The sequence below is a fragment of the Pseudonaja textilis genome, chromosome 1 (genome assembly GCF_049901715.1).
Source record: "Pseudonaja textilis isolate UNSWEBS1 chromosome 1, rPseTex1.2, whole genome shotgun sequence".
NCBI classification, from domain to species: Eukaryota; Metazoa; Chordata; class Lepidosauria; order Squamata; family Elapidae; genus Pseudonaja; species Pseudonaja textilis.
Window position 1 is genome coordinate 124019892 of NC_141990.1, and position 60744 is coordinate 124080635.

At 37.9% G+C, this 60744-nt stretch overlaps 1 protein-coding gene and 1 long non-coding RNA gene across 6 annotated transcripts; both read right to left on the minus strand.

Annotated features, from left to right (window-relative positions):
• Window positions 1-1064: 1064 nt before the first annotated feature.
• On the minus strand, window positions 1065-9397 carry TMEM14A (transmembrane protein 14A). 2 transcript variants are annotated; one of them, XM_026695211.2, is made up of 5 exons: window positions 9277-9397; window positions 6258-6343; window positions 3988-4089; window positions 2482-2569; window positions 1065-1764 (listed from the first exon to the last, which is right to left on the minus strand). In XM_026695211.2, exons 2-5 carry the CDS (start codon window positions 6331-6333, stop codon window positions 1725-1727), a joined length of 306 nt encoding a protein of 101 aa, XP_026550996.1. In that variant the 5' UTR covers window positions 6334-6343; window positions 9277-9397; the 3' UTR covers window positions 1065-1724. The 2 variants fall into 2 exon arrangements, with proteins under 2 accessions (XP_026550996.1, XP_087772484.1); XM_087916358.1 differs by lacking the exon at window positions 9277-9397 and adding an exon at window positions 6765-6850.
• Window positions 9398-34003: 24606 nt separating this feature from the next.
• On the minus strand, window positions 34004-43150 carry LOC113455233 (uncharacterized). Of its 4 annotated transcripts, none has more exons than XR_015740056.1 (5): window positions 42998-43148; window positions 41551-41618; window positions 36587-36666; window positions 35340-35448; window positions 34004-34333 (listed from the first exon to the last, which is right to left on the minus strand). It is a non-coding gene; the product is annotated as an uncharacterized LOC113455233 (long non-coding RNA). The 4 variants fall into 4 exon arrangements; XR_003376499.2 differs by lacking the exon at window positions 36587-36666 and adding an exon at window positions 36763-36840; XR_015740054.1 differs by having other exon boundaries at window positions 35340-36666; window positions 42998-43150.
• Between the last annotated feature and the right edge of the window lie 17594 nt (window positions 43151-60744).

Consider the following 60744-nt stretch of genomic DNA (forward strand, 5'->3'; position numbering starts at 1 on the left):
GCATCTTGATGACTTTGGCTGATCTTGCAAAAAAGGCTTAAAACCAGTTAATGTGGTTAATTTAGATGGGAATCCACCAGGAAATATTAGGGTTCTCAAGAGTCTGGGAAGTTAAAAGGAAAAGGCAATCATAAACCCCTTCATCATTTAAGTGTTACAAGAAAAGTACATGGATGTGTTCATATATTCACCAAGAGTCTACCTCAAGTTGAAGGAGTCATTGTTCTTATTTATGCTTAGATGTTGACCAAACTAATTTTGTTCTGTAATTTATGACATATGTTCAAACCAATGTAAGCATAATTAGTATTTCCCTCAAATATAGCCTTGACCAGTGGTGGGATTCAATTTTTTTTACAACTGGATCTGTGGGCATGGCTTGGTGGGCTTGGTGGGTGTGGCAGGGGAAGAATACTGCAAAATCTCCATTTCCTCCCCACCCCACTAACTTGCTTTCCAGCTCTGTTCTCCTGTGCAGGGCAACAAAAGAAGACCCAACCAATCAGCTGGGACTAGGAGGCAGAGAATAGATGGGGGCGGGGCCAGTGAGAGGTGGTATTTGCCAGTTCTCCGAATTATTCAAAATTTCCACTACCAGTTCTCCAGAACTGGTCAGAACTTGCTGAATACCACCTCTGGCCTTGACTGACAAGTTAAAATGGTCTAACTCTAACAAAATTGCTGAATTTTGAGCACTGATTTAAAATAAGTTGGTTGGTATCTACAAAAGTAATATATCTACATCAGCAGTAGGAGGATTCCCTGTAGTAGCTCCCTTGGCCATAAACACTGTTTTGATAAAAACAATAGATGAACAACCACTCCATTTTTGGGGATTCCTGCTACACAAACCTTTGCCTTGGTCAGGTAAAGAGAAGAATATATATACTGGTCAGAACCTGCTGAATACCACGTCTGGCCATATGTGTGTGTGTGCGCGCATATGTATATACACACACACATACTGCATATATGTCCCACCGTACCATAATTTAGCATTTTTTCCAGTCAATCTCCTCATTCAAATCACTTTAAGAAATATTGAAAATCAACTTACAAGAGAGTTTGTATCCAAAATATTAAAGTTTTTTATTTTTAATATGATATTTGTTTGCATTTTGACATAAGCCATACCTTTTGGAACTGATTTTTTTTAGCATTCTAAGAAATTAATACAGCATTCATTAATATTTTAATGGAACTGAAATACAATATTTAATTATTTATGAAACTCTACATGCACACCCAACTCACTCGCAGTGACTCTGGGTGGCTTAGAAAGATAAAAACCCAATATAATACATATACATAAATTTGTATTATTCCACATCTTGATCTATGAAATTATCATCCAGGACTGGGAATGACTTTATTAGATCCCACCATTTATGACGAACCTGAGTTTTCAAAGTCCTTGTGACTTCTATTCATTCCAGGGAGAATAAAGCATAAATTGAAACTTTATCTCCAAAATTAAAATAATAATTAGAAGTCCAAGTTAGTCATTGGTCTGAAAAAACATAAATCAACAAAATGTTAGTTAAAACATTAAAGAATGCAACCCCACATACATAAGGAATAAATGGATTTCTGAGTCCATAAGGAATAACACTGCCTCTATGTCATCGTAATTACAACAGAAATGGCCGATCTTTCAGAAGGGACATCCGTAATTCAATGCGTACTTTGTCTGATTGTGTGGAAATCTGGAAGTGCCTCTTCTCTCATATGAGCCGGAAGACAAGTCTCACAACCATCACCAGGCTGTATTAAAAAAAAGAAAGAAAAGAAAATTAAGAAATGAGCGATCAGTTAAGACATGAACAATTTTATATTTTTATATTCAGAGTTCTATACAGAGAGAGAGAGAGAGACTGCTCTGAATAGAGAGCTTCAACAGGAATGGGGACCTGTGTGAAATTTCATCCTCAAAAACGGTTGGAAGTTGCACACCTCTACTGCAGATATGCCTTAAAACACGCTTCCCCACTTGGTGCAATTCACATACGTTGGGCCCCAACCACTATAATCTAAGTTTGCATGGATTCTGCCTGGGACTGATGGCACCTGAAGTCCTTGATTTTGAATACCTGAAAGCAAATCCTCAACTCTTAAGGGTAATGTCCTTATGTAAGTAGTTCCTTTTGAAGTCAGGAGAATGGATTCCACAATCAACCAACCAACCTCCCCCCCTTCTCTCTCTTTCTACACACACACACACATCCCTATTTCAGTGAAACTGTACAATCATAGAATATTCTAGAATGTAAATTCAGAAATAGCTGGATGACAAATGTCCAGTCATCTATAAACTGATTCTATGTTAATCGGTCCCATTTACATCCAGGAACTCTTTTACAGCATTTAAAAATCACACACCGTGCAATCGTACACAACTGTAATCACAAGTATGACACACTGTAGTCACTGGGGGCTAGTTAAGTAAGCTTTGGACTGTGTCTTAAAGCAGAAACGGTTTACCTGAGACCTGCTATAATTCCAGCTGGCATTAGTTTCTTGGTCCTCTTAAACCTCACTCCCATTATAGTGGTAAGTATAAAAGCTGTGACTGCAGGCAAAAGTACAGAATGTTTATTTTAGCAAATGTTATGCTCTGTTTTAACTACATATTATTATAATTATTTATGGCAACAAATTAAAATTATTCCAAATTAAGTAGACAGCTACTGAAACAAAAAAAAATATCATTCAAATGTCCTCATATTTTTTTAAAAAGGTTTTGTCTACATCATCACCATCTTATAATTAGAAATCTTTATACTGAGGTCAAGACAAATTGTGTCTTTGTGCCTATTCTGAACCTCTTATCTTTCCATCTCAGTAATAGTGATCTCTAGAGTTCTTTTTCCATAACTATTTTCCTAACTGTGTCTCATAAAATTTCACTAATGAAACAAGAAATAGCTCATGTACCTTTCAAAGAATGTGTTTTGATTCAATTAAAGCATCTTGTTGTGTGATCCAGACAGGTTTTGGCCAAGTTATGTGCAAATTTGGACGTCAATTAAATGGGAACCCATTGTCTCATGTGAACCCACAAAGTGCACAACTTAGTTTCCAACCCGGGAGCCTTCAGAAATGTGCATCTATAAATTCCATCATCCCAGCTAATCTAGCCAATAACAAGGCTTGAGAACGATAAAGCATTTAATTCCACGTTTTACAAAGTTTGCTCCATCCACGTGATGGAAAAATTCTCAGTGTCCCAATACATGCAGGCTTGCACAAATAAACCAATTATTATTTCTTCATCCTTAAGAAACAAGAATCAACCATACTCACACTTCAAAACTAAATTTATTTATTTGTTGTAATGTTTACACTAACCATCTCACCAGAGAGAGTGAATTTGGGTGGTTTACAACAACAAAAGAAAAAAGATTTCTTTAATTTATTTATTCAATTTCTATAGCTTCTCATCTCAGGCAAGCGACTCTGGTATCAATACATGACTAAAAGCGCAGTTAAAAACAGAATTAAGGACATGGTTAAAATGTATAAGTTAAAAATGGAATCAAAGTTTTTTTAAAAAATTCAGAAGACTAACAAGTTAACAAGGCAGGGCGAGTGCCCTCAAGTCTCAAGGTTTGCGTCATGGCCTTGCCTACACTAAATGCAATACCAATGCAATCTATAGACAGCATAAGCTTTTTACTTTGCATGTTCTGTTCTTACAAATAGTGCATATGACAGCAATTAGTTTGCAGTTTCCAATTATTCCGATAACTCCAATATATAATGAAAGTACATTTAAAACTCCTTCTGCTTCCCGCCCGCCCCTCCAATTGCTTGTATGGGAATTATTCTCTATACTATTCATGTTGTATTGTATTTTCTGCTATGGATTGCACCAGTATAGGCTAAGCCAATTTTGTTGTGTACAAGATGTACAAGGACAATAAAGGCTATTACTACTATTACTATTAAAGAGATGTACTCTCTCTTTTAAAGAAGTAGGATACTCACATAATGATACCTTTACATCTTTGGGATCGTGCGTTACCCAATATGCTCCATAACAAGCCAGCAAGCCAAAGAAAAGGCCAGCAACCAATGAGATTTTACTTCCTGCAATAAATAAATAAAAAGTCTTACTGTACTCTTTAAGAATATGTACTTCAGTTTTTGAAAGACATGTCTTTGATTTTTGGAACCCGAAAAATGTATTTAATTATTGGACATATTTCGACCCTGTTCTTCTGCAGACAGATAATAAGAGCAAAAAGGGCCAATAAATAATGCCAAGTGACTAAATCTGACAAAGAATCTTTTTCTGAAAAAGTTACACAGAAACAAGAGTTTCATTACTTATACATGAATGGCTATGACCCAAGAATAACATGGCATATATAGGGGGGAGGGAGGAAGAGCAAGAGAGGGAGGGAGGGAGAAGGAAGGGTGAGGGAGAAGGAAAAAGTGAGGGAGGGGGAGGGAGAGAGGGAGAGGGAGCGGGAGAGAGAAAGGAAGAGAGAGAGAAATGTGCAGGCTCTTGAAATCTCTGGCTGTGCCAATTGTTGCCAGTGCAGCATTAGCAGCTGTTTTGAACAATACCCCAATTTATGGGGGGGGGGGGGATCCAAAAGTGTGCAGTCCAAAGCTGAACAAGGGATAAATTCATTCGGAAGCTTCTGTGCCCTTGTATCCCAGTCATTTTTTTTTTCTGCATTCTTTTGTTACAACAGAGTGACTTGATAGTCCTGTGTTCACACTGGTGGTTCAACAGGAGTGACCAATCTAAACTATTTACTGACCTTGGCAGAAATGGTGTATTCAGGTTTCCTGGGATTTTCAGGATTTTTTTCTGAACCCATTAGTAACTCTTGGGTAGTTAAGTTGCAATGATAGCAACCACTCTATGTGTAGTAACTATCCTACTACAGCAGAGAAATGATCCCAAAAAGCTTTGCGCAAATGCAATTATGAACTAAATTGCTAGTTAATGATTCCTTAAGATTCTTCAGAACAGTATCTGATCAGGAGGCTGCGTGGACTGCTCCCACTCTGTTCCAAAATTCTACTATTCTTTGATATCTGCTCCACAGGAATTCAAGCAGAATATTTTTAGGGTTACAAAAGAATAGAATAGAGTATTCTTTACTGGCAAGTGTAATTGGACAGCCAAGAAATTTGTCTCCAGTGCAGAAGCTCTCAGTGTATATACGAACAACGAAGTTCTATAATCATAAGCACCAATAGTAGAATGTAAAAGGAAATATGGGAAGGATAACAGTAATACAGCTCTACTACATGGGAAAACATCTATAAAAGACAGTGTTGTGGGAATTAAGTGTTTGGCAGCGGTAGAGCATATGTGCACCATGCAGCCAAACTAATATGGACATGGCATTTCTGTAATCTAATATTGCATGCCACGTTTTTCTCCCACTATGTCTTTCTGTTTCTTTCCAAATGCATTCCAATTCTGCTGACAGAGCCACTCTGTCAGTGAGAGGAACGAATTTCATACTATTAGTTTTCAATGGAAAAATAACACAGTTGCACCAAGAACATATTAAAATATGATGAATTGTATGCTTTGGGATAGGGAACATTTTAGAAATTGGTGTTAAATACATTTTTCTTTTTTGCAGAGAGAGAAAGAGAAAAGGGAATCTACGTCTCCTCACCTGGCCTTTAACATTCCAGAAACAGATTTCTAAAACAATGTTTTATTCTCCCAGGGAAGAAGATCATCATCATCCAAATTATTCCCCCGTTTTCCCCTTACTGGTCACCACCATTAAGAGATTTCAACCTACGATTGGTTCCAAAGTAGCTGCTCACCTGTTGGGCCTTGCTACCAGTCAATTGGGAGCAGGGGCCAGAGGGAGGCAGGAAAAAGAGTGAGGGTACCTGTTTTCCCTTGTGTCATGCAGCCTACCATTTACTGGGAAACATAGCTGGAAGCAGTCACAACTTTGGCAAATTTCAATCCCATGGAACGCACGGATTCCCAAGTTTTAACATATTCTGTAAATTAGCTGATTTGAGATACGTTGATTCAAAAATTGTTGCTCCGCAATGAAGATTACAAAGTGTCACAGACACAAGAGGTTTCGTGGTAGAAAAGGTTTAGTTTAATCTACCGTAATATCTTAAGCTTTTTACAGGTATTCTTCTTATGAGCTGTAACATATTGCAAAACAACGCGCAACTTAACAAAAATGTTTGAGAAAATGCAGAAGAAACAGCAGAAACATGACATCATTTTCTCCATTGTACAAGTCCACCATTACCTTTGCGAATATATCCTACGATACCGCCAAGAGCTACGACCAATCCATAACCAAAGCCAATCCAATCCACACTCATGGTGAAAAGTCTGGAGAACAGAACAGAACAGCAAAATGAACAAGCTAAAACTAGTCACATAATGGCAGACTTAGGAGGAGGGAGGAGAGGATGATTGGGTCACAGCAAGAAGCAACCTGTAATTAACCATGGCTATCTCAGAAAAGTCAGAACTAATATGTTTAGTATTTCCTAAGGCTGGTTGGATTTCTTTAAAAAAAGAATAGAATAGAATAGAATAGAATAGAATAGAATAGAATAGAATAGAATACTTTATTGGCCAAGTGTGATTGGACACACAAGGAATTTGACTTGGTGCAAATGCTCTCATTGTACATAAAAGTGAAGATACATTTGTCAAGAGTCAAGAATCATCAAGATAGAGCAGGAAAAAGGTGATGAGAATTCACATTGTTACCAACAAAACAATGTGAATGTGGCAATATAATTACCAGGAATCAAACTCAACAGGAGGGAAACCAGAGAAAGATTTTAGGAATGCCTTAACAATCATCCAACAGTAAAAGTGAAACCAGATCTTCTGAGAAAAACCGACCAGAGTTGTGGGAGGTATTAACTCACTGGTTTGTGTTAGGATTAGAGGACTGTACATAGATAGCCTGTGCCCAATTTTGCAATGAAAGATGGGGCAATCCTTTCCTGGTTTAATGCCAGCTTGAATGCTATGGCTAAACATGTGAAGCTCTCATACCTGTGGCCTCCCAAGCATACCTTTATATCAGACATATCCAACCTTTTGGCTTGCTTGGACCCAGTATTGAGTGAAGAGGAATTGTTTTGAGCCACATAGAAAATATAATAATGTTCATAAATAACACATTTCCTTTATTTTTTTTGGAGGGGGGGGGATGTATTTTGAGGCTGCATGTGGGCCACAGATTGGACATGCCTGCTTTATACCCAAAGGACACTGTATATTCCTGCTGCACTTGGGAGTGCACTCAACCTAGGTCAGGCAAAATTATTATTTGATGCCCAAAGAATTACATAGATTTCTTTTGCCCTTAGTTCCTCAGGACTTATTCCAAATTCCATGTGATTATGTCACAAAGCTGGTGTTGGTATGATTGAATCCAGTATCTGAATATCTATTTGGGATCAAACTGATCTTTTCCCCAGTAGGTCTAATTTCCTAGGTTCCTTCTGATGACTTATTTCTTCTCTTGGATCAAGGCAATACATATAAAATTGGATTCTTTGAGTTTCTCCATATCATTTTCTAAGCCGCCTGAGTCGCTTCAGTAGTGAGATGGACAGCACATTAATTTTATAAAGTTAAATGCACATGTAATTATAGTATACTACAATTAAAGAATGATGTAAAGGTACTGATATTTAAATAGACATGGCATCCCTTTCTCAAGCTAAGTAACCCTTTTCTCTTTGCCATCTGTTTGTTGACTTTTTTTTCACTTTGATTTTTGCATATCTGACTCCAAGCCTTGGAATATATGAGATGCTAGTAGTCTTATAGCTTGCAGGTTTCCACTGTTATATAATGGGAGTGGCCATAGTACAGTCCTCTGCACTTTGCTACCTATGGCAAAATTAATGAGTGCCCTTCAGAGATGGGGTTGGCAAGCTCCTTTCAGAGGTCCCAGAAACACTGATTCTCAATGCCAACATCAGAGGTGGCAAGACCTTCCCTGTTAAGACATAGTGAACAGATGACACTGTAATAAACCAGGAGGTTAACTGAGGTTAACACCTGACAGCTGCCCTATTTTATTTCCCAAAGCATTTACTGCATGGCTAATCCCAATAGCTTCAGTGCTGCAGCACTCAATGTGCTGTGCAAACTCAGTCAATTATTGTTTATTTAATAAGCCATGGTTGAATATTGACTTACTAATTACAAGTTAAGCCCACATACTCTACTTTCTGGGTCTTTGCCATTGCTGCACTGGGCACAAACTAGACACCTCATATTTCAGGCAACTATACGAGACTGATATACACTGATTGCTTCTTCTACTGTATGGTTTTCTCTTTGGGCAATAACCTTGATGTGAATTTGGCAGCCTCTTTCATGAGGGCTGGATCCTTTTCTTAGCAATGCAGTTGGATTGTTTCTATGGAGCTCCCAAACCCTTATACATAGGCAAGACTTAGCGATGATACTCCCAAAGATCAGGAATGTGGCTTCCAGAGATCAGCAATGATCTACCAACCAAGAGGAACCAGAAAGACCAAATGTATATAGTGCAATGCATGCCCAAGTAATAAGAGTTTAACCAGATGTAAAGTTAACAAGAGGTGTGTCTGTGTACTGACACACACACACAGACAAGATGTGTGTGAACACTCACCTACACATGCATATAAAACAAATTTATACAGCTGCCCAACTCATGTTTTATACCTGTATATTTATGTAGGTGTATAGGCACACTTATGTACATACATACATACATATAAAACAAATTTAGAGAGCTACCCAGTGGCTTACACGTTTGTGTCTGTGCTTATGCATGTATTTGTAGTTACATACGTATGTAACACAGACATACATACAGATACATTTATACAGCAGCCTAGGTCCCACGCAGACTCCGGGCGTGCAACAGTCCGTCAATCTTGACTGAACGCGTGCAACTGACTCCCCCACCCCCACCCCGCTTCCAGGCACACTCGAAGCCTCAAGTCAAGACTACAAAACCCATGCTTAATTTTTACACGGAAGCAGCGGGCCAAAAAGTGGCTACATTCCCAGCTCTCGGGATCCTCCCGCAAGCGCCGAGCAAACGGGGACCCCCCAACCCCTTTTCCCACCCTACGTCACTCGAGGCCCTCTGCGTTAATGCGGCAAAGAAAGAGGCGATCAATCGCCGCCGCCGCCGCCACCCTGGGTTGAGCACCGAGGATGCACTTCCCCCCACCGCCCAGCGAGGGCTTCCGGACTGCACTCCCCCATCCTCCTCCTCCTCCGTCCCTCCCGCATACCTTCGGCTCCGAGACGGGCGAAGGGCGAGGCCGCCCCTCGCGCTTTAAACCCCTCCTCCGAAGCCGTCCGTCCCTCCGAGTCTCTCGGTGCCCCCTGCCGCCCAGCGGGAAGCGGCTTCGCTTTTCTTGCCCTTTGGCCTAGTTTTTTTTTTTTTTTTTTAAACTCCGGGCTGGCCCGGTTAAGATAGAGCGAGCCTGCCACCCCGTGGAGGAAGGAAGCTAAGACCACTCGGCCAAGGCTGTAAGAGCAAGGGCAGGCAACGATGGCCGCGTTTACGATCTCTGGTCTTCAACTCCCAGAATTCCTGGCTCAGGATTTCTGGGAGTTGAAGTCCGCAGGTCCTAAAGTAGCCATAGTTGGCCGCCCCTGCTATAAACGGAAGGGATTCCCCTGCCCACCCCCTCTCAAAAATGAAATCCCCTCGGAGATTGTTCGTGTTCATCGGCTGCTTATGGAAATAGTTTTTTGTTGCCTTTTTCTTCTTCTCGAGTTTATTCTTTTTTACTTCCCATTTTGGCCTGCAACATGTCCTCATAGTGTCCCATCGAAGTACTAGACACGTCATAATCAGCTTAATTTTGGAGCTTTAATCGGTTTTTCCCAATGCTCCAATTTGCACAAACCCAGATTGTAGCGGGAGAGCCCTATCAATCTCTAGTGGCACAAAAACTCCTTCAAGTTTCGGTGGATGATCTTTAAGCTAAAGATAATGTAATATAGTGGATATAATGACTATGTAAAAAGAATGTGCAAGGAAATTAGGGTTGTAAATAGGAAATCATATACGTTTATAGCACCAACGTAGTAATGTAAAATAAGAGATTAACTGTTATAAGTTGATGGGCCATCTGCTAAAATAAAGCCAGGTCATGGCACACACTTCAAAGTAAATCAGAAATCATGTAATTATGATGTCTGCCTGTCAAGAACAAAGAATCCTTATCCACAGAAGATATGTAGACTTGGATATCTTGTACAACTTGTACAACTTGTAACAATCCTGGCTAATTGGAAAGCTGATAAAAGTAATACGAGTTAGCCAACTTGCATACCTTAGCTAAAAGTTAGAAGTAGAGATTGCCCTGCAGCAAATCAAATGAACATTAGATAACTCCTAGGGATTTCATTAGCCAAGACCTAGGAATAGGGACAGTTAGAGACCAATAGAATAAATTGTAGAATTATTACTAAAATGCTTCTTATTATTGTGCTTTGTCCCGCCTTCTCCTTTAGTGAAAAATGTATAAAATTTACTTAACCCTTTGTTCTGGGCTCTTGGCATTTTGACATGGAGCCCTTTTCCTTGGAGTAGTCCAATAAAAAGCAATCAGAAAACCTGCACCTCGTGCCTGGCGTTCATCATTGGCTTCGGCACCAGGCTCAGACCCGAATTGGGGACAACAAGTGATGTTATAGCATGTATGGCAAAATAACTGCCAGGAAAATTGTACTGTGTTTAATTGTTTTTAATGTTTATTCAATAAAATTTTAAAAAAACTTCAAGTTTCAAGAAAATTATAATTTCACACCAGTCTATCCAAATCTTTTTCTTTCCACCAAAATCAACTAGTAGGTTGTGCTATCTGCTGTGCCCCTCCTATTTCTAATTTCAGCCCTTGCAAGGTCACAAAAGAATTAGAAACATGATTGTAGTGGGTCAAGTGGAAATTTAATTCAAATAATAGGACTCATATATATATTGCCAAACAGAGGCATTGCCCCTCCGATGGAGGTGGGAAGTAGCATTAAGGAGGAAAGGAACAGAGGAACTTCTTGGTTATTCAAGTAAGTTTTTGGCTGAGGTGTCATGAGAAGCAGATGCTTAGAGATAGTGTTTCTCAACCTTAGCTATTTAAAATTGTGTGGACTTCAACTCCCAGAATTTATCAGCCCACATGCTGACTGGAGAATTCTGGGAGTTGAAGTCCACACATCTTTTTTTTAAAATAAACTTTATTAATTTTACAATTAAAATAGACAAACAACACATACATAAATGTGAGAAAGAAAAGGGAAACAAAGAAAGAAAAGTAGAAAGAAAAATCAGAAAACAATTAAAAACAGTTCCATCCTCGACAGTTTGTGGGACCTTATTTTCAACCTTATTTTATGCCCTCTGTACAATTCATATATAGTCACTACTACAATTATAACATAACTTCTTTTGCCCTTTATTGTTTAATCGATCTTTGATCTATCCATTCATACCAGTAGTTCCAGCTGTTGTAATACATTGATGTGTCTTTCCCTTTTAATGCCAAAGTTAATTTGTCCATCTCTGCACAACTTGATATTTTTTGAATAATCATTTCCTCTGATGGGATATGAGGTTGTTTCCAACATTGTGCAAAGGCCAGTCTGGCCGCTGTCAAAATATGTACTATTGTATACTTCACTATTTGGGGGAATTGTTTATTAAAGATCCCTAATAGAAAGAGTTCTGGTTTGAATTCGATCTGTTCTATTGTTATTTCTTCCAACCATTTTCTAATTTTCTGTCAATATTTTTGAGCCTCTGTATAAGACCACCACATATGGAAGAATGTTCCCTCCTTTTTTTTGCATTTCCAGCAAAAAAATCCACACATCTTAAAAGTAGCCAAGGTTGAGAAACACTAGGAAGACAGAATTGATATCACTGGGCCTGTGGGTTCAGGTGAAAGCCATAGAAAACTGGAAAAAGGTCAAGTTCCCAGGACACCTTAGTTTATTTATTTAAATTCTGGCTTCTTCAACTTTGAGTAGACTTACCTCTGCTCCAATTCAGTTTGTTTGCTCAGCTCCTCTTAAACCTACATATAACCTCCCCTCCCCTTAGTTGCCTCCCTTGACTTCAAACATAGTATACAATACATAACAATCTCTCTAAAGCAGGGGTGGGGAACTATGCCTCCCCCCCACTTTTTTTTTGGCAATCTGTGAACAACTCTCAGAATGGGCGGCTCAGGAATTCTGGGAGTTGAAATTCACAGGTCGTAAAAGGGCCATAGTTCTCCACCAGAGATGGTATTCAGCAGGTTCTGAACAGTTCTGGAGAACTGGTAGCGGAAATTTTGAGTAGTTAGGAGAACCAGCAAATACTGCCTCTGACTGGAGATTTTACAGTATCCTTCCCCTGCCACGCCAACCAAGCCATGCCCACAGAAACCGGTAGTAAAAAATTGTGAATCCCACCACTGTTCCCCACCCCTCCTCTAACATTTCAATGCCTTCATTTCTCTTCTTTCTCTTAGCTGTCTCTTCCAACAGCCTTTTGCATTATCTCCACCCTGAAACATTTTTTGCTTTGAACTTGTGTCTTCAAGAGTGATCTCAGACCTTGAATTCAAGGCTGCCTGGACTGAATGTATTGGTTTGAATGCAGGACAGCCCAAAGTGCTGGGAATGGTTTGTACGTACAATATTTTGAATATCCCTAGAGAAGAATTGCTAGCAAACACAGTCTTTGAAACTATTGCTGGTATTTTAAAATCTACTAGGGTCTTTTTACGGCTATTGTCTTTGAAGAGCAGAGGACAGGGAAGAGTGGATCATGTGGAGGATGGAAATGAACCATGGAGATTCTCCAAGCATTGGGAATGATGTTACAGGAATTAATCTGACATGATCTCGGAACCTGGGAGAATTAACTCAGCAAGGTCAAAAGACCTGGCCCTCTCCCTGCAGGAAGAAAAGAAAGGGGAAAATGTTGAGCTCTTTGATTCCACAAATGACATTCTGAAGATTTTTTTTTTTTTTATGGTATAGAAAGAAAGAAACAGGGTGAGGGATCAGTATTGGGCTGCTGAAGATTAACACAGCATTTATTTGGATTTTGTGGTAGCTGAGCATTCTGGAAGTATCAATTCACTCACAGTGCAAAGGCCTGTCATCATCAAATGTAGGAATAGACCTTGGGCTTCCAAATTAAACTCTTATCAGCACTTAGATAGTCCTGCTATAACTTGGTTCTCCCAAGGTTGCTATGATTTGGGGCCAGGATTAGAAGCTAAGCATGTTTTTGGCAGAAAGAGGTTACCCACCTTAACTGCTTCTTTTTTTAGCAACCCAGCTGAAGCCATTGGCACTCTGTTGAGTAAATATTTTCTGAGAACATTCTCTATTTTTGGTTTGGTGTGTGATAATTCCTTTGGTTTGAATGTGTCCCTAAAAGTTGATTTAAAAAAAAACTGTATTGCAATTTTATTTCTCTTGGCTTAAAATTATGATTGGATTGTGTATTCATAGTTAGTAATTTATGATTAAATTATGTACATTGCCATTTGTAATCAGGTGCAATTCTAGATTGTTTGGATATTGTTGCTCTAGAATAACGATTATGACAGAAAATGAGAAAAAAGACAACCGTTTGGCTTTAAAACACACACACCAAGTAACCAGACAGAATACAAAATATTTGGGGTTTATCATTTAAGAAACAATTATAACATATTCACCCCTCATCAAATTTAACATTTAATGTGATACTTACAATACCACATTTTCCTGCTCCAAACTCTACATATGTAGAGCCCTTTTAATCTATTTTCTCATTTATTTTTATTGAGAGCCACCCAGAGTTGTCTTAAAGAGGGGCGGCTATATAAATGTTCTAAATAAATAAAATAATATTATAATGGCTGCAAATCTTCATAGCACAGCTGCCCAAATACTGAAATCCTCCAGCATTGGAAACCATTGGAACCCTCCACTGGAAAATGCAACCTCTGGGCTCAACTGCCTGGGAGGCCTGTTGAAAATTGCTTAAAAAAAACCATTCCCAATTCTTTCTCATCACCCCTCCAATCAGCAACCCGTTTTGAGATAAAAAGATATTCATTTCTGCTGTCATGCAAGTTAATCCCCTTCATCTTGTCCTTGCTGTGAAATAATACACTTATTTTTGGATGGATTTGACTGAGATAAGCTGATTGTTAAATGGGAGTTCAGAAATATTCTTAGGAAAAGTAGATCTGTGGTATGCTATCCTATTATTTTTCTTAAATCAGGTTTAATCAACCATATCACCTCTCTATTAGCCATAGTGTCGCAGTGGTTAGAATGTAGTATTGCAGGCTAATTCTTCTGCAATACTGCTGACTGCCAGCAGTTCGATCCTCAAGGCTCAAGGTTGACTCAGCCTTCCATCCTTCCAAGGTGGGTAAAATGAGGACCCAAATTGTTGGGGGCAATATGCTGACTCTGTAAACTGCTTAGAGAGGGCTGTAAAGTACTGTGAAGTGGTATATAAGCCTAAGTGCTATTGCTATAATAAATCTACCAAAGCAAACATTACTGAATATTTTTCTCCAGATCACAAACTGAATTCAGAAATGAAAGTATTTGAACAGAAAACTCAAGTTCGAAACTGATATCCTTGTCACTTATATTGGATTTTCTTGAGAGATGATATAAATGCATTCAATTTTGAAATATTCTGAAGTTTCTTTGTGGAGGGTCATGATGGGACCTGTGCTTGGAGGGAGAAAAGTAAAAGCAAAACCAGGGGCCCTACTGGGCATCCATCTGTTCTACTGGATTAAAAAAAAAAGAAGAAGCAAACACTGCAATATGAGCCAATAAGCTTTACCACAGAGCTACTTCTGTCCCATGGAACCTTTTATGCTTTAGCTATATTCTCAGCTTCAGAATCTACACTTAAAAAAGGGAATCAGAATTAGAATGGTATTTTCAGTGCCAAAGCTAATAGTCAGTGTTCCATTATAAACTCAAATTTGAGGTTATATTTATTTGAAATGGTTATTTCTGACAAGAACAACTACAGAATAAGTCCCAGTTCTACATTCTTCACTCCAGTCTTTAGTAAAATGGGCTTTCACTCTCTTTAATAATTTCTTAGAATACATCCATGTGTTCTCATACACACTTACATGCATGTGCAATGTCTATGGTATATATCCCAACATGATCGCACTTAGTAAAATATATATATAATATACACCAGTATGCATATTATATATGTATGTGTATGTGTGTTCATGGTTGTGTATAATACTTGTCTCAAAAGTTACACATTTTTCAGTACTAATTTTTCTTTTTACTTGATGCTGGCATCTGTCTCAGAAGAAGAGGCTGCTTTGCTAGCCAGCCTAAACTCAGTCAAGCATGATCTAATTCTGTCCCCCGCTTTGTTTAACAACCCTACTATTGGGATCTCTAAAACTGAGGCCAGTCTGGTAACCATTCACCTGTCTTCTCTGAGCATTACCCTTTTCAGATTAAGCATAATAAATATTCCAGAAAACTCTGCTGACTGTTTTCTTAGGACTATCATCTTGGATTAAAAAAAGAAATCTAGAAGACCACCAGATGGCTGAAAAAACTGCTGTTCTCCAGTGGAAGTCTAGTCATAGAAGGTTCATCTTTTTTGAGAGGCTTTTTGGTTTCCATTTCAAGAGAAGAGCCCTATCACTCTCATCTAGAATCAACTCCATAGATCAAATTTGGAGGGTAGTTTACTGTGGCAGCTTATATCAGTGTTTAAAAGGCACCTATGGACATGCAATAGGAAGGGACCCTGTTTTCAAATTGTATTTTGGAACATATATGGCAACAATATGGGCACCCAAACAATTAAATTCAGCTTACCTTTAATCAAATGACTTCGAGACTATGGCATTCTTTTTGTTTAAGAACCCAAAATGCATTAACACCAACATTTAACACCAACACCAACATATTACAGATGATTTTCAGTACATCTTAACATACCTTATAAATAGACCATATTTTTTCATTAGTTGGCTGGCCTATGAGTTTAATAAATTAATATTATTTTCCTAATTTCAGAAGAAAAATATTGGATATTTGCTAAATGTTCCTCTAAACTAGGGTTTGATCTTTTTTTAAAAAAATATGTTCAGTTAACAGGAAGGGGCCTTAATTATTTTTAATATTATATAGACTGAATTTTAAAGGACAAATGTCATTTAAATTCCAATATTCCTTTTCAACCTTCTGTAAATTTTCTAATATTATTCAAGAATAAGAATATACACCCATGCCCATAACAACACTTACATGCAGATTCATACTTTGTTGGATGTGGAATTGCTATATCCAAAAGGAGGTATTTGTAATGTATTTGGGAGAACTGAACCCATTAGTTCCCAAAATGTCAGCTCAAACAGCACTACCTGGAATATATTCCAGGAAAGATATGTTAAAAAGAATGGAAATCTTGAAGGACCATCTATACCCAATGACAGCTGAACATGAATGATTTCTCGAAGCTTTCTCGAGGATTATAGAATCATTCTTACCATGTTCCATGTAGTGTTGGGATTGTTTGCGAATTCTCTAGAAGAAGGAAAGTACTTAATAATGGCCAACAGAACTTTCTTCTAGATTTGGTGATAGAATGGCAGTCACCACATGTGTCTGATCCTTATTCTCATCAACTAAATGCAAGGTTAAACTTTTTCAAAGCAGAAAGCACAGTGTTTATAATGTGAATACACTCTATTAAAAGGAGAAAGAGTTATGATAGCTCATTTCGAACCCAAACAGTTAAGATTGTCTTAATTTCTTTTCTTTTTAAATCTGATGGCTCCAAAATCATGTAAAGAAGGATGGGCATCCCTTATACTGAGTGCAGGACTTCTTATTGCTGTGTTACCATTGTGTATTTACTGAGAAAATCTTAGCAAGCAAGTCACAGCTTTCAACCCTTGAACTCTTCTAAACCAGCCAAGATCCCATAGGGAGTTCAGGAGTTTTTATAGATAGATGCTTGTTTTCTCATGAGAATTTTGTTGGAGTTCACAGACTCAGAATTGAAATCAAGAGAGATTTATGGGGCTACAATGAAACTATCATATCTTTCTTTCCAATAGTTTTATGAATTTAGAGAATGAAGCATGTGTTATACTATGGAGTCCAACAAAAAGACAGAGCTTGATTTGCAAAGATTCCAGCAGCAGACCCAGCCTTAGGCAGCAAACTCCATTGAATCCAGTACAAATGATTTCTGGATAAACTCACCACTTTGTCGTGTTAGTGTATAGAGAAGATGTGACAAGAACATACATTAAATAAGTGGGGAAAGTTGTTCAAGCCATCAAAAATTATCTTGTTTTCGGAAAAAAAAGTGTACATAACTCAAACATGTTCTATGGAGATTTTCAGTCATCCAGATCATGGTTGTCCCAAATATGCTTTTTCAAAAGGCAACTGGACTTTGTTTTTCCTTGAGGACATTTTGCTTCTCATCCAAGAAGCTTCAAAGTTCCTTCTTCAGATGAAGAAGCTTCTTGGATGAGAAGAGAAATGTCTTCAAGGAAAAACAAAGAAAGTCCAGCTGGTTTTTGAAAAAGCATCTTTGGGACATACCTCAAATACACTAATCCCTTTAGATATTAATCCAACATTTAAATAGAAACATCTGTTTGGGTTTTGAGCGATGCTCAGAGTCTTTACTATCATGTAATTCAGTTGGAATTGTACCAAAACCATGTCCCATACTCCAAATTAGCAAGCTACACTGGAAGAAGGTGAAGGTGAAAACCTCATTCTGGAGATGGTCCACCTTTCTAATAGCTTAATGATATGATTATATTCCTGAGATTATAGAAATGAACTAAACGTAGAAAGGAAAATAATTCCCATCTATTAATTTCTTACATATAATCCTCATATGTAATTTAAATTTGCTATATCTTATTTCCTAACAGCCTAAAATATTTATCTCTTTTAAAACAAGGTCTGACTGAAGGAAAATCAAAGCACTTCAATTAATGAAGCGTATCAAAGTATTGACCGAACCTACACCTGGAAGTGGGTCACTTTTAAAGTAGGGATCTCCTCATTCTAGATTCCCCCTTATCCATGCAAAATGTCTAGAAGCTCTACCAGAAGAGAGATCTTCTGTCTTTCAAAATATTAACCAGGTGAGTCACGGTGAAGAGGAGGCAGAATCAGAACCACAAAGTGCAATGGGAATTTCAACTTGCCAGATCGACTCCTATAATTAATTAAGGTTAGCCAGTAGATCCATAATTTTTTCTTTTCATGCTCCTTGAATTTTCTCTGACCCTGATTGCTGAAAATGATCCGTGTCCTGATGTTATATGCAACTGGAAGCACATGAAAATGGTAGTGCAATAAAAATGCCCCGTTATTTTAAAAAAGGCTCCTTGCAACGCTAGATAAGAATGGAAAATTATGGCTTTGCCCGTGTGCTTTCCCCCACTTTTGTATCATCTTGATGTCCATTAGGACTCTACAATATATAGTTGTTAAGTGAGCTAGGCCCCTTCTTTATTACCTTTTGGCCATGGTTGTTAAGCAAATCATTATAGCTGCTAAGTGAATCATGCTATCATTAAGTGAATCTGGCTTCCCCTATTGACTTTGGTTTCTCAGAAGCTCCCTAAGAAGGTTGCAAATGACCATTCCAGGCTCTGGGATGCTGCAACCATCATAAATACACTCTGGTTGCCAAGAACCCAAAGTCTGATCATGTGACTGTGGGGATGTTGCAATGGTCATAAGTATAGTCATAAGTCACTTTTTTCGGTGCTGTTGTGACTTTGAACTGTCATTAAATGAATGGTTGTAAGTCATCCTTTGGTGCCCAATATTTTCCCATCCTGGCCTATGAAGACATTGATTTAATGTGCCAGTGATGTTCTAGAACAGGAGCTCCTAAATCTTTTGCCATTATATCTCCCTTTAATTTATACTTAATATGCACACCTTCTCTAAGAATCTAAGCACCAGAATAAAGACAAATGAACAACGAAAGCAACACATTGAAACTTTAAGAAAGATGGATTCATCCTAAGAATGTAAAAGGTTCTTCACAATTCCTCTGGACCCTTAGGGAGGTACACCTCACAAGCTAGGCTTCAGTAAGCTCGGTCTAATAACTTGAAAAGTCCTATGTAACATATGTAACAATCCTGGGCTGGGTTTAACTAAAAGGTGATGTCTTCTTTCAGACAAACGGATTCAAATAACGGTCTCATCGTATGCCAACGACCCAATTTCAATTCTCCTCTCATCCAACCTTTTAAATTCACCAGCGTTGACTTCATTCGAATATTGCTTTGATCCACTGTTGCCTTATCCATGCTTCGATGGATGGGCAGCCCTTACATGGGCTCATTGAAAGTACCGAGCCACGGGTCATGATTTAAAAACCAGGATGTCTAGGATCACCCAATGCACAGAGCCGGAAACAATCAAACCATGCTGTGGCTCAACATGCTGTAGGAACCCACGCATCTGATGTGTGTCTATAACCTTTTCAGGTCTATTTTTACAGCTTTCAGGAACAGGCAGTTGAGCTGGGCTCATAGGAAAGCCTCTCCCGTCTGCCTCGCCGGAGACAGTTTCTAAACTAATCCCTTTAGATCAAAGGTGCTTGTTGGAGGGGATGGGAAACTTTTCTTCCATGAACCTCAAGTAAGTTGATCTCGAGATCCAAGTGTTAGTCTTTTAACAATAACAAAAGAAGCATATATTTGCTGGCTGCTAACTGTCAACTTCTACAGAACAGAGACGGCCTAGCAGCCAAGCACCAGTCTTCATTTTATATTTGCTTGGACCATGCCAGAAGAAACTGACCCTTGGATTTTAAGCATAAAGCAAGGGACCTTTCTGCCCTCAGAAGGATTCTGTTGCAGAATCATTTTTCCAGCGACTGATCTGTGGCCATCTTTAGTGCATTGAAGAAAGGGGGAGTCAATGGATTTTTAAACATGGATTAAAGTTCACACTGAATTGGTGGAAGCAGTTAAGCCTTACTACCCTTTGAAGCAGAGGTGATATTCAGCAGGTTCTGATCAGTTCTGGAGAACTGGTAGAGGAAATTTTGAGTAGTCCTGAGAACCGGCAAATACTACCTCTGGCTGGCCCCGCCCCCATCTATTCTCTGCCTCCTGAGTCCCAGTTGATGGGATGGGTCTTCTTTTGCGGCCCTGCACAGGAGAATGGAGCTGGAAAGCAGGTTAGGGGGTGGGGAGGGAATGGAGATTTTGCAGTAACCTTCCCCTGCCATGGCCACCAAGCCCCGCCCACCAAGCCATGCCATGCCCACCAAGCCATGCCCACAGAATCGGTAGTAAATCTTTTTTGAATCCCACCACTACTTTGAAGGTTATCCTGTGTCAGTTAGCTTGGAGAGCTTTGTACTGGTCTAAAACTGTGATAAACTGACTTGTTGACTGGCTTAGAGATCCTTCTGTTATTATCATAAATTAATTAGAGATTTGAAGCTGGGCTTTCTCCATTCAGGGGCAACCACTCAAATGATCATTAACAGAGTTAGAAGGGACCTTGGAGGTCTAGTCCAAACCCCTACTCTAGTCTCTTCTTAAACACTTGCAGTGTTGGAGCACCCACAATTTCTGGAGACATATTGTCCCACTGGTTAATCATTCTAACTGTCTGTGATGACCCAGGGCATGGCACAAAAGCAAAACAGTCACAAAAATAGGTAAAGTCCCTTTAATACCTCCAACTTGGCCCCCAATGTCCAGTTATCATCGGCTGGAGAAAAAACTCTCCCAAGAACAGTTTTTAAAGGGAAGAAATTCCATCTGAACCCAAAGTACATATAAATTATAAATAAAAATCAACACAAGCCATACTGCAGCAATTAATGAGACAGGGCAAGATAAGGAATTGAAGACTTCAAAAGATAACAAAACACACAGTTGGGAGGATGCCAGAACTCAGATAAGACTTGACAAACCAAAATAATTCACACTTTGCTTCCAGCAAGGAGCTGTGTGCAAACACCCTCTTTATCCTGTTTTCCCAGCTGCAGCTAATGAAGGGAATCAGGGCCTTTTTCTCCCCCGTAACCCACGTTGCTCCCTTATCCATTCCTCACTGCCTGACCTAGGATGAAGAGTGGGTGGGCCTGGGTCTTCCTCTGAATGCCCAACCGGACTATGTCCTTCCACAGTTTCCTCCACAGCCACCAGAGCCACGCTCCCACTCCCTGTCAGCTGTTCCACCTCTCCCTCAGAATCCAACAGTGGCATGACACTGTCAGGACATTTCTCCTTAGTTCTAGGTTGGTTCTCTCTAGTGGTGGGATTCAAAATTTTTTACTACCAGTTCTGTGGGCATGGCTTGGTGGGCGTGGCAGGGGAAGAATACTACAAAATCCCCATTCCCTCCTCACCCCACTAACCTATTTCCAGCTCCTTTCTCCTGTGCAGGGCAACAAAAGAAGACCCACTGATCAGCTGGGACTCAGGAGGCAGAGAATAGGTGGGGGCGGGGCCAGTCAGAGGTGGTATTTGCTGGTTCTCCGAACTACTCAAAATCTCCACTACTGGTTCTCCAGAACTGGTCAGAACCTGCTGAATACCACCCCTGGTTCTCTCCTTGATTAGTTTCCATCCATTGCTTCATACATCAACTACCAGGGTGAGTTTTCACTGGATCAGTGGAGGCACTTCATATATTCTTGGGTATGAGATCCAGGGGGTGGCACACAGCAGGGGTTTTCCAGATTTTTCAGGCATTAGAGCCCATTAGTCAACAAGAACTTTTCCTGGAATTCCCCACTGCATGCCATGCAGACACCCGCAGAGTGATTAGTCATGATGAAAAGAAACTCCCTCAGGAAAGATGGGGCTCCTGAATGTCCACTGGCCTTGCCCTTCCCACTCTACTCATAAAAATGGCTAGGGAGGTTCTTGGCTGGGTTTGAGTGAACTTCTTTTTTTTTTTACTCCTAGTCTCTAGAGAACCTCAGGATTCTGCAGAACACAACTTGAAAAAACTTTGGTAATGTGGCAACCTCACAACACTATTCAGCATACTTTTTCAGACCAGTTTGAGAAGTGATGTGCGCTGCTGAACTGGAATTCATAACCAACTGAATTTATGAACAGGGCAAAAAGAAAAAATAACTCGGTGTTATCTAGTTTTAGGTTTTTTTTGTTTTTTTGAGAGAGAAGTCTTGCCAAGAAAATTACTCAGGGTTATGATGACTTTACGGGGTGATTTTGCCCTGAAATTTTCTTAATACAGACAGTCCTGTATGAGATGGGATGATAATTCAAGATTTCCATTTGCACGTCTGTCCCTGGAGACTCTCATAAAACATAATCTGTATCTCAGTGAGACAGGATATCTATAAAACACATTTTAAAATAGATAACTTTGCTTCTGCTGATGGCTTGCTGATACAAACCATGTCATTTACCAAATGCCAGAGATATCATACATACATACATATATACATATACATATACATATATATATATATATATATATATATATATATATATATATATATATATATATATATATATATATATATATATTGCTGAAACGTCACCAAGATACTCTTAATCTTACATGGGAAAAACCCAACACACCTATATAAATATATAAACTATATAAATATATATATAAACTATATAAATATAACTATATAAATATATATATATATATATATATATATATATATATATATATATATATATATTTATATATATATATTTATATATATATATATAAAACTCAGAAAACATATATATAAAACTATATACATAACTATATATATATATATATATAACTATATATAACTAACAATGCTGCTATCCTTCAAAAAGACCTCAACTATGTATCAGAATGGTCAAACAAATGGCAACTTCAAATCTCAACAAATAAATGCTCTGTCTTACATATTGGCAAAAAAAATCAGAAAATAAAATACAAGCTGAATAGTCAAGACCTTGTTGATGATCTAAGCTCTGTCAAGGACCTTGGAATACTCATCTCTAATGATCTAAGTGTTAGATCCCACTTTAACTACATAGCCAAAAAGGCGTTAAGAGTTGTTAACCTAATCCTACGTAGCTTTTTCTCTGGCAATATCACACTACTAACTAGAGCATATAAAACAGTTGCTAGACCAATACTTGAATACAGCTCATCAGTCTGGAACCCGCATTACTTATCTGATATTAATATAGTTGAGAAACTCCAGAAATATTTCACAAGAAGAGTTCTCCAACTGCTCTACTCATTGCAGATTAACTTATGCCACCAGACTTGAAATTCTAGACCTAGAAAACCTAGAACTACGCTGCCTTCAGTCTGATCTAAGTATAGTATATAAAATCATACATTGCAATGACTTACTTGTCAATGAATAATTCAGCTTCAACCATAACAACACAAGAGCACACAATAGATACAAACTCAAGGTAAACTGCACCAAACTTGATTGCAGGAAATACGACTTTGGCAACAGAGTGGTCAATGTCTGGAATACTCTACCTGACTCTGTGGTTTCTTCCCCAACCCCAAAACACTTTAACCTTAGACTGTCTACTATTGACCTCACCCCTTTCCTAAGAGGCCTGTAGGGGGCGTGCATAAGTGCACCAATCTGCCTACTGTCCCTGTCCTATTGTTTCTTTTTATTTTTCTTATATGTATCCGTTTCATGTATTCATAACTATGTTATACTTATGCCTGTTATCTTATAATCGCTTGACAAAATAAATAAAATAAAATAAACAAAATAGACAACTTGCTGATGGCTTACTGATACAAACCATGTCATTTACCAGATGCCAGAGATATCAACTATGCCTTCTGGGTCTATGGCCATATTTTCCTGCAACTTGCAGAGTCTTGTTAGCAAACAAGTTTAGGATTAGGAATGGATGAGGGGGGAAAATACCTTTACAATTTTTTTATTAGTTTATCAAAACATAAACTATAAAAGGAAATAAAAAGTACTAGAAAACTAGATGAATCCTTGGGAAAGGTCCAAACAAGCTATGGATGAGAGCAAACGAACTGAAACTTAATCTAAAAACGAAAGATTGAAGTACAGTAGTCCTCGATTTATAACAGCTCATTTAGTGACAGTTCAAAGTTACAACAGCACTGAAAAAGTGAATTATGACCTTTTTTCACACTTAATGACCACTGCAGCATTCCCATCATCAAGTGATCAAAATTCAGGTGCTTGGCAACCAATTCCTATATGTGTTCCAGGGTCATGAAATCACTTTTTTCATCCTTCTAACAAGCAAAGACTTTGGGGAAGCCAGATTCATTTAACAATCACGTGACTAACAATTGCAAAAAAAATGGTGGCAAAAAAATATCGTAAAATGGGACAAAATTCACTTAACAAATGTCTCACTTAGCAACAGGGATTTTGGGTTGAATTGTGGTCGTAAGTCGAGGACTGCCTGTACTAGAGTGGAGTTGGACAAGGAGAATTAGTTGGCACTTCCCCTTGAAGAACCAAGTGTAATTTTGAAATGAACTTGCTGTTCTGTTACCGTGACACCAGACATTAGTAAAATATGGAAAATAGAGAGATACCGTCAAATGTGACTCCAAACAGAATGAAAAAAAAATCACTTTAAATTTTAACGGGGATGAATAAATGAGTAATGAGAATGTGTAAACCCTTTCAGAGTGGGAGATTAGAACCACAGGAATGTCCTCAAATGTATGCTGTAAGTTTGGAAAACCAAGTTAAATTTATGAGGGAAAGTATGATCTGAAAAACTTACCCCTCATTCTATCAAGGGAGAGACTCTCCATTTGAGCAGCTGATCAAACCGTTGCATCGTTCAAATCAGGACATCTAATCTTGAATCTGGCATAGTACACAAAATGATCATGAAGAATTTTACATCTGTGAAATTTACAACACCTGAAATGATAAAATGTTTGGATCACAGGAAATGGGAGAATCAACATAAGAAAAATCGACACTTTTTTATTACAAAAGGAAAAAAAACCCACAGGTGTGGGAGAAATCATAGCTCTTCCTTCAATACTCTGCTCTCATGCAAGTTGATTGCACAGAATAGGAATAATTCTGTTAGGCCTAAATAACAACAGTTTGTGTTACTAAGTACAGGTAATGTTAGTCTCTATATGATCCAGATAATGAAGGCTGTGACTTTGCAAAAAGTAAATGCAATATGTTTCCTTATAATTAAACACATACATACATACATACATACCTTTAGTAACTTTTTTCATTGTTTATATTCAAAATGGGTTGAAAACTTATTTGAAAGCACCTCTACATCACACATAGCCTCAATGTTTGTAGGAATAAGAACAGACATTGTTGTTGTTGTTAATCTTTGGAGAGATTCATAGCCTTTAGGGCTGGCTCACCAGCTCCAGTCCTAACCAAGGACCTAGGAACTGTTCAGGTAGCGTCGGAGGATATAAGCTGTACCAAGTAGGGTGGTTTTTTGTAGAATCAGGGTATTCAAGTCTGATAAATTCAGAATTTCCAAATAGTGAGGTAGCCCTTTAGGTATTGCTCCAAGGGCTCCAATTACAATGGGGATAATACATGATTTCTTTTTCCAAAGTTGTTCAACTTCAATTTGCAAGTCCCAGTACCGTGTGATATTTTTTTTTTTGCTGCTTGTCTTCAATTTGTGCATCACCAGGTATTGCAATGCCAATGAATCAACCCTTTTTCTTTTCAACTATTGTTATGTCAGGTGTGTTGTGGGCCAAGTGCCTGTCAGTCTGAATTCTGAAGTCCCACAAGATCTTGTCTTTTTTATTCTCCAGAAACTTCTCAACCTGATGTTCCCAGTAGTTGTTACTATACTCAAATCCAAACTTTTGGCAGTTTCCAGTGAATGATTTTAGCAACTCGGTTATGGTGTTCTAGATAGTCATTTTGTGAAATTTTGCTGCACCCATTGATTAAATGGTCAACTGTTTCATCCTTCTCATTACAGAGGCGCCATTTGCTGCTGCTGCTATTGTTATTGTTGTTGTTGTTGTTGTTGTTATTATTATTATTATTATTATTATTATTATTATTATTATTATTATTATTTTCCCTGTTTCCTGCTCCTTTAACATCTGAATGTCAGGCTGCAATTCAGCAGGTTTTCAGGACATAGCTTTTATGGATAAAAGATTGAGCCTTCTACCGTAATCACAATCTGTACAATCTAGTGCAAATCAACCAGAGAGCTAGAATTCCTCCTGCCTTTTGTTGCTTGGTTACATTCAGGTAAATAAGTTTCTGAATTGTGGGACAAATTGACCAAACTTCCCAAGTTATGACTTATTTTCCACCAAATCTTCTGAGAAAAAACAGCTGGATTGCCTAGCTCCATCGTGAGATAGGCAAATGAATTTTAATAATAATAATAATATTTTGACTTCTTTTTCAAGAGCACTTTTACAGTACCAGAACTCAATTTGCATTCAGAACTTGAAAAACTTGCTCTGGTATTTGCACTGATGGGTAAAAATGTAACTTTTTAAAAATGCTGTCCAAGACCTACTATTTCTGCAATTTTGAGAGTGTAAGATATAGCTTTAGTTATGTTGATGCAAATCATAAAAGTAAATTTATGAGATGTATTTGTGCATATATTTCATTTGCCTTTTGTGTGGAGAACATCTAATATGTATGCTATAGTTTCTCTTCTTGTGTTTTTAAAAAATGCCTTTAGATATCTATGACCATAATAACTCTTATATTTGACACCAGTCTTTGAATTACTATTATATATGGAAAATTAATATTATTGGAAATACTTGCAGTATGTTACTAGTAGTCATAACATTCAGAAAACAGCAGATGGTTTCATAAATTCAACACCATAACACTGGCTTATTAATAAAATTATATTTTAGCCCAAGGGTGAATCTCTCTTATTTGCATTTGATTATTAATTATTTCATTTATACTCTCATTTTTCTATCTCCTTGACAAACAAGATGGCTTGCAATAGAAAAGAGAATATAAGGCAAACCCTAAACAGAAACATAATTAAAATCCAGATTAAAATCAAACATGAAAATAAAGTAATAATCTAAATTAGCTTTGGGGCTAGAAATCCACAACCAATGCACATTCACAATTTTCACACACCATTCATTCTTATTCACAAATAAAAAGGCTAGTAATGTTCTAACAAAATTTTCCCTATTGACACCAACTGAAGAAAGAAAGGGTGAGAACTTTGTCAAAATTGCAATGTCATGGAAATGGGAACTGATGCTATCAGGTTGAAGGATTCATTACAGACAGAGAATAAGATTTGCAAGATGGCTAGAATGATGTGATACAACAATCAAATACTACCCCAAACAGTTGCAATCCACATCAGACTGTATATTTTGATGTCACCAGATATTGTCCATTTAGCCCTTTGTTTGTCCTGGCCTTATTGCTATACTATCTAGCTAACCAAATGGGATGTATGGCTACTATGTGTAGGTAATGAATCTCACTATCATCTAGGCATCTCTTAGCTTATCCTTTTGTAGCCCAGATGCAACAGCCCAAATTTTATACATTGTGATGGAACACCTTTTTGATAAAATAATGACATCTTCATAAAGAGATGAAATTATTCTATAAAGTTTTTACTTCTATGATGCTTTAGCAGCTCAAGAAAAAACCTGGAGTTTTTCTGGGATGCAAATAGGAAACTAACATAATTTAAAACATGGGCTAGGGATGAGATGGGTGTCAAGGTTGGAGATAAAATTAGGTTGCCAGGGGTTCAGATGTTGCTACAAATTGCCAACGAGGAAAGGCTCTACACCTGACCATAGTAGATAGCTCAGTGTTCTTGAACTCATTCAGAGAATTAGTAATATTTTGAATTTTGCCAAATAAGTTGGATGTCCGTCTAAAGTTATTTTTTGGGATGGTCTATGGAGTTTCTCAATTATCCAGGTCAATTATCCAAACTCACATCATCATGTCATCATCACATGATGTATCGGGACTTTTTCCCCTTCGCTAAACTGGGCGTGGGCATGGCCAACACATGACGCATTCGGCCCATGGGCCAGAAGTTTGATAGCCCTGATCTAGGCCACGGTTGTCCCAAAGGTTCTTTTCCAACAACAATTGGTCTTTCTTGGGTTTTATTCTTTGAAAACATTTCACTTCTCATCCAAAAAGCTTGTTCAGTTTTGGAATTATTTCAAGCATCCTTATTTTTTTAAAAAAATCTACAAATAAGACATTCCATTTCTCCATTCCTTTTTCCCTTTATGAATATTGTTTGGACTGAGCTGTCAGGAAAAAGCAAATTATGCAGCCAAATAAGTAAACATGAAATATGAAATGAAATGTTGGAGACAAGATAATGCAATGAAGATTAAGCAGAGCATGGTGTTCTATTAAAGGGTACAGTAAGTGCATTTATTCTTGGACAAGTCATCTATTTATAGAAGGACCATCTTGCTGAAGCTCCTCTCTCCTTTATAGGTCAACTGTGAACATAGCACAGGCTTTCCACAAACACATTGTGCTAGATTCAGTACTCAGAGCCTGATTCATGACAGGAATAAACTCCAGGATTTCATATGTTTTGTATACATTTGATACCAATATATCTGTCCAAGCATAGTTGTGACTATACAGTGCTGAGCACAAATCAAGTAGCTAGACCATTGCTCTCACTAGGAGTATTTAAATTTTTAAAAATTGGGAATCACATAAACCTTAAAACAAATGTCTCCAAAGAAACCAGGCTCGCATTCAAAACAGACCTGGTACCAGCAAAAATCCACTGCTTCAGCACTTCTAAATGAAGGATGCATCTTGGCTAAAGTATGTTGAGCTTCTGCTTCAAAATCAATGATATCTAGATTAGTGTTTCTCAATCTTGGCAATTTTTTAGATGTGTGGACTTCAACTCTCAGAATTCCTCACTATCACACTGGCTAGGAATTCTGGGAGTTAAAGTCTACACTTCTTACAATTCCTAAGGTTTCTAGATGCAAGTAAATAGTTGGTGGATATTAAGAATATTTTTTCAACACACACCAAATGGTGCTGAAATACTGTATGGTTGGGTTCACAAAACCTGTCATTTCCATTCATTCAATGAAGAACAACTAGCTACCACACCATAAATTCCTCCAGGTTATCAATGACCTGTTTCCTCATGCTATTTTAAATTATGATATACCACTATTTTCTTCATTATATCCTTTCCATCCTTAAGGGGCTTTTTCTTTCAAATTGCTAGTTTTCTGTCTTACATACAGGCAGCTGTGCATATAGAAGTGAAATATTTTTCACATGTTACTCATGTTGTCTGTCCCTAGGAAAAAAATGCAGTTATGATTTGTCCATAGCAGCTCAACATAAGTTAAATTTTCAGATACAAGATATTCTTGTAGTTACCAAATATCTTGATGCTCAAAGGCTACTAATTATTCTAAGGAGTTACACATCATATGTTACACATAAGTGTACAGCTTATACATAACTTGTAGAAAGTAAAATATTTCCCAGAGTATCTTAATTTCAAGCACAATTTAGGACTGGCTGTAGATGATAAAGTTCTCAAACATTTTTTTATTAGATGACTGGTTAAAGGTTAAAACTCATATACTCTTAAATGAGGTTAATCTCAATATTTCCGGATATCTGTGGATTGAAGTAATTGTTTTAAAGGTATGGGCTTATCAAATTCTGCAAGTTAATAGTTGAACAGAGCTGTTGCTATAAAATTGTTTAATTTTCAAAGGCAAATATTGAACATTGTTTGGAGTACGAAAAGCCAAACTTTAGATTATAAAGAACATTGCCAAGATTGAGAAATTTCACTTGATATTGTGAACATATTGAAACTACATATCTATGGAGATTCTCAGTCATCCAGGTCATGGTTTTTCAAAAAGCAACTGGACTTTCTGGTTTTTCTTTGAAGAAGGTTCCCTTCTCAGTCAAGAAGCTTCTTTGAAAAGCACCTTTGGGACAATATTGAAACTACGGTGAAGGATATCTTTTACCAATAAAACAAATGAATGTATTACATGCCTCCCACATTCCATCTGTCTCACTAACAAGAGTTTTAGAAAAGGGAAGTTTGAATATAGCCATCCCAGAATCAAGGAGGATCTTTCTCTCCTTCTCAATTACCCTGAGGGCTTACTCAGACAGGCATCAGATTATTCCCACATGTTGTAAACAAGGTATTGACTCTCTTAATTGTGCCAGACTCAGCATTTAACCACCCTGTCTCCTCTGAAGACCAAAGACATCAATAAAGTAAGATCAGCCAAGAATGTTAACACTTACTGCAACCTCTGTAATCTCTGCCTAAAACTTTTTAGGAAATTTTGAGATCATCCTCAGAGAAACTTTATATTGATTTATGCTTTTTGGAACAATTCAGAGCACATATTTTGCTATAAAAAGAGGGAAAAAACCAACCCACTCCAAAGATATTTGTTTACACCTTTTTTGGTGTCCTAGCCAAAGAAATTTGGTTTAAGGATGCTGCAATAAATCATTGAATGTGGCACAATGTGTTAATATTAGTTAAAACTGATAGATTAAAATTAGAATAGAATATAATAGAATAGAATTCTTTGTTGGCCAAGTGTGATTGGACACACAAGGAATTTGTCTTGGTGCAAATGCTCTCAGTGTACATAAGAAAAAATAAAGTACATTCATCTAGTATCATAAGATACAACATTTAGTAATAGTCATAGGTTACTATAAGCAATCAAATCATACATAGGTTTCTAATAGACTATGGATACTCCTCAACCTATGACCACAACTGAGCCACAGATTTCTGTTGCTAAGTGAGATATTCGTTAAGTGACTTTTATCCCATTTTACAACCTTTCTTGTCACAGTTGTTAAGTGACTCACTGCAATTGTTAATGAATCTTGGTTCATCATTGACTGTGTTTGTCAGAAAGCTGCAAAAGGGATCACATGACCTCTGAACACTTCAATTGTCAACTGATATGAGTCAGTGGCTAGGCATCTGAATTTTGATCACGTGACAATGGAGATACTGAAATGGTGCAAAGTGTGGAAAATGGTCATAACTCACTTTTTTTAGTGCCATTCCAATACCGACTTCAAACAGTCACTAAATGAACTGTTGTAAGTCGAGGACTATCTGTACCAGAAAGTTAATTTATTTTATATCTTGTTAACAAGGATTTTTTGTCTTTTACTTAGAATTGCACATTTGCAGGTCATAAAACGGGGATTCCAAAAGGTGTTTAAGTTGATGTCTGTGTGGAATTATTTTTTTTCTTCCTAGTGGGAAAATTAAAACCGATTACTTGATTACATTGCAATTCAACCCATAAAATGTCATAAAATTGGCTCCCAAAATGTTCAACCAAGTGCAGTGCCAGGATTTTTTAAAAAAATCTCTATGTACTATTTGCCATCAACTTCAGTGCAACATAACCCAGTCTTCCTCTGCACAATGCTTTCCAGATGTGGTCCAGTTTCTGCTTCCAGACCTGTCATAATCTTCTACTATGGTTTCAGAATTTTGTATGATTTCAGTGTTTATAATTTTGGGTTTTATCATCTTACTTTATATTATCCAATTTGGGAACTTTCAACAGCAAGTAGACTACATATGTGTATTTGCACACGCATAGATATGGAAGAAAATGTTTCAGTGTGTTATATTAGCTATAGCTGACTGAGAGTCATTACATGTAATTGCTATTCTTACTCCTTTTCAGTTTCTTTTTTAAGTCAATCTAAAATTACAGCAATTAACAGTTGCTTCTGTATCTTTCTTGTGTTTTATGAACCACCTAAATACTTTAGTAAAAAGAGGAAGGGGGCTGGTGAGCAGAATAAGGAAAAAGTTGAAGAGTTCTTGCATTTTCCCTCAATTGTACAGTTTACCTCAAGAAAATGCCTGGCTTGGAAGAACAAGTTGCTATGTTCTTCAGATATTTCTCACTGATAATACCAGATAATTAACAATGATCTAACTAACTTTAAAAATTAGAGTGGTCCAAATGCTTTAGAGCAGGGGTGTCAAACTCACGTGCTGGCCCCACCCCTGCCTGGTTTAGCAAAGTGGGGGAAAGTCCCAATAAGTCACGTGAGGCCATCATGATGACATGAATTTGACATCACTCCCTTAGAGAAACATTTTAGATCCTGGGACAGAACTGAACCACAAGATTTATTTCTGCTCAACTTAGATCTCTTCTGCAAATCTGGCTACTGTAGTTGAAAAAGAACGCAGAGCATATTGAACAGCTGAAGCCCCTGTTCCTAAGGTACCTATTTAATTTCCTGACAAAATATTTGATTTGCTTCCAGAAGTTGTGGGTGCTCCAACACTGGAGTTTTTAAAAGAAGGGATTGGACAACCATTTGTCTGGAATGGCATAGGTCTCCTGCTTGAGCTAGCTCTATTCCCAGGATAAAAAAGAGCTCTATTGCTTTGCAATATTATTCCAACATCTTCTGAATGCTCATCGTCTGAAAGTAATGAAAAGTACTTTGACATATTACAATTTGTTCTTTCTCATCTCCTTTTATTCTTCTTCTGCACCGTGGATGAATATGTAATGTTTCTTCCCTCGGATAACCATCCATGAAGTGGACTGCACCCAACAAACTTTATACTGAAAGAACTATATCTGTAAAAATATTGGGAAGAACCATTTAAAATTGAAGGGGAGGGTGACTGATTTTTAGGACATCATCCCAAGCATAAACCCCAAGACAACCAATCAAACTATCAGGTACGGTGTGGTGGGAAGGAAAAGGAACTCAAAAACAGATGTAGGAAACAAATGCAGGGTCAGCCACAAAGGATTCAAATGTCTATACACTGATGCTCAAAGTATGAGGAACAAACAGGGAGAACTTGGTCCTAGTACACAAGGGCATGTATGATATAGTTGCCTAAATTTGATGGGATTAAACTCATGACTGAAATGTACTGTTGGGAGGATATAAACTATTCAAAAGAAACTGATCTTACAAAAGAGGATGTGAAGTTGCATTATATGTAGGAAATCACTACACCTCTACCGAAATGCATAAAACAAAGTTTTGAATGCATGTGAGTTAATGTAAAAGGAAAAAAAGAACGACATTGCCATAGGTGTAGACTACAGGCCACTCAACCAAGTAGAAGTAGATGAATTTTTTGTAGTCAGCTAAGGTGTGCAGGAAACACACCACAATAATAATAGAGAATTTAACTATCCGGGCACTAACTGGGAGACAAACTCTTTAGCAAGTGGGAGTGTGTTTCCCACACATCTTAGCTGAGTTGCAAAGAGTTTGACTTACAACAGTTCATTTAGTGACTGTTCGAACTTACAACACTGAAAAAAGTGATTTAAGGACAATTTTTCACACTCATCACCATTGCAGCATCCCCATAGTCATGTGATTTACATTCAGATGCCTGACAATTAACTTAAAGAAGGTCACAGCATTGTGAGTTCCCCTTTTGCAACCTTTCGACAAGCGAAGTCAATGGGGAAGCCAGATTCACTTAATAACTGTGTGACTAATTTAAAAAGAGCAGTGGTTCACTTAACGTGGCAAGAAAAGTTATAAAATGGGGCAAAACTCACTTAATATATTTCTTACTTTGCAACATAAAATTTGGGCTCAATTGTGGTTGTAAGTCGATGACTACCTGTATTTCCTGTGCGTGACTGGGTGGCCTGTACTATATACCTACTGAGAGCTAATCATACCAAACCATATCCTGCCAAGTAATCTGTCAGAAATATAATCCTTTCTTGTTAAATTCCCTTGCAGCCTCACATGACTGTGCAGGAAGTTGTAGGAAGTTCATGGTGTGCTTGGCTGACTTTGTGCAATGGCTTAAAACTACTTGGGAGTTATCTCGTAGAGTTTGGTTCATTCAAAGGATACTGAAAGAATTCAGAGATAATCAAGGCAAGAGGCTCAAGTGAACTGGCTCCTGAGGCTTTTGTAATCAATAAGGCAGGATAAACTTGCAATTGGACTTATTCAATTGATAAGACTTTATTTAAAACGTTAATATAAAATTTAGGAAAGAATTTGATGTGATGTGAACAGTAAGAGAGAAAAGCCACTGAATGGAAGTGCAGAGTTTTTACACTTTAATATTGACTCAAAGACAGCCTAGTAAGCTCCCATATATCCACGTTTTCATGTAGTTTCCTTCAGACTCTGTCAGTAGCATGCTGGCAGTCAAGCAGCTTAAAAATAATAAGGATGGCAATGTTTTGTGGAGACTTAGTTTGGAGTGAACATTTTTCTTCTTTTAGAATATTTTGCATCATAAAATTCTATTAAGCAATCTAGGAGCAAGGAAAAAGTTTAAAAATTAGATTTATTTATTACATACTTTTGGTTAGAAGCTTTTATACAATTCTCTGGTTATTTCTGATAATTTATCACAAATACTTTCCTTGAAAACCGTACTTTTTGGTCTGAAATCCCCTCTTTCATACAGTAGGGACTGAATTTTTTAATCTTCATTTGTAAATACCATTTTAATTTACTACAGTGTATAATTTGGCCACAGTTATTTTCAGGGCTGTACAAAGCATTAAAAGAGGTGCTATGCAAAGCAATATGGCACCTGTGAATCATCTGTTTGAAATAGTCAAACAGTCACAACACGTGGAAGAAATAGTCAGGTGTCTCTGTGTAGGCACAGACACTTTTTTAAAGCAATTCTAATGGAAGCGTTCTTGTCTTTTGAAGCACCTGCATGAGTCTCACAAATGATGTGGCTGCTTTAAACTTCAGCTTTGTTTATATTGATGTACTTTGTGAAGGGCTAATTCTGATTACTTTTCATAGATATTTTCATGAAGTAAGCAAATATTGATAATTACAATGACTGAATGGGTTCAAATGAAAATAACTGGGGTTTTAGCTAAGTTATAAATTCTCGGCACATTTATGTAATAAAACCAGTTTTACGAGATAAATTCCCACTAGGTGAATATACACAACATTCAAAGCCAAAATCAATCGAATTATCTTACTCTAGTGAACCAAAGTGAAATGAATATCCTTTATTCTCAGGCAAAGACAACTCGTCTACTTTTCATTAGTATAGCCACATCTATTACAAAATATTCTTTTATAGATGTGGCTATTCTGATTCAAATTAGACCAAGTACTTTGGACTGAGAATAAAGGATATTCAATTCCATATTGATTCAGTTGCAGCCACAAGTATGACAAAATCAGTTTGAGTGATATTTCCCACTCTCACGCCACTAATTTTCTTAATGCAAGTAATAAATTTTAAAAAAATCAAACACCCCAGATACAGTACCAGGCCTTACTCACTTGTTCTTGACTTCAAAATATTCATGAAATATTTGTTCTTCTGGAATGTCTTTTAGTTTAATTCATTCAATATGGATGTGAATTCTTGGGGATGCCTTACAAAGAAAGTCTAAAATCCAGAGGAACATTATAAGTATTTTAGTTATGATTAATTTCAGTTATTTGTAAAATTAAAGGCAAAGTTATTTAACAATCTTTAAACACTGATCCAAGTATCAAGTCTCAATTTTTTTTAGACTCTGATTTGAAACTGATTTTGTAAACCACACGAATCACATGGGGCCAATCAAAAACAGGCACCCTATGCACAGCTGGAGCAGCCTGGTGAGTGGAGACAGAACAGCGGAGCCCTTCTATGAAGCATCTTGTCAAGCAAGTGAGTAAATGTATTGATTAGCAACAGTTGGCCGAAGCCTGATTTAAGAGGCAGCCTTGAGTTATAGCCTTTTACTGGAAACAACTATTTGGCTCTTGTATGACAATTCATATGAATTATGCCTGTGCTCCTCTGAACTGACTCTTGGAATCTTGGACTGATTTTGGGCTGGTCTGTGCACTCCCAATAAGAGTAAACTGTTCAGGCATGTGTCTGTCAGAGACTCTGTTTTGGTTTGCATGCTTTGGCTGTTGTCTCTTTGACCTTCATTAAACTGAATTAGATGGGGCATGATGGCTCATTTGACAGCTCTTGGTAGTTTTCATTTTCAGCATATGGCTGGCTCCATGCAATTATTTTGGGCAGTTCTGGATTGTAAAATGCTCCTTCTACATAAATCATAAAATATATCTGTGGAATTGAACATATATAGTACAGTTTCATTAACTTAAACAATTCAGCCTTAAGACTGAACCTCAATGAGGTTGTTCTGGTCAAAAAGTCTCATTTTTCTTCCAGCCCTGCAGCATAACACAATTACTTTGTGCTTCTATCAGTTTTCACAAATGTAATTTGTGAAAGAATATGGAGCTCAGCCAGAATTGATGTACTAAAAGCAAAACTCCGTTTATTATATTGGCCCAATCATCCATCTCCTATAACATTTGCTGAACTAGTTGTGTTTAGTTTAATTTAAACTAAATGTAGACCTTCTCTCTAAATAAATTTTGCTTAATTTAGGTGAAGTGAAATTAGTCTAATTTTTCAATACAAACACAGGTGTGTATCTGAATACCAGGACTCTTCCTGGAAAAGTACAAATGTTTATCCTCCAAGCAACCAAACCAAAAGAACTGCTTAGAATACTTGCCTGACTTCATGGAAGAAAAGTATAAACCAGCATCTGATTTTGAAAAGGGAATTGACTCCTGAAGTTCACATTTGTGGAAGCTGATATCACAAGTATAAGCACACACACATACGGGGGTGGGGGAGTGGGAGGGAGAGAACATAAACACTGTATAAAGAGGAAATAAAGAAGCTTACTAGAGTTTTTGCTTTCATCTTGTTCATTTTCTTTTTGTTAAATCTGGCACTTCATTTCACATACACTCCATTGTGCTACTATATAAACAAATTGATTTATATTTCAAATTCTTAATGATTAATAAAACAGAATAAAAAAAATTAAAGTAACAGCATTTTATCTGCTGTGGAGCGAGCAGCTTTCTATGCTCTTAAATTTGGTTTTGCAACAATAGAAATATGAAGATTTTTTTTTGTTTTTATTTTACAATATTTTTCTATTAAAAAAAACAGGAAAAAAAGTGTAGTTTTTAACCCAAAGACAGTTGACTCCATATGGATACGTCAAGAAAAATGTATCTAAGTCTAGAGTTTTTCTTTGGAATACGAAGTACAGGTACGTGAAGTACACAAAGTTCAGTAAATTATTAAAATTGAATTCTTACTGAGTGTACCATATTTAGCTACATACAATATTCTTTTAACAATGTTCTCTCACTAACAATGGAAATGCCAATGAATGTATTCTCCTTATTCCTGCAGGCCACCATATTTCAAATCATGTTCTATGTTGTCCCATGGCAAAATATAGGAGGGTGAGATCAAGAAAGTTAAAGTCCTCTTGTATAAGTCCATTTAATAATAGGTGCAGTCCAAGTAAATAAAAAGTCTGCTGCCTTATATACACTTATTATATACACTAAAACATTTTCGAATGCTCTCATAAATAAATATTTTGGAACAGTTTTTCCAAGAAGAATAAAGAGAAAAGCTGATCAATTTTAGGAACACCAATTGTTTTCATTTAAAATATTGTATACAATATGGATTTCATGAATGGTGCTTTACATAAGAGATAATGCAAAGATTGGTATATTATAATACCAAGCGTTAACAGAAATATTTTTATCACCAGGAGTAGCTGGGGTCAAAAAGACTTTATTTCTTATTTTGGATTGTTTTGTTTTCTTATGAAAGTCCCTCAAATGTTTTGTCCAGTATCATTCTATCATTATGTTGTTAGGAGGCAAACATCTCACTTACTAGCTTATTAGCATTGTAGAAAGCTTTTAGCACGAAGCTTTAACCAACTTTGAACAGAAACAATCCTTGGAAGCAGCTTTCTGAAGCAATGTCTCCAGAATCTTCTCTGCTCGTTCTGATCCCCCCCCCAAAAAAAAGGAGAAAAAAAAAGCAAAACTAGAACATTATTTTGTGTCAACTAAACCTTTTTGAACGGTAGTTTGACTAAATTGCCTTCATTGTGGAAAGCACCTCATTTTGGCAGAGATTAGCTACCCCATACAGGGGTACACTTATACATCAAATAACAAGAATAAGCAAAGCTGCATCCGCTGGTCATAATAAAACTCTAAAACAATTGGAAAATGTGAACATCATGTTTTCCCCCACCTCTTTTGCAAAAAACAAACAAGGCTGTCACTTATTATTTTTGTTCAATCCTGTAAACTTGTCTCCATCCAGCTATTAGTAAAACAATGTTCAAAAGCAAGACCATTATTAGTAGTCAGTTTTAATCTAATGTAATGTGCCTATTTCTGTATTTGTAAAATCAGGGAAATTTCACAAATAGTTGTCAAGTCAAATAATTCCTATCCATTCCCACCCTCAATTTTTCAGCCATGAAAGCATAAACATAATAATAAAAAACATAAATGTCTGAAACTGTTGCCAGGTTGTTCAGTCTGATTTTTGTGACTGTAACTGGTAATCTGAAACACTGCGTAACTCTCTTAAAAGAAAAAGAGGCATCAGAAACCAACACATTTCTACTATAGGCAGTCCTCAATTTACAATATGTAACGATTCAAAGTAACAGTGGCCTCTAAAAAAGTGACTTATGACAACCGTCACACTGCCGCCTCATATCATGTGATTGCAAGTGGTGTGCTTGGCACCTGCTAGCACTTATGACTGGGTGCAGCATTTTGTGGTCATGTGATTGCATTTTTTTTTGGTCTGGAACAGCAATTTTCCAATCAAATCTATTCTTTCCCATATGCTGTTTTTTTCTTTAGTGTGTGTGTGTGTGTGTGTGTGTGTGTGTGTGTGTGTGTGTGTACACTCCCTATATTTGATACAGATATACGATCACTTCATCCACTTTTTGGAAGCAATATGAAATTTACTCAAAGAATATTTTTTAAGATGTTACTAATTTTTAAACATTACTTATTCAGAAGAATAAGTAATGTTTAAAAATTAGTGATTCAATGATTTAAGGACCTGTTTTGTGGATCAAAACCAAAGCTTCAAATGTGTTTCCTAGCATGCTTTCCTTGAACTAATGTTCTGTTTTTGCATATTCAGAACATACACACATTCCACAACAGGATGTTTATTGGAGGTAGGAAATATACATTCCATCACAATTCTGTAATCAACTGTCACAGGGAAATTTTACTTGAGTGCAAGTGACATCACACCCCAGCATCAACAGGAAGAGGAGGAAGTGTTTTTGTGTTTATGCAGATCTGGCACAGGGTTCGGGCATAAAAATGAGAGTAAAATATACATATCACTTGGCATTGCAGATTTCTCATAAGCCAGTATGGTATTATTTCTCAAATTCCAGCAAGCACTATTTCCAGCATTGAGTTATTAATGTGGTCCCTGAGTTATTCCATTTGTGGTTCTCCAAACAGCATAAAAACATTTTTTTTCAAATCTGCACAATATGACTTTAAAGAAAAAAATAGTTTTGTGTCATCATGTACTATATTAATGGATTGTTTAGAATATTAATATTCAGAAAAATTAAACTACACAGATAAGAAAAAATACTCCACCATCAAATTCCTATGTAGCTACAGATATAAGAGAACTGAAGAAAAAGAATAATCCAGATAAAATTGTGCATTAAATCAACACTTCCATGTATTTTCTAATATACATGACCATTTTGAGGCATGTAGGATATAAAGTTGGTGACAATCAGGATTATCACCTGCCAGTCAAGGTAGGAAAGAGGATGTTGGATGACATAGATCTTTTGACAACATTTCATGTTCTCTACAGTAGTAGTTTCCCCTTCTGAGAAAAAGACAAAAAATCTTCCATGCAGCAGCTAATTCTATTGAAACTGTACAGGCAAGGAGAAAGACACTGTGACTTCACTTATTGGCCAAATGGATGCAGAATTAAAAACTACAGAATTTTGAAAATGAATGCCAGAGAGTAATAGGATAATTATAGTTATTAATTTTTTTAAAAAAATATTTATTTTTATTCTATTCTAAAGCTTGCACATGCCCAGCACTCTCCATTTTCTTGCACAAGAAAAAGCTGCTGTGGATATTCTTTTGCCATATCTTGAGGTTTTAGGGATCTGGATTGGGAACAACAGGCATCACCCTGAACCATGGTAAGATGGAGTGGATGTGAATGTGTTATGTGGGGAAGGGTTTCTCTGTATCTAATAGTCTTTCCTGGGATTGCACTAACCCAGAGAGATCCTGGTCCGTATTCTGGGGGGTCCTCTTGGATTTATGGCTCCTGCTTGAGGAGTCTGTTATATTGTTCCTGGATTGGGAGGCCCTTCTTTTAGTCACTCAGATCCTGGTCATGTCCAGCTTGGACTATTGTAATGCGTTCTACATGGGGTACCCTTGAATAGCAATAGCATTTAGACTTACATACCGCTCCACAGTGCTTTACAGCATTCTCTGAGTGGTTTATAGAGTCAGTACATTGCTCCCCACAATCTGGGTCTTCATTTTACCGATCTCAGAAGGATGGAAGGCTGAGTCAATCTTGAGCAGATCAGGATCGAACTGCTGGCACTTGGCAGAATTAGGCTGCAAGACAGCATTCTAACACTGCGCCAGCAGGGACAAAATGCAGCCATGAGGACAATTTGCCACCCAGAGTTGTTGGATACAGATGGGCATCAAAAATATTTCATAAAAGTTTGGGTGCCCTAAAGATGGCACATACAACACCTCTGTTGTGTGAGCTGCGTTGGGTGCCGGTTTGCTTTCAGATCCAAGGCTCACATTGTTGGTTACAATCTTTAAAGCCCTATATGACATGCGGCCAGGTTATCTCTGGTTATCCCCCTTACATCATCCCATCCCTCTCAATCAGGCAGAGAAGGTATGTTATAGACCCCATCGGTTAAATAATTTCGACTTGTGGAATCCAGAAAAAGAGCGTTCATTCTTTGCTGTTGCCTCCGCCCTTTGGAATATCCTCTCCCACCCCAGAAGTGAGACAAGCCCCCACTACCCTGGCCTTTTGAAAGAGTTTGAACTCTGCCAATTCACATGGGGCTTGCAAACTTGGGATTGGTTAGCATCTTGAAGATACCGCCCTGCCTTTAAAATTTTGAATTTACTATATACTTGTTTTACCTGCTTCCTTTTATTGAGATGTAGTATTTTTATATACTATATACTACACAGGCATGAAGAGGGGCTCAGTTCACTCAAGGACATGTGAGATCCCGTAATGACACAGTGGGGAGTGCTGGGATTGCGGTTCAGTGAAACAGTTGCTTATTGACTGCTTTACTGAAAAACCAAGACTCTGGTCCCAACCATGGTCATTAAGGGAAGATTGCCTATAGTTCTACTTCACCCCCTATATAATTGTTATTTTATGAATGAAGTCGAATATATGTGTCCCAGGATAATGCTGCAATCTGGGTCGGTCACTGGGACCTAAAGACCAACCCAGTCTGGATCCTATATTTTTATTTTAGCATTAGATCCTCCCATGCTATGTAGCATATCAGGCAGCATTATAATTATTAAAAATGCCTTATAGAGAAACCAGCCATATACAAACCTTTATGTGATGATTTAATATAAATACCACATTCTCTTTACTTTTAGGCAAATCACCATACAGAATTCCTAAGACAGAAGAAAAAGTACTTAGTTATCTTAATTATAAAGAAATTAATTTAAAATCAAAGGTTAACTTTTGCTTCTTCTTTATGTAGCCTGAAACTATATAACCGAATACACTGACAGATATACAGGCTTATGTTATGATTCAACAGTGGAGTTTTAAATGAAATCTAATTATAAAAATTATGTTTTCTTGCAAAAATCATCATGTGTATATTACTACATTAAGCCAACATTTAGCCCTATTATATTTATTTTATTACCATATAATTTTGATATTCAAATTGTGCCCAGCGTATAATAAAAATGATTGGGAATGCTAATTCATCTATAACCCCTCTGTAAATTGTAAGAGTCCTTTTGGGATGGAAATGGGTGGTTTCTAAATTTGATAAATTAATTAATTAATTGGGGTGCCTGATCAGTTCCTCTGCAAATAGAACTGTAATTATACAAGGCTATATCCCTCTAAGAATTCAGTTTATCCAAACGAGTATGGATAAAACACAACTTATGAGATGCAGTGCTTCACTTTATCCCTGGTCGGTGCCAGAGGGGACCCTGACAAGTGAGGCCAACAGCTTGCTTTCTTCCTCTTGTCAATATCTGCAACGCTGCCTGAGTTTGAACTGAGCGCACAGTGGGCTCTGCCTCTTCCCACCTGCTGTCCTGGGAGGTCACAGCTTAACTAGGCCCACCTAAGCCTCCCCTGAGGGCTCCTTTGCTCGGGCTGGGAAGCCTGCAGAGGCATCTATCTCCATTGCTCTCCGGCCCTTTTCCGGCCTCTCTGGCTGGGACGAGGCGGGCTTGTAGGGACGAGCGGGAGAAGAGAGTGTCCCAACCTCGGCACACCCCGTGAGCCGCCCTCCCTCACCTGCACGCCGGTGTAGTACTCGAAGTAGAAGAGCACCATGCTCTGGTAGATGGTGTAGAGCCGGTCGTCTACCGGGTGGTAGAAGCGGGCGGGCGGGCAGCAAGGCCGAGAGCAGCCGCCAGCCCCCCCTCCCCAGGCCAGGATGTAGGTGGGCGCGGTGCCCAGCATCGCAGCGGCGGGCAGCACGTAGCGCACAGGAGTAAGTGTGCAGCAGCGGCGACAGGAGTATCTTCTCTCCTCCGCCCGGGGCTCTTGGCACGGGGTGCGATTCGGCTTCTGCTCCCCTCGCCGGTCCCCGTTACACTCAAGCGCCTCCGCTCCTTCTCATGACCGGGGGCTCCGGCTGCCGCCGAGGGAGAGGAGGAGGAGGGCACAGCCCTCTACAGCCGAGGTGGAAGCAGCATGGGCGGGCACGGGGTGGGTGGAGAGACGGCCGGGCGGAGGTCACGCACGCAGTCGCCCTCAGGCAATAGCTGGTGCAATCGCCCCCCTTCGCTGAGGCGCTCACCTTTTGTCCCGCCGTCGGGAGCTGCCGAGGCGACTTCAGGGACCGGCCGGCCTAGAAGCCGCTTTCTCCGCCCTTGTCTTTACTCATCGCCCGTGGGGAGGGCTTGTTGTTTTTGAAAGGCGCGAACAGTTGGCGGGGCCGGGACGGACCTGCGCAGGCTGGCTGGATGGCGGCGCTGTTCCTAGCTTTCCGACAGGCGGGAGGCTGAGCGTCAAATCCGAAGTTAGGCGACTCGGAGGTACTCACGGAGTAGCCACTAAAGTTAGGTCAAAGGAGAGTAAAGTGGACTATTAGAGTAGAATAAAGCAGAAGCAAGGGTTTGCATCGCTAAAAGAGGATGAAGAACAACAACCGTTAGAGGAGTTTTATTGTGATATACAGGCTGTCCTCAACTTCTTCGTTTAGCAGCTGTTCCAAGTTACAAAAGTGCAGAAAAAGGTGACTTAAGAATTGTTCCTCGTACTTATGATCATCATAGCATCCCTACATTTATATGATTAAAATTCAGGCACTTGGCAGCTGGCATATATTTAGGACAGTAGCTACATCCCAGAGTCAAGTGATTATCATTTGCAACCTTCCTGGCCAGCTTGAGACAAGCAGTCAGTGGGGAAAGTCAAATTCACTTAATGACTGCATGGTTCATTTAACAACTGCACTGATTTGTTTTACAACTGTGGCAAAAAAAAACCCATAATAAAATTGGGCAGGACTCATTTAACAACTAACTTCCTTAGCAATGGGAATTCCGAGCCCCGGCATTCTGAGTTAACAATGGCTCAAGTGCAGCAAAAGGAAAGAGTAGGTGAACCTTGGCAGTGAGGAAAAAAAATAAAATAAAACTAGGCTGGATGAGCTAATATTTTGGGGATTAGTATCTTTCAATCTAATCCGTGTTACAAGGTTATGAGGCTAATGCTGAGAAAATGTCAGCTATATCACTTATGGTCTTTCGTGGAAAGGAAAGACAGGATATAAAAATGTGATGAATAATAAACTATCCATGGAAGAAAAATTTCAGGAAATGCCAGTTACATTTTTCCCTTGAACATTTTGGCTTCTAAACGGCTGTAAGCCAGTTGTGTAAATTGTTCAAGCTGTGATAATCCCCACAGTGATCCCATCTGCTTTAAGAAAGAGTGGGGCATCTATACAAGCTGAAATTTCAAGAATCAAGTGGACCATGAGTGACACAACAGCTATATATTTGAAAGTATATTGATTTCATTTTTAAGATGTCATGTGGGTGTAGCTTTAATTGCCTTTACCGCAACTATCTTATATATTCTCATCCTCCAAAATATGCAGGATCTGCAACTGAAATTCTAATTAATCTGATAGGCCTAAGTTGCCATACCTTAAAGATGAAGCAAACAGGTAAGCAGGATGGACAAAAACTGGAAAAGCTCCCTCAGAGAAAATACTTAAAAGGAATCGAGTCTTCAGGGAAACAAAGAAAAAAAGTCACCTGAATCAGATAAAAGAAGCTGGGCCTGAGCTCATGGGAAGCCCTTCTCCAAGTCCCACTAACCAGAATAAAGCAAGGATTTTGGGATAAAAGGGGTCCTGAAGCCCCCCAACTCTGAATCATCTTTGGACAGTAAGTGCGGATGAGTGTGCGCACATATATGTGAAAGAGCAAATTGTAACCAGTAAAGTGTGCTTTTATTTTACATTCACTGGGTCTCCTTGTATTTTAAGAAACTGTTTGTGCCTCAATATTTGGTTGAAAGTGATTTGAAAGGGACACTCAAATCACTTTCAACTGGACACTGAGGCACAAACAGTTCTTTAGAATACAAGGAGACCATCAGCAGAACCTGGGAACACACATGTAACGTTAGATTTAGGGAAACATTTGTAGCTAGCCTATAAAGCAATTAAAATTAAATCTCCATATAGCGATTTTCTACTAATATAGTGGCTAAAATGGTGCCTTCCCTCTTGCCTCTCTGTAAAAAATTCAATTGCTTTGACCATTGGAGGGACCAAATATGGAGAATCTTCAGAATATAGTATCTCTCTGCAGTTTAGAGTATAATTGTGAAGCTCTACATCAGCTGAAACCATATTGGTGTAGAGGACATTTTATACCTTTTACTGCCAATACAGGGAAAGCAAGACAACCAAGGAAGAGGGATATGATATAATGATTTGTATCCAACAAGCACCATCCCATTCATATAATTCAAGTTGCAACTTAATCTTTTTTTGATTAATTACGACTCTTGCTTAATGACTGCCAAAAAAAATGCCAAAAACCATGATGCCTTAACTTCTGATTGTAATGTTTTATGACTGTAATTCAGAGTTCAAGTATACATACTATGGTACTTGTAATATAGTATTGAATGGGATGCCTTATTGTTACATGTTGTATCTGTTCTGAAGGATTTGCAATACTTGGCAGTCTACTATCAAATAAGTTTTGATGTGATGTTAAGATTTCAGCCCTTCATATACCCTCCCTTAGCACCTGAATGAAAGGATATAAATCTACTTGGCAAATGGCAAACAAACAAACCTTTAACTAAACCAATCTCTAAAACATCTGTACTATTATTCTGGGTAAATCTTGTTCTCCATACTATAATTTGTACAATGTTATTTGGTGCACTTGGCTTTTGGTGAAAATTGGCTTTCGTTATGTAGCCTTATGCAATTGGAGCTACAAAAATATTGATAGCTGCCAGAAAAGAGATACAAAATGCTATACAGCAGAGGTGAGCAACTATGGCCCTTTATGACCTGTGGAATTCCAGCCAGGAATTCTGGGAGTTGAAGTCCACAGGTCTACAATGCTTTCCTACTGAAGAATCTGAATGTTTGTAGCCCAGATGTGCTAGGTTTACTTTATGCTAGACTTATGAAATGACCATCCCTTCTCAAGAAATTTCTTCAGCCACAATGCCTCCCATTCTCTGTGGGATATGAATTTGCTATTTCTGACCAGAAGAAACTCCTCATAAAGTTTGATTTCTGCTTTAAGTAGGGTCAACAGATATCTGAACAGGGAACAGAGGTCATGGACAATTGGAAAGGAAGACAAAAGGAGAAATAGGGTATACACTATTTAACTTTATTGGCATGTGGGATGAAAATTGCAGCAAAAAATAGCTAAAAAGTCTACTTAGGCCTACAGGTATATGGAATTTCCCCCCATCAAATAAACCTTTGGAAGTCAAAGGTAAGGCATTTTGGATAAAGCATTACTTTAGCTAAAGCAGCCTTGCTCAGGCTCTAGAGCAGTGGTGGCTAACCTTTTTGGGCTCCTGTGCCAAAAATTGTGCATGCACTTACATGCTTAAGCTCGTGTGCCAGCACCCAGAAGGCAATGCATGCTCCCACGCCCCTATGCATACGTGTGTAATCCCCCTACCCCCCGCCACCCCCTTACCTGCACTGTGCCTCACAGCTAATTTTCGGCCGGTTTGAGGCCTTTTTCGGCCTCCCAAAGACTTGAGGAAGGATTCTGCAGGCTTCTGCAAGCTTTGGAGGTGGAAAACTAGCCCTGTTTCGTCACTTCTGGTATTTTCAGAAAAACAGGAAGTGACAAAACTGGGCTAGTTTTCGGCTTGCAAAGCTTGCAGAAGCCTTCCTCAAGCCTTTGGGAGGCAGAAAAAGGCCTCAATCCCTCAGAAAATCAGTGTGAGGCATGCACATGCGCAGTGAGCTTAAGTTTGCCTGTATCTCACATGCCAGCACAAATGGCTCTGCGTGCCACCTGTGGCATGTGTGCCATAGGTTTGCCACTATGGCTCTGGAGGTTTCCAATTAGGTCTGCAATTCCCAGAATTCTTCACCTGATATGGCAAAATGTGCTGCTCTGGTAATTATTGGGAACTGTAGTCCCAGCACATCTGGAGCACATGAGACCAAGGGAAGCATCCTTAATAAATCAGGGGGGAAAATAAAAGAAATATATTAAGTTAGGGACAAATATTCTATTGTTATTTGGGAATGTTATTCTCCCACTTGCCCCTGCAATGCATAATTCCAATCAGTTCCCCAGGAAGTTATAATTTGTATTTTGTGAAGAGGTATTTTTAGTATTTCAATTAGTTTTCTGCTGTAAAAGACCTCAAAAAGATTTCCATTTTCTAAGAAGTTAGACAGTGAAATTATATTTCAGATAACCAAAGTGATGGGGTTAGAATGTGCAGTGACTTTGAATGTGTGACTGAACACCCTAAATCTTCCAATGGATTCTGGATGAATTTAGCCATACATTTTTGTTACTTGCTTAACATAGATTTTAGCAATATTGCTCTCATGTAACTCCCAAGAGTATTGTATGAAAGGAAGTGGAGAATGTTCTTTCTGAAAGCATGAAGTGGGAAAATTTCAACTACTATTTATAGCAACATTTAGGCTGTGGAAATCCCAGACATTATTTGCCTATTTATAGTGAACTTTTTCAGTTGAAAACAAGTTGCCACAGACATACTGCACTTTTATCAGTCACTTAAAATTGATAACCTTTATGTTTGAAAAATAGTAAACTCTATGGAAAGAAAGGATAACATTTTGTAATGTGTGTTATTTCATATAAATTACTGTCAATGTGGCATATATAAAAGGACCCAATTTCAGAAGTAGGAAGTCTGCTGAGGCCAGACTCGGGGAGGGGAACTATGGATATGCTAGCCATGTTATCATCTGATTTGGGGGATATTCATTTATATACAGTACCTGATTCCAGGGAGTCCTGCTTGTGGGGAATTACACAAACTTTTATCAAGTAACCTTTAAACTGCAGCCATCATGTGGGAGCTGCTCCTTTGAGTGTTTCAATCCTCCCCCAGCTGCTGCAATTTCTCATTTCATGGCAATTCCCTTGAGCAACCCTCTTTTTTAAAATTCAAGCTATAGACAGGCAAGAAAACAAGGATAGTTTCCTGGATCATTTCAGTATTTCAGCAGAAGGGAATTGTAACTTCTGAACTGATTATAATCCCGGAAGAGAACAGAGTGAAACTCATCTGAAGTTGGTCTAAGCTAGTGGTGAGAAACCAGGAGACTGAGATTTCTAGTCCCTCCATAGACATACAAGCTGGCTGAGTGACTTTGGACCAACCACTCTCTCTCTCTCAGCCCAATCCATCTCAGAGGGTTATAGAGAAGAACAGGAGGAAGGAATATTGGATATGTTCATCACCTTGTGTTATTTACAAAAATAATAAAAGTGGGATAAAAACCAAATAAATAAATAAAAAGTTGGCTAGGCACTACTGTATTTACAATGCAACTCACTCAGTGGTGTGATGCAAGTGGTGTAACAATTGGTTTGGTGAGTGTGCTTTTAGCGCGCACCAAACACATACTTTGTGCGCGTGCACAGCATTTAGAAAAGATCATTTTTAGCTATAATACTTACCTTCTGCTGCAGCCCCAGTGAGGAAAACAGCTGATGTGTGGCAAACTGCTCTGCTGCGCAAATCAGCTCTGCTCAAAAACAAGGAAATAAAGCACAGGAAAAGGGCAGGGGTGGGTGGGTGGGGCCAAATGATCATCGGAACTACCAGTTCGTTTGAACCAGTCCAAATTGGTAAGAATCCTACCCCTGAACTTATTTCATGGTGTGGCTGTGAGCATAAAATGGAATAGAAAGAATACTATTTTGAGTTTCTTAGAAGACGGGTAAATAAGCAAATAGTAAACCCGTGCAAACTGATGGCTATACTGCCCTATCTCTCATTCCAAGCATTAACCAATGTCCGTGGTTAGTCATTTGCTTTCGAATTGTGGTGTTGGAGAATCCTCTTGAGAATCCCTTGGACTGCCAGGAGAACAAATCCTAAAGGGAATCAACCCTGACTGTTTTTTAGAAGGACAGATACTTGAAGCTGAAGCTCAAATACTTTGGTCACTAATTAAGAAGAGAGGAGTCATTGGAAAAGACCCTCAGTCTTTGGAAAGACTGAAGGCAAAAAGTGATGGGGATGACAAGAGGATGAGATGGTTAGATAGTGTCACTGATGCAATGAACATGGATTTGGACAAACTCTGGGAGACAGTGGATGGTGGAGCTTTGCATGCTACGGTCCAAGGGGTCACAAAGAGTTGGACACAACTTAGAGATTGAACAACAACAGTCATTATGATGCATTGACAGGAAACTTATTGGTCATAAATGTACCACCTGGGCACATTGTCCCTAAATCCTAAGGGTGCTTCCCAAGTTCCCAGCTTCTATGAGAGAAAAGAGAAATGGTTAAATGGAATCACCATATAAAATGTATTTAATATTGTTTTAATTACAAGTTTTCATCCTGGCCCCTCCAGCTTTTTTGGCAAGACTCTACATTATTTTTTTGGAATGCATCCAAAGTCCAAATAAAACCTCTGGCATCAAAACTGTTTTATACCCATAATATAAATAATTGTATGAATAATACAACAATGTAGTTACTTTAAAAATAATATTGCTTGAAAACAACATTGCCTATTTTGTACTGGTTTGTATTTACAGTATGTATTGAATGTTCTTGCAGTGTATTATTATTTTGTTTTGGTTTTTTTAAATAATTTGCTTGCTGGACTTTTTTTTAACCTTAGAAAATGGACAAGAAAATATAGATAAAACATAAATAAATAAATAAAATCCATGGTATGAAATATATATGGGTGAAGCCAATGACATCCTAAATATATATGCATGAAGGCAACACATAAAATTTTTACTTTTCTCTTTTTATTTTCAATGCAGTACTCCAAGCTTTTAAAATATTAGAATACTTTTCAGCTATATTATATAAAGATTACTGTGTTGAAATCTGCACTGAAGTAATGTAACATATAATGATTTACATTAGAATAAAATGTTAACACTTTACAAAAGCACATCATATCTGGAGACACAAGGTTGGAGGACATAATAATTCTAATGTCTTGAAAAAATTAGATAGAACTGAGCCTTTAATTTGAAATTCTAAAAACTGAATCCAAGTCATCATGATAAATATTAGTACTCCCATTACCAGCCATGCATGAAAATGGTACCATCCAGTGTTAACTGCACATGTAGTATCTGAATACCAGTAAGTCTCATCATAATGGGACTAGTCTGTCCAGTGGTGGGATTCAATTTTTTTTTACTACTGGTTCTGTGGGCGTGGCTTGGTGGGTGTGGCTTGGTGGACATGGTAGGGGAAGGATACTGTAATATCTCCATTCCTACCCCACTCCAGGGGGAAGGTTACTGCAAAATCCCATTCCCTCCCCAACCCACTAACCTGCTTTTTAGCTCCGTTCTCCTGTGCAGAGCAACAAAAGAAGACCCAGCTGATTAGCTTGGACTTGGGAGGCAGAAAATAGATGGGGCCAGGGCCAGTCAGAGGTGGTATTCTCCGAACTACTCAAAATTTCCGCTACCGGTTCTCCAGAACTGGTCAGAACCTGCTGAATACCACCCCTGTGCCCGTCCTGTTCACTTCAGCAGAAGAGGTCTACTTTGTATCCCATCTGCCAAAGAATTTCAGCTGGTGGAGACCAACAGAGCCTTTTCTACTGTGGCCCCCACCTTCTGAAATATTCTCCTGCTAGAAGTGCCTGAAAACCTGGTTCTGCTGGTTGCCCTGGGCTCTCGGTAAGAGTGTGCTACATTAGGGGTGGCTGCTGAGGGAAGAGAGAAGATCCCAACCACCAGGTTGCCAATCCTCTTGGGTTTTTTTAGGTTTCTATTTAATCCTTTTCATCAGTTTGTATTTTTTTACCTTTAAATTATGTTGTAAGCCACTGATATTGCACATCAGTCCATATCAGCAGTATACAAATTTAATAAATAACTAGCATCAATTCAATACAAAATTCTTCAAAATTTTAACAAGCCTGTTTTGTAAATCCAATGTAGAAAGGTTTTCCAGACCACCTTTTGGTTTGTTGTTTGTGTAGCCCTTTTAATAACAAATATATCAGTTTCGTTTATATATCCAGTGTAGTATCTTTTTTCACATCATTTTTGTATCCTGTAAATTTTAAGTCCATTTTCATATCAGTCTCAATCTTGTCCAGTAAAATTTGTTTCTCTTCCATTAACATATTTTAAGCACAGTCTATCTATAGAAGCAGACACTCTTTAAATTCTGGGTTCATTGTTCAAAAATTTCCTTCAATACATCCAATGTTATTTTGCTCTACTCTGTATTTCTAAGTCCAGTTTAAGTGATGTTCTTCTATTGTTGTTTCCTCTGGTTCCCTCTAGTGACCAACCTTTGAAGTCCCATCCGATTCTTTTTTTTTTTAAAAGAATTCAAAACAAAAAACATCTTCCCACAGGAAGGTGGGCAATTTTAATTCCAAACTCTTATTTTGAATCCATCTGAACCTTTATTCTGTTTGTAACTTTCCAAAATCAAAGTTCTAATCATCTTTTTGCTGCTTGTTACAATTTTTTAATTAAAAAAAATCCTTAAACTTGTATTTAAATAATTTCTTGCTAAGATTTTAAAATAACTTACATGGTGTTATCAAACATCCCAAGGTTCTTAAAGAGAAGAAAAGCAATTACAAGCCATTTCCCAAAGTGATTAGAAAGGGAAGTATGTAAACCCCTCTCCTTTAAAAAGACACCCATGATGTGAGTGAAAGTGACTCCTCCCTCATCTGCCAAATCTCTAAACCTGTCAGAGATCATTGTCTTGAAATCTCCTTGTGAGGACCATCTGTATGGAGCAAGGAGGACTTGTGCGTAGACTCAAATCCTCCCCTTGTCTGCAGATGAATCAGAAAGAGCTGGTCTACTCACTGGCTTTTCATTCCGCCATGATTGTTGGTTCCAATTTTTGCAGAGATGCATTCAATTTGCCATTTCTTCCTTGTAAGTTCTGATAAGTGCCAATATGAATTAACCTCTCCTTGCTGTAGTTTTCAACTAATATATATGTATGCCTTGCAATTGTTCATTCAGTTTTTCCCTGTGAAACATAGCTACTTTGACCTTACATTAGCTTTTAGATGCATATTCTTCATTGCATCATATAACTAGTCTAACATGAGCTGCCAATCATTCAGTTTTCAATCAATATTATGACATATTATAACATAACACACATTTATATCCTTCAACAATACACTGAATTTTTCTTATACATTTCTCCATGAATACATTAAGTACTTAAGGAACCATCATGCGTTCTTATCTCATTCCCTATTCAGTGATGAACAAATTTCTAAGCATTCTGTTTATTCTCACACTTTCCATCATATATCATTTGTTCTGTGCATTCAGCAACTGACATTCCACTTATGCTTGCTACACGTTTCGTATTTATTTATTTAAACCATTTAAATAAATAGCTGCCCATTTTATATCCAATTCTGGACAGCTCCCAATCTATAGTTAAAGTAGCATAAAAAGCATAAAACTATAAAATTAAACATATTAAAAGCAACAAAAACCTCGCACCGAGTCAAACTTCTGATGTGCAGTCACCTAATCTCCCAACATTTGTGGGGAAAGCTTAGTCTTCAAAGTTTTACAGACATCTAGGAGGGTGGATACCTGCGGAATCTCCATAGCAGAATATTCCATAAGGCTACTCTATCTGACTTGATAGGGTGGTAGATGTCCTTAGGGAAAGGAGGTCCCACAGATAACCCTGCCCTATGCCATATAGGGCATTAAAGACGATGGCCTTGAATTGCACCCAGAAAGAAACTGGAAGACAGTGTGGCTTGTGCAACAGTGGAATTACATGGGCAAACCTAGGGGCCTCCATTAGTGTGCGCACTGCTGCATTCTGAACTAACTGAATTTTCTGTGTAGTCTTCAAGGATAGCTCTATGTAGAATGCACTGCAATAATCCAAATGGGTGACCAAGGTATGAGTGACCATAAGCAAGGCCTTCTAGTCTAGGAAAAGGTGCAATTAATGCATGCGATACTGTTTAGAGGCCTTCCTACCCATGGCTGCCATCTGCTCCTCAGTCAGGAGCTGTGAGTCTAAGGATCCCCAAATTGTGTCCCTGTTTCAATCCAGGCTCAAAGATGAAATATCATCCCCTACCAAGACTGACTGGAACTGGCCATGGAAGAAAGAGAACCACTGTAACACAATGCTTCCCATTCCCCAGCCACTAAAGCCAGTCCAGGACTTAACATCTGCTTTCTCTAAATCACTAAATGCATCATAATCTTTCTCCCATTCATACATTTCTCAGTGACCTGCTGGAGAACAAATATCCAGGCTGCAGAACATGTGCAGAAATAAATAATGCAGAAAATAGAAACCAATGACCTCACTTGTTTGGGGGCAATTTAGGGAAGATCGGTGTTTACAGACTTTGCAAATATGATCTCATGTCTACCCTACAATACAGGACATAGGATATTTATGTCTAAATATCAAACGAACAAGTGTACTTTATATGAAAGAAACAGCCCGGACAAAGGTGAGAGAACTTCCTTCTTAGAGAGATGTCAAAGATTCTCCTAGCATCAGAATTTCAAAACGCACAAACTCACTACGGTTCTCAAATAGCTTCCACCAGCTCGGTGCTAAGCAGATTTTGCCTATCCCTGCTGCTGTCTGGGGATGATGGGAAGCAGTGTTCAAATATATCTGGAGAATATCAGCTTGATAAAGACACAGCTGAAAGGTTTGGATGACTTTTTTTCACTTGAAAACTTTAAAAGTTTATGAATTTAACATTCACTATGCAGTTCAGGCATCGATCAGTCTGCGCTTGGTCTAGATTTCCACTTCTATGTAAGGCAGTGAAAACAAGACTTGCAGCAGGGTGGCCAAAGCGAGAGGGGTCGAGCACCGCATCTGTTTAAAATTTCCAGGCTTTATTCCGATAAGCATTTCCTGATTCATTGTCAATTTAAGCTAAATTGGCACTGAAAACTATCATAACAACAAATAACTTCCATCCGGTGTGGTTCACGTGAATGTGGTTGAAACATCCTCCTCGTCATTTTGACGTTTTTCAGGCAGGTATGGGGAACTTGAAGGCAATGGAGATTTACTGGGAAAAGATATAGTACTGTTGAAAATAGGCTAGATGGGGAGGGTATCCCAGACTCACCCACTGTGAGAATTTTATGAATGTACACCTCTCACTCAGAAAGTATTGCCTATAAAATACTTGCAATGGAGAAAATAAATTGCCTAATGCTAATACAACAACAGGAAGATTATTCTGCAGACCTATATGTTGCAAGGATCATAATATACCCACTTGTGCAAATAAATTGGCTTCTGAATTTTCCATAACAAGGCCTCTATATTCCTAGAAAAACTACTGTTAAATTCAGTGGTTTCCTTCTACCAGGCGTCCCCCAATAGTATTATAGGTAGTCCTCCACTTATGACCATAATTGAGCCCAAAATTTCTGTTGCTAAATGAGAAATTTGTTAAGTGAATTTTGCCCCATTTTACGACTTTTCTTGCCACATTTCTTAAGTGAATCACTAGAGTTGTTAAATTAGTAATGTGATTGTTAAGTGAATCTGGCTTCCCCATTCACTTTGCTTGTCAGAAGGTTGCAAAAGGTGATCACATGACCCCGAGATTCTGCAACAGTCATGAAAGTGAATTGGTTGGCAAGCATCCGAAAATAAATCATGTGACCATAGGGATGCTGCAATGGTCATAAATGTGAAAAATGGTCATAAGTCACCTTTTTTCAATGCCATTGTAACTTTAAATGGTCAACGGTTGTAAGTTGAAGAGTATATCTGATCAGAGGGCTTAGGGAATCTAAATGATGCTACACAAGTGTTAAAAAAAAATCAAATTTATATGGCTACCCATTTCACAGAAAGCAACTCTGGGCGATGTGCAACAGTCCAACAAAACAGTAAAACTATAAAACATTATCTAAAACCATTAAATAATTAGAAGGCATTTAAAAAAAAACTACAAAAGCAAAAAACTAAACCAAAGGAAAAAAACAGGCAGAAGAATATTAATAATAAGAGAGCCAATTCACTAGTTCAGCTGTACCCTGTGTCCCAAAGCTTGTTGGCAAAACCATTACATGGTTCAGTTAATTTTGGTAATTTCCACTGGTATTCATTTGAATAAGAATTTCCATTTTTTTTCTCTTTAAAAAAGAGAGGCTAAAATCCTCCTATACTTTAGGAAATGTACTGCAGACACTTCCTGGATTGGCACTAGCCGAGTTTACTAATTTGTTATACACCTGGAGGCCTCTGTAATGGGAAAACTAAGTACAATACTATACATGGAATGTGAGTTCTACCTCATATCACTAGTTTTGCCAACAACCATCACCTGGCTGCTCATTAGTTTTTATTAGTAGCCACTGTGGTTAGTTAGTTTTAAGGACTCATTTTACAATGAAACAGATTTCAGGGCAATCTACAAAATTAAAATGGATAACACACGTTTGTGCAAATACAACTCCGTTATGTGTATGGAGGAGTTGACATATTAATACAGTCTTCTCATAACAGTTCCAATTAAAAATATCCACAGTTGGAAGCAGAAGGTTAATACAAATGGCTTCAACTTTTTTTTTTGTAAAATTTTTTATTTGGGTTTTCACAAAACATAATACAAATAAAATATCTTTTTTTTGAGAATAGCATGATCCCGGATTATTACTTCCCCATACAGACACAAACTCAATTTCATATTCATCTTTGTATTCTATTCCATATCTTATTACTATTTTAGCATTTTCTCAGTGGTTTTAGCCTTCCCTTAGTTTGCTCAGCCTTGTTTTTAATTATCTCATTCCTTTCTAAATTCAATTATATATCTTTTTCTAAGTTTCAATATCTTTCAAATCATTATATTTATATTTTTGTCTGTCCTGTTTCAATTTCATTTTATCTTTTCTCATTAAACCAATTTTCCCCTGTAGTTACTGATTGGAGTATGATCTTTGTATTTTTTAGTTTTTGTCCATTCAAATCTTATTTAAACTTCAATTTATACCTTTACAATTATAACATTCAATATCTAACCTCTATTTTATAACACATAAATTTTGCCAATCAAATTCTGCTTGGTGCATTCTTAAAATACACACTAAGTTCTTAAAGCAAAAATATATATGTAACTATAGTACAACAAATACTTATTCTATTCTGACTTCTGGTTTGGGTCTCTTCAGCGATAGACCGAAATCCATGATTGTGCATGGTTTCGATCTGATCCTTTGGATTCGGGGCTGAAGCCACCCCGTAGAGATGGTGAAGATGGGGGAGATTGCTAGCCAAGTGGAGGGGAGCCGCATCTCTCCTCCTTGGCTGGTCTAAACTCCCTTCCCCAAAGGCAGTTGCAGCGGTGGTCAGAAATGGCCACCTCAAAGAAGAACCTGACTGGATAAGATTGTGCAGGAGGAAGACAAAGAGGAAAGCAGGACAGACCGGGCTAAACAACAGAGAACATCTAAGTAAGGTACCCTGAATCTAAAAGTACCTAGAGGGATACTTCTGAAAGAAGATCTTTAAGCGGCGAAGGAGAGAGAAAAGGAGGTTAAAAACCCTTTTTTAACCTTTATATTGACAATTACAAATGGTGTGGAAAGAAATTTTTATTAATCTATTTTGACACTAATAGGCAACCTTAAGCTGAAATCTAAGTGTCAAAAGGAGAATAAAGATTTTTTCTTTGTCATTTTAAAGCCCTAAAAAGGAGACGAGTGGAGGCAATAGGGTGGGACTTGGAATAATGGAAAAATGGAGTGCCACCTGCAAAAATAAAGAGGATTAACAGTGAAACTTTGAAAAGACTCCGGAGGATACATTGTAACTGAAATCTTATTAAAAGATACAGTAACTCACAGAAAGGAAAAGTAAAGGAAAGAAACAAGAAGGAACAGTCTGGAATCATTCCGTGATTTTAAAAAAAGTTTTTGGCATTGTTTTTTTCTTTCTTTTTCTGTTTTTACTTAAAGTCAATCAGGTGGTTGTTCAAAAGGGTTTAAAATGCCATCACTCCTGGATGAATTGAAGATGGGCCTTAAAAAACAGAAAGAAGATGCAGAAAGGGGAGGAAGATCCTTTGGCTTCGTATTTGAATTTTTTGAAATGGAGATCCTGAACTATGAAAAGCAAAAGGAAAAGCTTCAAGAGTAAGAAGAAGGGCGGGACAAAGAAGAAGCCATTTTCAATGATCAAATAATGCAAAGAGTGGTAATAAGGGGAAAAAGGGGGAGTTAAAAGTTTGAGATCAAAGGGAACAGCCAAAAAGAAAAATAGCCTGAAAAAGAAGTATAACAGCAAGGAGAAGGAGAAAAGAAAACTACAGAAAGGAAAATTAGAGAGAAGGGTATAAAAAAAGGGATGAGAAAAAGGGGGAAAGATAGGGAAAAAACTTATGATGGACAAAAACAGGAAATAAAGAAAAAGGGGAAACGTACTAGGATTAAAGGTATTTGCTCAGCTAGAAAACACAGAGACAAATAGTTAAATTAAGTTAAAAGTGAGGATTCTGCAAAGGTACAAAAGATAGTGTTGTGACTGTAGAATACTGTAATGAGTTAGAAATGAAATAAGTAAATAATCAATGAGATAAAACTGTATTGTTATGTAATGGTATGTTTATTCATAATTAATGCAATAATAAGAGAGGGAAACATTGCAATTGTTTCTAAAGATTGATAAAATATTGAAAAGAAATGTGGAAGATTTATAAGGAAATTTATACCAATTATTATAATGAATTTGAATAATTATTTTGCTTATTAATAGTAAATAATTTATAAGATAAAACTGTATGACTATCCAATGGTATGCTTATTAACAGTTAAGTAATAATGAAGGGAGGGAAACATTTCAATTGTTCTCAAAGATTGATAGATATTGAAAAGAAACGTGATAGATTTACAAGGTTCATACCAGTACTAGAATGATTTTGAATAACTATTTTGTTTACTAATGTTTATATATACACTGCTCAAAATAAATAAATAAACGGAACACAAAAATAAGACATCCTAGATCTGAATGAATGAAATATTAAATACTTTGTTCATTATATAGTTGAATGTGCTGACAACAAAATCACACAAAAATTATCAATGGAAATCAAATTTAGCAACCCATGGAGGTCTGGATTTGGAGTTACACTCAAAATTAAAGTGGAAAAAAACACTACAGGCTGATCCAACTTTGATGTAATGTCCTTAAAACAAGTCAAAATGAGGCTCAGTAGTGTGTGTGGCCTCCACGTGCCTGTATGACCTTCCCTACAATGCCTGGGCATGCTCCTGATGAGGTGGCGGATGGTCTCCTAAGGGATCTCCTCCCACACCTGGACTAAAACATCCCCAACTCTTGGACAGTCTGTAGTGCAACGTGGCGTTGGTAGATGTAGTAAGACATGATGTCCCAGATGTGCTCAATTGGATTCAGGTCTGGGGAATGGGCGGGGCAGTCCATAGCATCAATGCCTTCATCTTGCAGGAACTGCTGACACACTCCAGCCACATGAGGTCTAGCATTGTCGTGCATTAGGAGGAACCCAGGGCGAACTGCACCAGCATATGGTCTCACAAGGGGTCTGAGGATCTCACCTCGGTACCTAATGGCAGTCAGGCTACCTCTGGCAAGCACATGGAGGGCAGTGTGGCCCCCTAAAAAAATGCCACCCCACACCATTACTGACCCACTGCCAAACCGGTCATACTGGAGGATGTTGCAGGCAGAACGTTCTCCACAGCGTCCCCAGACCCTGTCACATCTGTCACATGTGCTCAGTGTGAACTTGCTTTCATATGTGAAGAGCACAGGGCACCAATGCGAATTTGCCAATCTTGGTGTCCTCTGTCAAATGCCAAACGTCCTGCACAGTGTTGGGCTGTAAGCACAACCCCCACCTGTGGATGTCGGGCCCTCATACCACCCTCATGGAGTCTGTTTCTGACTGAGCAGCCACATGCACATTTGCGGCCCGCTGGAGGTCATTTTGCAGGGCTCTGGCAATGCTCTTCCTGTCCCTCCTTGCACAAAGGCGAAGGTAGCGGTTCTGATGCTGAGTTGTTGCCCTCCTATGGCCTCCTCCACGTCTCCTGATGTACTGGCCTGTCTCCTGGTAGTGCCTCCATGCTATGGACACTACGCTGACAGACACAGCAAACCTTCTTGATACAGCTCGCACTGATGTGCCATCCTGGATGAGCTGCACTACCTGAGCCACTTGTGTGGGTTGGAGACTCCGTCTCATGCTACCACTAGAGTGAAAGCACTGCCAGCATTCAAAAGTGACCAAACTATCAGCCAGAAAGCATAGGAACTGAGAAGTGGTCTGTGGTCACCACCTGCAGAACCACTCCTTTATTGGGGATGTTTTGCTAACTGCCTATGCTTTCCACCTGTTGTCTATTCCATTTGCACAACAGCATGTGAAATTGATTGTCAGTCAGCGTTGCTACCTAAGTGGACAGTTTGATTTCACAGCAATGTGATTGACTTGGAGTTACATTGTGTTGTTTAAGTGTTCCCTTTATTTTTTTGAGCAGTGTATATATACTGTTTTTGCTATGTTTTTAGAATTTTTCTTTTTACATTTTTAAGGGGAAGTACCAAGCAGAGTCTGAATGATGAGATTTACAGGATATAAAATAGATATTAGAAATTTGAATGTTATAATTTTAGAATGCACAAATTCAATGTTTAATGAGATTTCATATGATAATAATAAGATTTAAATGTGTTGCACTTTGATTGGCAATCATAGGGAGAATTTTGCTTCTTCAGAATGTTGGAAGAGAACATATGGAATTGTATAAGTACAATGAATAAAAGGATATAGAAATTTAGGTAAAAGAAATACAATTGAATAAGAAGAAAATGAGATAACCATAAAAGAAAATTAAGAGAAGTAAAGGGAGAAATAGTGAGAAGTTGGAAAAAGAGTAATAAGAAATGAAGTTGAATACATAAGATGAATATGCATATGAAATTGTGTCTGTATGGAAATGTGATAACCCAGAACATCAAATAAGATTTTTTATTTGTTTTGTTAAAACTCAATAAAACTTTACTAAAAAAAAAAAAACTTCTTCTATTCCAATTCAGATTTAACAGATAATCAGAGTTGGAAGGGACCTTGTAGGTCATCTAGTCCAACCCCCCACCCAAGCGGGAGACCTTTCACCATTGCTGACAAATGGCAGTCCAATCTCTTCTTGAAAGTCTCAAGTGATGGCGCTCCCACAACTTCCGAGAGCAAGCTGTTCCATTAGTTGATTGTTCTCACTGTCAGAAAGTTTCTCCTTATTTCCAGGTTAAATCTCTTCTTGTTCAGTTTCCATCCATTATTCCTTGTCTGGCCTACAGGTGCTTTAGAAAATAGCTTCAACCATTCAGTTCAACCATTAATGTTAATTAAAATCTTCCATTAATATTAATTAACATCTTTAACATTTCTTTTCAATTAAATATCATACTTCCTTAGGAACACTTATAATATTTCCATACATTTTTTCATATTTCTTTCATATTTCTCTTCACTTAAATTTTTATAAATCATTCATAACAATTAAAATGTTCCCATCCTTTCCTAATTTCATCCTCTCATTCTCTTTATTTCATTTATTTATTAACAAACCTTAAATTACATTACAATAAGTATTTTATCTATCACTTTTATCACACTTGTTTCATATTTTCTATGTTCATTTCTATTTCTAACGTAACAACGCTATCTTATGTACCCTTGCAAAATCTTCTCTTTCAATAAAATTTTCACCCATTGTCTGTATGTCTTCTAAATAAGCTTATACCTTTAATCCTTGTACGTTTTCCCTGTTTCTCTATATCCTG

What these genes read in the sequence shown, in the direction of transcription:
- TMEM14A (XM_026695211.2), bottom strand. Translation starts at nt 6,333, where the DNA reads ATGAGTGTGGATTGGATTGGCTTTGGTTATGGATTGGTCGTAGCTCTT. An exon ending in CGTAGGATATATTCGCAAAG is followed by an intron (nt 4,090 to 6,257) that starts GTAATGGTGGAC and finishes TATTTATTGCAG; the next exon opens with GAAGTAAAATCTCATTGGTT. An exon ending in AGATGTAAAGGTATCATTAT is followed by an intron (nt 2,570 to 3,987) that starts GTGAGTATCCTA and finishes TTTTGCCTGCAG; the next exon opens with TCACAGCTTTTATACTTACC.